This window comes from Trachemys scripta, chromosome 1, assembly GCF_013100865.1.
Source record: "Trachemys scripta elegans isolate TJP31775 chromosome 1, CAS_Tse_1.0, whole genome shotgun sequence".
NCBI lineage: Eukaryota > Metazoa > Chordata > Testudines > Emydidae > Trachemys > Trachemys scripta.
In genome coordinates this window covers 231,129,884-231,201,637 of record NC_048298.1, presented here as the reverse complement: position 1 = coordinate 231,201,637, position 71,754 = coordinate 231,129,884, and the positions used below count along the sequence as shown (strand labels likewise).

The following is a 71,754-nucleotide window of genomic DNA, read 5'->3' as shown; positions in this document are numbered from 1 at the left end:
CCCCCCTGCGGCGCGGCTGGGCTCGGGGCCCCCCCGGCCCCCCCAGCGGCGCGGCTGGGCTCGGGGCCCCTCCGGCGGCGCGGCTCGGCTGGGCTCGGGGCCCCCCGGCCCCCCTGCGGAGCGGCTCGGCTCGGGGCCCCCCGGCCCCCCCCCCCGGTGGCGCGGCGTGGCTCGGGTCCTGGGGGCGGGGCTTGCTCTTGCTAAAGCCGGCCCTGCATGGTGGAAGGATGGTGTTCTGGGGAGATTGTTAATGTTGCAGAGTTTCTGGAGGAAGCTGGTTGTGTCCTGGAGGAAGCTGGCCATTTGTGCGGTGAGTGGTTTGAGGATGGTTTCTATGAGTCCTGAAATTTCTCCAGTAAGAATGCCATGGACAGATATGATGGAGTCTACCTGGGTTCCTTTGTTTGTGTATCTTGGGAAGTGTAGTGTAGTGGTCACCCTGCTCCGGCCCTGAAGGGGTTAAAGCAGCCCTGGAGAAGGCTGTGGCTGGGGAAACCTAGGCTGATGGAGAAGCAGCCACAGCTGGGGCCACACCCCAATCAGGCCACAGCTGGCCCTATAAGAGGGCTGAGGGCCAGGAGCTGGAGGCATCTCACTCTAGCCCTGGAGTGGGAAGGGCTAGCTGCCTGAGAGAAGGTACCTGAAGTGGACCAGTGCTGGGGAAGGGCAAAGGGAGCTGGGGAGCTCCAGCCTGGTAAACCCCCAGGCTACAGGCCTTGGTAAAGGCCCAGAAAGGTACTGGGGCTGTAGAGGGGCAGCCTGGAAATAGGCAGAGGCAGCTGTCCTACCTCTTGCCAATGATGAGTGGCCATTACAGACTGCAGTAGCGGTCTAGATGATGACTGGCAGTAGCCACTGAGGCAAGGTGGGGATAAAGGTTTGGGGGTTCCCCTGGGAGGGGAGCTGCAGACTGTGGGTTACTGCTGGGGGCAGAACCCTGACATAGGGGGGCACCAGGGTCCAGGAGGGACACGGGGGCCAGCGGCAGGTGAGACATCGGCCTGCAGAGGGCGCTCTGGGCTGGAAGAGCTAATTACCAGGACGACCAGCAGGAGGCCCCACGCCGGTGAGTCGTCGCCTCGCTACAGGACGCATTTATAAGGTCCCTGAGGTGGGCTCATGGGGAGTGAGGTTGTAGAGTTTCTCCTGGAGTTGTGTGGGGAAGGATTTGATGATTAAGACTAAGCTTTTGTCATGGATATTTTTAGTAAAAGTCATTGACAGGTCACTGGAAATAAACAAAAATTCCCAGCAGCCTGTGACCTGTCCCTGACTTTCCCTAAAAATATCCCTGACAAAAAAGAGAGGTGGGTTCAGCACCCACTGCTGCTGGGGCTCCTGGGTCCCCCATCAATGGGGTGCATGGGAGTTCCAGGGTCCCCTGCCCTTAGGGCTGGGCTGATGTGGGGTCCCCTTGCCCAGGCAGCTGGTAGCTGCAAGATCCCCCAGCCGCTGGCCCTGGCTGCAGCTGGGGAGCTGCGCAGGGTCCCCCCGCCTGCCCTCCTGCCACGGCTGAGCAGCTGTGTGGGGTCCGCCGACTGCCCGCTGCGGCTGGGCAGGTGCACGGGGTCCCGCCACCTGCCTGCCGCCACTGGACAGCTGCGCGGGGTCTGCCAGTTGCTTGCTGTAGCTGGGCAGCTGCGCTGGGTCCCCTGGCCACCCACCACCACTGGGCAGCTGTGGGGTCCTCTCCCCACCAGGTTGGGGGCTGTGAGAGCAGGGCAGAAAATGATTCTGTGACTGCCGGGACCTCCATGACATAATCATGATAGCCTCAAATTCATGGGTGAATTGTGGTGTGGGGTCTTCTTTGAGTTCTTTGTTGTAGGTGGTGTTGGAGAGTTGTCAGTTGGCTTCATTGATGTAGTCACCATGGCTGATGAACTACTATGGCACCCTCTGCTGACAAAGGGGTCACACAATAAAAAAGAGGGTTTTAAAGTATATTAGGAACAAAAGAAATCCCAGCAATGGTATAAGCCCATTACTAGATGGAGATAATAAAACTGTTGATAATGATACAGAATTGGCAGAAGTGGTCAATAGATATGACTGTTCTGTATTTGGAAAGAAGGAGAATGATGTACTTGTATCACATGAGGATGATGAAGTACTTTCCAGTCTTCTAGTAACTAAGGAGGATGTTGAATAACATATACTTGGTGTGACACTCTGTATCTCAGGGGAGCACCCTGCACCCCCATGTTCATCCTTATAATATGATTGTGTGGTATCTAATGCAAAGTTTGTTATGTTGGGTGTCTTCGGAAGGCTCATGATGCACTGAGCATTGTTGTTCGAGTAATGTTATCGGTTGTAATTTCATGTATATAGTTATGAGGCTGAAAATGTGTCCTCGTGGCTTAAAACAAGCCCAGGCAAAAATCTCTCCAGGAACAGGGGGGCAGTTCACACCCCATCAAGGCATGTATGGGACAAACCTAGCCCAGCCTCACAGGAACACTGGCCTAGGCAGCAACAAAGGATCTGTTGGACTCTCGAGTGAGTCACCCCTTTCCCTTGGTCAGACAGGGACTACGATGAGGTAATGCTTACCTAACCCTGAAGGGGGGTGGCAAAGCCAAGAGGGAAGAAAGAACATGATAAAAGGGAAAGATGTTTGCCATGCTCTTCCTCTCTCTTCCACCTCCATCTACAGACACCACCACCAAGCGACTGAAGCGCTGATCAAAGGGGAGAGCCTGGCTGAAGGGCAACCAGCCAGCCTGTGGTGAGAAGCATCTAAGTTTGTAAGGGCACTGAAATTGTTAAGATCAGCTTAGAATGTGTTTTGCTTTTATTTCATTTGACCAAATCTGACTTGTTGTGCTTTGACTTACAATCACTTAAAATCTATCTTTTGTAGTTAATAAATATGTTTGTTTGTTCTACCTGAAGCAGTGCGTTTGTTTTGAAGCATGTCAGAGACTCCCCTTGGGATAACAAGCCTGGTGCATATCAATTTCATTGTTAAATTGACATTCATATAAGCTTGCACTTGCAGCATCCAGGGGGCATAACTGGATACTGCAAGACGGAGGTTCCTAGGGTTGTGTCTTGGACTGGAGTTATTAGCTAGTTTCATTCAGTTGCACAATCCAAGCAGCTTACATGCTAGAGGCTGTACGTGAACAGCCCAGGAGTGGGGGTTCTCACAGCAGAGCAGGATAAAACTGGCTCCCAGAGTCGAGGATTCGAATGACTTAGCAGATCACCAGCCCAGATAACACCAGGGGAAGTCACACTTGGGATAAACATTTTTAAATGAGCAGGCTTGGTAACTTGCATCCAAAAGTCCTAAAAGAATTGGCTGAGGAGATCTCTAGCCTGATTAATTATAATAAACCTTGGAATATCACAGAAATTCCAGAAGACTGAAAGACTACTTATGTTGTGTCTATATTCCAAAAGGGCAAGAGGGATGACCCAGGGAACTATAAGACAGTTAGCCTGACACCAATCTAGAGAAAAATAATAGGAAAACTGATATGGGTTTTAACTGATTCAAAATTAGAGGTTAGGTGTAGTGCGATGATGTAAACACAGAGAACCACTACTTTAGGCAGTAACTAGAGAATTCCTTGATTAGGAAGTTTGTATGTTTATTAATCTCCCCCCTGCAACACATTCTGGTAACTTGTGAGGACCAGGAACTCTAATTAGGTTTGGCAGAATTTTATTTTTATTTTTTGATCATTTTGACAGACTATCAATGTTTATTTTTAAGCATTTTTTGAATGTTTATCAAATTAAATTTTCACAGTAGTGCAAAATTATGGGTTTGAAGTATTTGTTTTTATTTTTATCTATTTGAATGTTCACAGTTGCAGGAAATTGTTGTCAGACAGTGGGGAAAGTCAGATAATAATATAATGACAGGCGCTGAGATTCAAAAAAGTTAAATATTTATAACTTTTAAACACACATTGTCAACATCACATGTCAAAATATCCTTAAATCAAACTCTAATAATTTTTCAAGGAGCACTTTTTTCCTTTGCTTATCTGTCAACTTTGATTGTTATCTATAGAAATACTTTTTCATAGATTGTTGTGTGTACTGTAAAAATCAACATTTATGGAATAAAATCTAATTCTTCCAACTGACCTATAACCACTCCTTGTCTCCCTTTCTTTATAATAAAAAATTAAAACTTGTATTATAAACCAATGTATATACACACAATGATTCAAAATAACTTCAAATTCCTTAAAGATGTACTTGTTTCCTGACAGAGTACCTGAAGAGCCTAGATTCTCTCTCTGTTGTGTAGGGAAATATTGAAGATGAACCCAATTCCAATGGAGAAGTCCTTTTAGAGTCTCCACTTTGAATCCTAGGTGAAGGTCATCCATTTGTTTTGCACTCAGTATTGCCACTAAGGCTTGTGGTCTGTTTCCATGTTAAAATCTAAGCCAGACAGATATGCCCTGAACCATTGGCAGGCCCAAGTGACTGCTGGAGCTTCCTTTTCCACTTGAGTGTACTCCTGCTTGGTTTCTGAGATGCTTCTTGATGAGACTGCAACAGCTCTCTGATGTCCTTCTCCTCTTGTGTGAGTGTCGCTCCTACACCAATTGAAGCTGCATCTACTGCTATTGGTTTCCGAGTGTCATGCCAAACCAGGTGGAGATATCACTAGTTCTTCTATTTTATTAAATGTGTTTTATTGTGGACTTGCCCAGATCCACATATTGCGACCATTTAAGGAGATCTCTTAAAGGTGGTGTTTGATGAGCTAAATGTGGTAAGAACTTCCCAAAGTGATTTGTCATGCCCAGCAATCTTCTTACAGCAGAAACATCTTTGAGTTCGGGTAAGGCGAGTAATGCCTTCAGTTTATCTGAATCCAGCTGAATTCCCTGTTTGCTCATTGTGTTGTGACAGACCCAGACCAGTGGGGTACAGGAGTCTGGTAGAGGGCAAATATACAGGTCACTGGATGTGTAGTTTTCTGTTCCCTGAGTGACCAGAGAAGGGGTTGCACTAGAGTATTCAGGAACCTGCTAGAACCAGTTAAGGCAGGCAGGCTAATTAGGACACCTGGAGCCAATTAAGAAGAAGCTGCTAGAATCAATTAAGGCAGGCTAATCAGGGCATCTGGGTTTTAAAGGGGCTCACTTCAGTTTGTAGTGTGAGAGTGTGAGGAGCTGGGAGCAAGAGGCGCAAGGAGCTGAGAGTGAGAGGGTGTGCTGTTGTAGGACTGAGGAGCACAAGCATTATCAGACACCAGGAGGAAGGTCCTGTGGTGAGAATAAGGAAGGTGTTTGGAGGAGGCCATGGGGAAGTAGCCCAGGGAGTTGTAGCTGTCATGCAGCTGTTACAGGAGGCACTATAGACAGCTGCAGTCCACAGGGCCTTGGGCTGGAATCCGGAGTAGAGGACGGGCCTGGGTTCCCCCCAAACCTCCCAATTGACCTGGACTGTGGGTTCTTCCAGAGGGGAAGGTCTCTGGGCTGTTCCCCAACCCACATGGTGAATCTCTGAGGCAAGAAAATCCGCCAATAAGCGCAGGACCCACCAAGATAGAGGAGGAACTTTTGTCAGTGTCCTATACATTTCATCTGCTCCTTTCCAAATTCAGATTTCTCTTTCAGAGTGAGACTGGCCTTTTGGAAGCATCTCAAAAGGGATGGATGGAGTCACTCATCCTGCTCATTTCTATCTCTGCCATATACCAACAGATCATCTGCATAGCAAAGAACAACAGGCAAACCTGTTATGATCTGAGAAATTCTTTTCTGGAAATATTTGGTGCTGAAGATATGAGGAATGGAAGCCAATTGAAACAGCCTTCAAAATGGGGTGATGAATGTAGTTAATAATACAGATGTTGCAGCAAGGGGAATTTGCCAGAAGCCTGCTGTAACATCTAACTTTAAGAACACTTTGGCCTCTGATAACTGAATTAATGTCTTGTTAACTATGGGACGCATGTCTTTCTCTTCACAGGCTTTTATTAAGTTATGTAAGGTCCACACAAATGCAAATTTTGCCATTGGGCTTCAGAACTACAACCATCCCCACACACCAGTCAGTGAGTTCTTCTATTTGGGAAATATCTGTCATTGTCTTTCATTCTTCTTTGGCTTTCCCTAGCAAGAATCTAGAGCTCTGCTGTGGGGTTGTGAGAACAAAGGGAGTCACTGATGGCACTGGTTTTATTTTGTACTCCCCTGACAGCTTTCTTAGCCCTGTGAAGATGTGTGGATACATATATAGTTTGCTTTTTGGCAATTAATACATTCCAGTTTATCTGATAGGGGTAGTCCTTGTATTGCTGGCAACCGTAGTAGGGGAGATGTAACTCCTTATATTACATATATTATTTGTCAAAAAACTTTCTGTCCTTTTCTCCAGTTTCCCAAGGAACTGCCCATAAACATGTAATGTATTGTTACTAGCCCAACGTAGAAATTGATTTGGTCTTTGGAAATTTCCACCCCAGGATCAAGTGTGTGTATGTGTGTATGTAATATATACACACAGAGAGAATCTTTTGGAACTGCAGTGACTGCTTCCCCAGTATCAGTTTTAGATTTAAAGTTTAAACTATTTAGATTCATGCTTGTATACCAATATGTCTCTTCTATTGAGAATATAGTCCTAAAACTCCTTGTCATCTGATGATAACGCTCTCTCTTGGATTGTTTCCACTACTCTTGGTGACCTTCATTCTACTGCAAAATGTCCCATTTTGTGACACCTACATTCTGCTTCTTTTGCTGGACATAGTTGCCACCTATGGGTTTGTGTCTTGCCACATCTTCCACAGCTTTTCCAAGCTTCCCCCCAATTGAGGTTTTTTGGTCACCCACTCTCTAGTGGGGTGCTGTTTCTTATATTGTAAATTTGGTCTGACTGCCCCTTTCGCATTTGTCTTTTCTCTTTATTGTGGCAGTATTGTCTGATGCTACCTCCCCTATACTGCCAACATGTAAGTCACATTACTGTTTCTTTATGATTTCTTGCATTCTCACTTATGCTACAGCTTTTTCTAACATGAGATCTGAGTCTAACTGAAGCCGTGCTGATAAATTGGTGTCTCTTATGCCAACTATCCTGTCTCTTATTAGTTCTTCTTTTAACATTCCATATTTGCAATGTTCAACAAGACTGTGAACAGCAGTAATAAGTCTCAGATGTTTCCCTTTGTTTCTGGCACCTCTTGTTTAAATCTGGCCCTTTCATATATATATTATTCTGTCCATAGGCACCAACTCCGTGGATGCTCTGGGGGCTCAAGCACCCATGGGGAAAAAAAGTGGGGGGGGGGGTCAGTACCCACCAGCCATAGTGGTTCCTGGCTCCCTGAATTTTGTATCTGAGGTCTGCTCGCAGAGCATACCCTAGCCCCAGCAAAAACAAGTCAGCCCCTATGATTCTGTCTCACTATGAAGTGGGCATCAAAAACTTTTCATTTTGGTATATTCTTTCTTTTCCCCATCAGTGAGGTGTAGGGTATGAGCAGCAGCATTACCCAAGGCAAATATCAGGGCATTTGCCTGCTATTCTTGTGCTTTGTATATTAAACCAGAAGCTGCCTGGGTCACTAAAATCAAACTTCTCTAACAGAGCCATTTGCACTATGGGCATCATGGCTGTACTGAAAGAGGGTTCTGCCTCCTCCTTGCTGGAGCTTTCACTGGTCTATTAGAATTCTTTGAGGTGGCCACCAAACATGTGGAAAAGAGTGTTCCAGTAGATATCATGTACTTGGACTTTCAGAAAGCCTTTAACAAGGTTCCTCACCAAAGGCTCTTAAGCAAACTAAGCAGTCCTGGGATAAGGGGGAAAATCCTCTCATGGTTTAGTACAGGGGTAGGCAGCCTATGGCACACGTGCCGAAGGCGGCACGTGAGCTGATTTTCAGTGGCACTCACACTGCCTGGGGCCTGGCCACTGGTCCGGGGGCCTCTGCATTTTAATTTAATTTTAAATGAAGCTTCTGAAACATTTTAAAAACCTTATTTACTTTACATACAATAGTTTAGTTATATATTATAGACTTATAGAAAGAGACCTTCTAAAAACGTTAAAATGTATTACTGGCCTTAAATCAGAGTGAATAAATGAAGACTCGGCACACCACTTCCGAAAGGATGCCGACCCCGGGTTTAGTAACTGGCTAAAAGATAGGAAACAAAGGGTAGGAATAAATGGTCCATTTTCAGAATGGAGAGTGGTAAATAGTGGTGTACCCCAGGGATCTTTACTGGAACCAGTGCTGTTCAACTTATTTATAAATGATCTGAAAAAGGGGGTAAACAATGAGGTGGCAACATTTGCAGATGATACAAAATTATTGAAAATGTTCAGTCCAAAGCACACTGTGAAGAGTTACAAAGGGATGTAACAAAACTGGGTGACTGGCCAACAAAATGGCAGATGAAATTCAATGTTGATAAATGCAAAGTAATGCACATTGGAAAACATAATCCCCCATGCAAAATGATGGGATCTAATTTAGCTGTTACCATTCAAGATTGAGATGTTGGAGTCATTGTGGATAGTTCTCTGAAAACATCCACTCAATGTGCACCAGCAGTCAAAAAAGCAAACAATGTTGGGAATCATTAGGAAAGGAATAGATAATAAGACAGAAAATATCATATTGCCTCTATATAAATCCATGGTACACCCACACCTTGAATACTGCGTGCAAGTCTGGTCACCCCATCTCAAAGATATATTAGAATTGGAAAAGGTACAGAGAAGGGCCACAAAAATGATTGTGTCTGGAACAGCTTCCGAATGAGGAGAGATTAAAAAGACTGAGATTCTTCAGGTTAACAAACGGGGGAAATATGATTGAGTTCTATAAAATAGTGACTGGTGTGGAGAAAGTGAACAAGGAAGTGTTGTTTATGGTCACCCAATGAAATTAATAGGCAGCAGGGTTAAAATAAACAAAAGGAAATACTACTTCACACAATGCACAGCCAACCTGTGGAACTCATTGCCAGGGGATGTTGTGAAGGTCAAAACTAGATGTTGCCAGGGGATGTTGTAAAGGTAAAAAAAGAACCAAATATGTTCATGGAAAACAGGTCCATCAATGGCTATTAGCCAAGAAGGTCAGGGATGTAACCCCATGCTCTGGTTTCTGATTGCCAGAAGCTGGGAGTGGATGACAGGGGATGGATCACTCAATAATTGCATCTGTTCTGTTCTTTCCTCTGAATCATCTGGCATTGGCGACTGTCGGAAGACAGAATACTGAGCTAGATGGACCATTGGCCCAGTATGGCCGTTTTTATGTTCTCATGAGAGTCATTCAAAGCTTATAGCCACAGATTGTAGTCTTGATAGTTTCTCCATGATAAGCCTTCAATGAAGTGTCAAGCAGGGCAGCTATCTGGATTGCATTTCAATGGGTTTGCCTTGGGCTAAGTTAGATATATGTTCTGCACACAATACAAAATGGCATTCACAGTTTGATACAGACATATTGCCCTCTGTCATACCAGCCATAAATGTTCTCCTTAAAATGTGAAGAATGAATACTTTAGAGAGTTAATAAAAAATGAGTTTCAATAAGGATATTTCTAGAGTTCTTTGTACGGGTTTAAGACTAAAGGTCTTTCTTTTGCAGAGAGGTGGCTTAAAGAGGCCCATTTTTATGACAGGCGATGTGTACACTACAAATTTTGATCGATGCAAGTTAGGCCAGTGTACAGCTGCCAAACTGTGTATATCACTTATGCTCATGCGTATTTGGCTGCTTGCATTGGCACTTCATGTACTCAGCAGAAGTGCTTGTGGTGATGCAAAGTGAGGTGCACCCCAGGTAGGTATCCCAGTGTGCCACCCACCGACATCTAGCACAATGCCTTTTGCAAACTTTTTACAATATGTTGGGTAGAAATGACTCACTCAGGGATCTCTGAGAGCTAAGAGTCATTCTCAGCATGCAATTTTCTCCATCCCATAATGGCATCCATAACCCATAATTTTTGCACTTTTTAAAAAAAAAAAAAAATCCCACAAACCTGTGACACTTTTCAATGTCTGCCATCTCTGACAGAAGCATGGAGCCTGCACACCTCTGCACTATTTTTATTAACATTGCAAATACAGGACACACAATTCTCCTGTGTTTGAAGACCCAGAGGAAGTACTGCAACAATTCAGGTTGGTGGTGTTCAAAGACCAGCTGTAGATGATGGAACACAATTTCTTCGCCCAAGAAACGAGCACTGACAGGTAGAATTGTATTGTAAAGCAGGTTCCGGATGACAAGCCGTGGCTGCAGAACTTTTGGATGCAAAGACCATGTTCCTGGATCTATGTGCTGAGTTCGCCCCACTCCTCCAGCACAGGGACACTAGAATGAGATATGCATTGACACCAGATTGCTACCAATCAGTAGGAAATCATTTTGGAGTTGTAAATCCACAGTGGGATCATTACCATGAAAGTGTGGAGGGCTATTAATCATCTCCTACTATGCAGAACTGTGACTTTGGGCAATGTGCGTGGCATAGTGGATGGATTTGCAGCAATCATTTTCCCAAACTGTTGTGGGGGGATAGCATGCACATTCCTATTTTGGCACCTGCTCACCTTGCCACAGAGTGCATCAGTAGAAAGGGCTACTTTTCTATGGTTATGCAAGCGCTGGTGGATCACCGGGAATGCTTCACCAATATCAATGTGGTCTGGTCAGGGAAAGTGCAGAATGCTGGCAGGTTTAAGAATACAGGACAGTTCAGAAAGCTGCAAGCGGGGACATCCTTTCCCAACCAGTGGATTACTACTGGCAAAATTGAAATGCCAACAGTGATTCTGGGGGACCCAACCTATCCCTTCCTCATGAAGCTCTACACTGACCACCTCATCAGCCCCAAGGGAAGATTCAACTACCTGCTCAGCAGGTGCAGACGATTGTTGAATGTGCTACTGATAGATTGAAGGGATGCTGGTGTTGTTTACTCACTAGATTGGAGCTCAGGGAGAAAAATATTCCAATGGTTATAGATGCCTGTGGGGTCCTGCATAATATCTGTGAGGGCAAAAGGGGAAAATTTGCTGCTAGGGTGAAGGGTAGAGGTGGATCAGGCCGTCTGCTGAGTTTGAAGAGACACACCTAAGGATTGAAGAGCTCAGTATGGGGTCATGAGGTTGAGGGAGGCTTTGAAAGAGCACTATGGCCAACAGAGTAGCATTCTGTGCTGCACTGTTCTCTGGCCCTGGAGCTCTGGGTGCTGCTGGGAATTGGGTAGCGCTTGTTGTACACTTAGAAATATGACTGCATGTTTTCCTGAAGCTATGAAATATATGGTGCTTGCTGTACATTTATGAGGACTGTGTGTTTTTGAGTACTGCTATGCATTCTGAAATGTGTTGAGAACTAATAAAGATAATTTTACTCTCCAACAATAGAAATGTATTGAGTGGCAACACCCGTGCAGAAAAATGACGTGCACCAAACAGGCAATGCAATACAATCTTTTAACATAAATTAATGCAGTGTTTCTCAAACTGGGGTCACCGCTTGTGTAGGGAAAACCGCTACGGGCCGGGACGGTTTTGTTTACCTGCCCCGTCTGCAGGTCCAGCCGATCACGGCTCCCAGTGGCCGCGGTTTGCTGCTCCAGGCCAATGGGAGCTGCTGGAAGCGGCGCAGGCCGAGGGACTTACTGGCCGTCGTTTCCAGCAGCCCCCATTGGCCTGCAGCGGCGAACCGTGGCCTGTGGGAGCCATGATCGGCTGGACCTGCGGACGGGGCAGGTAAACAAACCAGCCCAGCCCGCCAGGGGCTTTCCTTAAACAAACGGCGACCCCAGTTTGAGAAACACTGAATTAATGAAATGAGACTTTAAAATTGAAAAGGCAGCAAACATTTTTGTACACTTCAGTGCACAAATGTAATCCCTGGTGTCTACATATGCAGCAGCCTTCGTTCTCACAGGTCAGTGCATATGAAGTTGTGTTTTCCTCACTATCCCCTGGCATGGAGAGATAGGGGTGAGGATGTGGCCCGTGATGCAGGTGGTATGTTGGGGGGGCTGTAGGTAATTGTTACCACAGAATTCTCCAAGGATTGCAAAGAGAGAGAAGTCCAAGACTTCTGGACCTGCACGTCAACCAAGGTCTGCAGCATTTGGGTTTGCTGCCTGAGAACCACCATTATGTCCTGGTACATTTCTTTCTCCTTTCCTTTATGAGACTCCTGGGACTTCCTCCTGTCCACTCTTTCTCTCTCCCTGCTGTCTGTTATGTTGGCCCTCCAAGCCCTCCTCAGGATCAGGCATTCAGTGGGGGTGGAGGGGGCACCCTTCAAGGCCACAATGGCAGAAGCTGCAGATAAAACCATACAGATGGATCACTGGATTTACAGTCACAAGGGAATGCGAAAGAAACATTTCAAAACTTCCTTCCCTCATTCCCACAAACGCTTTTAATAAGACATGCTTATTGACAATTCAGCTCTAGAGCGCTTTTGCTCAGCATCACTCTCCAGCCCCAGCCATGGTGAATATGGCCCACCTGTGGTGAGGGGGTGGGGGAAGAATTTTGGTTGCATGAAACAATAACATTTGGGTCCCTATTTCATAGGTATGAATATAGAGCAACGGCACTGAATATTGACACTATTTTCCACAGGCGGTAGTGGTTTTAGCTGATCTAATTCCTGAGAGTGAAAGAGACACAGAGAACACACATGTAACTGGTGTCCCAAAGCCACCTGGGCCCCTCTGCTGCTAGCCTGTTTACTGGACTGGTGCCAGCCAAACTCATCACAGAGTGATGGGGGAAAGTATCCTATTGTGGGGAAGAAATAAGGCAGCCATCCCTAGAAACCTTTGGGAGAGGATTGGAGATTATCTCCATGAAAGTTTCATCAAGATCTCTCAGGAAGATACAGGGACATCCCTATGTACATAAACAAACTGTTCCCAATCCCATAACACCCCACCCTACCCTTGGCTAACTCCACAGGGGAATGAAAAGCAGATAACAACTCTACCTCTGTTTGTTGTACCTCTACCTCCTCTCCTATGAGTAAAAGAATGAGAAGCCTATACCTTTTTATTGTTAACTTGAGGATGGGCTAGTTGTGTGGGTTACACATGCACTAAGAAGAGGGTAGCCGAGGTTTGTGTTCGCTTGGCCCAGCAATTGTTTAATCCAAATTTGAATCAGCCTACAACCATTTTTTTCAACTTCCTCAGATCCTTTCATGACCACATAGAGAATACATAGCCTCTCACCTGCTCAATTTGAATATGTTGGTTGTGTATTGGATTCAGTTATTATACATATGCCTATAGCAGTATATTCAGAAGCTCAAAGTACTTGGGTCCAGCCTGGTAACTGGCAGAAACAGGTTCCACAGCCACAAGCTCTTTATCAGTAAAGTTGCCTGTGGCCCATGACTGTTAAGTTTAGTGTCCATGTAGTTGCAGTTGCCATTCTCATTGCCTGAAGAGAAAAATAACTTCCAAGGTAGTTGGGTCCTAGTTCATACAAGGTTTTGTAGATTAAAAAAAAATAGTAATACCTAGATATAGTGATTTCCATCAGTAGATCTCAAAGCAATTTGCAAAGGTGTATCATCATCTCCATTTTCTAGAAGGGGAAATGGAGTTACAAAGAGGAAAAGTGACTTGCCTAAAGTCATCATCCAGCAGCTAAGTGGAAAAGCCTGGAATAGAACGCAGGTCTCCTGAATCCTGGTTCACTACTCTAGCCACTAGGTCACAATGATGAGGACTAGCTCCTTTTAAATGAATTTTCCACTGTATAGTTAACTATAATCAAGGTAGCATATGAGGCACTGATGTGATGTACTTTCATTGGCCTGATCTGCTTAGTAAGCTGGGTACAGCATCTGCACCAGCTACAGTTTCCATGTGGCCTTTCTGGTCAGCCTCTAATATAGCGCATTACACTACAATAGTCAAGCCTGAAAAGGCACGGATTATAGTGACTAAATCCTCATCTAACAGACAGGGGTGTTGCCTTCTGGCTAACTAGTGAGGGAAGAAACCATTTAAGTTAGTACACTAAGTACTACTTCCTGGGGCTTCAAATAAGAGATGATACACATTACAAGTTAGTGACTGTGAGTGAATCTTGGACTCAAACTCCCTAAATTGGTTTAATCCATATGATGAGAGACTTGAAAGGGTGTAACAGGAATAACAGAACTAGGTAATAGGTTTAAGCTAAAGTGGGCTTGCCCTGCTCTAATCTATACTTTCTTTTGCTCCATCACAGTAGAAATTACACCAGTCTGAACTCACCTACTAACACGTAATTTATGGCTGACTTTTTCAAAGCCTTCTATGGGATTTAGAGACTTAACTCCCATTGATTTTATTGGGAATTGGACATCCAAATCCTGTAGGCAGCTTTGAAAACCTCTTTACAGCTCTATTCTCTCTGAATCTGAACCTTTGTCTGGAACAAATCACTCTAGCCCTGATCCTGTAAGGTGATCCCTGTAGGCAGAGTCCTGCACTCTCACAGTACCCCATTGATGTCAGTGGAGTAGGAGTCTATTAAAATGAGAGTCCTGCAGTGAACTTTGTGGAGGAGGACTCCTATCCCTGGGCAGAGCCCCAATGACTTCTGTAGGGTTCTGTGGAGGTACAGTGTCTGGCTACACTGAACTCTTGCATAACTGAGACTTTAATCTGTTTTTGTCTTTCTAGATTGTAATTTTTTTCTTTATATTTCTTATAAAACTGTGGTGGATATTTTCAGTGTATACTAGTGGATATAGCCACAGAAGTACCCCTGAAATTAATGGGAATTGTCTGGCTAAATCCTTTAAGATGTCTTTGAAAATCTCAATTTATGTCTTCAAACATAAATAATTATCATCTGTTTTCATACCACACATGCCCAGATGTGACGAACTGGGCCTGTTCTCACTGTGGTCTGTGAATGCTGACAGGGGAGTGTGCTGGGATAGTCTGCATTGGAGGATGGGATCTGCCCGGGGCGCATTCCTGAGTGTGTAACATGAGAACCCAGGGAGGGGTTGAAGGCCAGGTGACTCCTGAGCCCGGGAAACTGAAAAAAGGCTGTGGGAGGGGTCACTGAAGGGAGAGTGCTGGAAGCAGGCTGGAGAGATGGCTGGGAGGCAGAGATGGCTCTGACCCCCCCCCCAAGGGGGGTGGGCTGGCATGCCCTGGGACCCTAAGCTGGACCTAACTGAGGGGGGCCCTGTTGTCTGTGCCTGCAAGACCTGTCTTGGACTGTATTCCTGTCATCCAAATAAACCTTCTGCTTTACTGGCTGGCTGAGAGTCATGGTGAATCGCAGGAAGCCGGGGGTGCAGGGCCCTGAGTCCCCCAATACTCCGTGACACCATGCACTCTAATAATTTGTATAGCAGGGGTTTTCCAAATTTTTAAAAATTCTGTTTGGCCACTTCATAAGAAAGAACTTGTCTCACATACCGTCCTCCTTTCCCAGCATCTCAGTCTCACTATGCTTAGTTCTCTGAGTCATTCTCCTAGCAAGGGCACTGTGGAGTACAGTTTGGGAACCATGTCTTATTAGATTTATCCCCCCCCCAAAAAAGAGTAATTTAAAATCATGAGATCTTAAAATGTAATAAATGTGGGGTTGTTTTACATGACTTTTGGGTGTCTTTGGGGCACAAGATCACAGTTTCAAGCTTTTCTCTGCAACTGGGAGGGCTAGAAACATACTAAGATACTAAGAGAGAACGCTGAGAGTCTCATGTAATCAGGGGGTGACTCCAGCAGCTGGGCTCTAACAAATATTGTCAGACTCACAATAAACTGGTGAGAATTAGCAGCCCTGCACTCAGGCCTGGATTCTTCAATGTGATCCATGGGCAGATTCCTGAACTGGTCCATAATCCTATGGAAATGGGTGTCCAGGGGCGCAGGGTTGGGTGCAGGACTGGGGCTTTATAAGACATTATAATGATTTTATTATTAGATAAATACTAACCAGGTTGGGCAGCCTGGGACCATTTGAATGTGGGGATTTAAACGAAAAGGACTGCAATTAGAAGATCTCACTGAAACAAGATCCCCGGCCACATCCTCAGCTACCCTCAAACTCCAGTGGGTCTCGAAGCCCGGCCTTAGGATGCCTCCCCGCGAGTGCCTAAGGAGCAGGGGCGGCTCTATGTATTTTGCCGCCCCAAGCATGGCAGTGAGGCAGCCTTCGTCAGCATGCCTGTGGGAGGTCCACTGGTAACACGGATTCGGCAGCATGCCTGTGGGAGGTCCGCTGGTCCCATTTCTTCGGGGTACCCGCCACCGAATTGCCGCTGAAGCCGCGGGACCGGCGGACCTCCCGCAGGCATGCCGTTGAAGGCTGCCTCACTGCCACCCTCATGGTGACCGGCAGGCCACCCCCTGCGACTTGCTGCCCCAGGCACAAGCTTGGTGCGTGCCTGGAGCTTCCCCTGCCAAGGAGTGCGCTCCCCAGGGAGGGAGGCAGGTGGCGGCTCTGGGGTGGGGCAGGACCAGCTCTAGGCACCAGCAAAGCAAGCATGTGCTTGGGGTGGCACATTTCCAGGGGCGGCATTCCAGCCATCCTTTTTTTTTTTTTTTTTTGAAAAAAACCTATACCGGCCCTGAGTGCAGGGCGGCGGGCGGGCACCATGGAGGGCAGCGGGGGCGCCACAGCAGAGCAGCAGCGGCAGCATTTCCTCAGCGGAGAAGTGGAGCAGCAGCCCGGGACCAAGGCAGTGGCGGCGGGGCAGGAAGGGGAAGGCAGTGTCCCAGCCCCACGGCAGCGCTCCCTGTGGGCGTTGTATGTGCTGAACGACAGCCTGAAAGCCAAGGCTGGAGCGCTGCACTGCCTGGTGCGAGCCTGTGAGGCGCAGGGAGCCCAGCTCACCATGGTCAACTTCAGGGAGCTGGACTTCGGGGAGATGGCGGTGCTGGACGCCTTCTATGATGCAGGTGAGCAGGGTGAAGCGCATTGCCCAGGTTGCCACCCTCCCCCTGCGCCTAGCCTGGGGAGGAGCCGGGTGGCGGGGTGGGTGGGGTAGCGCTGGGCATAGGCGAGACTAGCTCATTGGGGGCCCTAAACAGGGCTATCCCGCCCAATACTAACTGTGTTGTCCACAAGCCAACACATAGCCAGACCCAGCAGTACTCAGAGACTTGTTAGAAAGTCCACCTGCAATGGGGGGGGGGGGATTGTTTTATTTCACTAACTACAAATTCTCTGTTTTCATTTTTTTTTAATTTTAAACAATCAAAAACAAAACAAAACCATTGCAAAGTGCAAACGTGTAAAAGCCAAAAAAAAAAAAAAAGGGGGGGGGGCGGCAAAAAACCTAGAGCCTGCCCTTGGGTGGGGGCTGTGCTGGTGTCGCCTCCCCCCTTGGGGACAGAGCCAGGCCCCGGGAGGGAGCTGGCTGGAGAGGCCGTCTGGGGAGGCGCTGCTGCGCCTTGGAGGTGGGGGTCTGGCCTGAGCCCCGCTGCCTCCGCCCCCGCCGGGAGAGGGGCTGCTCCAGCGCGGCGGGGGCCGCCTGCGGGGCCGGACCGGCCTCTCCTCCCCGAGGAGGCGGGAAGCGAGCTCCGCGGGGCCCGGCGGTATGTGAAGGAGGCAGCCGGGCCGGGCAGCCGGTGAGGCGGAGCCGCCGCCGGATAGCGGGAGGAGACGGGGGGGAGCGATGGAGCCGCCAGAGCCGCTTCCCCCGGCCGCCTACGCCGCCGAGTGAGGGAGGCCCCAGAGCTGCCACCCCGCCGGGGGAGACCGAGGCTGCGGTGAGCGGCGCTGCGGGGCCCGGTAGGTGGGGACGGGGCTGGCGGGGCTCCGGGCGCAGCGCCCACCCCGCGGAGGGGCTGCCGAGCCCGCCGGGGCAGGGGGAGGCCTGGCTGTGGGATCGGCGAGCAGGGCGGGATGCTGCGCCGCTCCTGGCTTCTCCGACGGAGACTTGTCCCTGCAGCGCCTGTGCGGGGTTAGGGCCGGTGATACACCGGCGGCTTGGATGCCGCAGCCGGGGGAGATGGTCCCATCGCCCGGCTAGGGCCGGAGCTGTGGCTGCGCTTCCGACTTGGCCCCTCCAGCCTCCCGGGGCGTTGGATGATGCGGGATTGAAAAAAAACAAACAAACCCCACGCCTGGATTAACGCAAAACTCCTAGGTACTAAAGACCAATAACCCACTGGCACTTCTCAGCCCAGCGTCCAGAGCCATGTATGGGGCTTTTGAAACCCAGCAAAGTCCAGGGAGCAAGGGTAGGTCTACACTAAAAACACTACAGCCCGCAGGCTGCTGTAGTGCTATGTCCACACTAGCACTTTTGCCGGTAAAACTTTTGTCAGTCAGGGTTGTGAACCCCCTTCCTGACAGACATAAGTTTCACCGACAAAAGCACCAGTGTGGACAGCGCTATGTCGGTGGGAGAGCGTCTCTCTTACAGCTCCATGCTATGCCGTTGTAAGGTCCATAGTGTAGACATAGCCTAACTCAGGTCAGGTCTGCACTACAGAGCTATGTCAGTATAACTGTCTGGCTTGGGGTGTAAAAAATCTGCACCCCAGAGTGATGTCGTTATACCAACCCACCCCCCGTGTAGACAGTGTTATGTTGGCGGGAGAGTTTCTCCCATTGACATAGCTACTGACTTGTGGGAAGGTGGCTTTACTACGCCAATAGGAGATCTCTTTCCTGTGGGTGTAGGACAGGGGAGGGCAAACTACGGCCCACAGGCTGGATCCAGCCCGCTAGGGCTTTCAGTCCGGCCCGTGGGATTGTCAGCCCTGTGGCGCAGCCGGGCTAAAGCAGGCTCCCTGCCTGCCTTGGCGCTGGCCCCAGCCCCGCTCCCGGAAGCAGCCGACACCACATCCTTGTGGCCCTTGGAGGGGGGAAAGCAGAGGGCTCCATGCCCTACTCTTGCCTGCAGGCACCGCACCCCACAGCTCCCATTGGCCAGGAATGGTGATCCGCAGCCAATGGAAGCTTCAGGGGTGGTACCCATAGGTGAGGGCAGCGGAGCCGCCTGCCCCACCCCACCCCCAGGAGCCACTGCTGGACGTGCTGGCCTCTTCCGGGAGCGGTGCAGGGCCAGGGCAGGCAGGGACCCTGCCTTAGTCCCGCTGTGCGCCGCTGCCGGGCTGGAGCCCACATCCTGAACTCCTCCTGCACTCTGCACCCCAACCCCCTGCCCTGAGCCCCATCCTGCACCCCAGCCCCCTGCCCTGAGCCCCCAACCCCCTGCCCTGAGTCCCCTGCTGCACCCCAACCCCTTGCCCTGAGCCCCTTCCTGCACACCGCACCCGTTCCCACACCCCGCACTCCCTCCTGCACCCCAACCCCTGTCCCCAGCCCTACATTCATGGCCCTGCATGCAATTTCTCCACCCAGATGTGGCCGTTGGGCCAAAAAGTTTGCCCATGCCTGGTGTAGGAGCATTTTCATTTAAGTGCTCTAGCGGCCTGCGGCGATGTAGCGTTTTTAGGCTATGTCTACACTACTGCAGTAAGTGGAACTAAGTTATGGCTTAGTTAAGCTTAGGTCAACTTACTGCGGTGTCTACACCACGCTGGGTTGATGGGAGACACTCTCCTGTCATCTTACCTTACTTTTCTCATTGCGGGTGGAGTACCAGGATTGACTGGAGAGCTATTTGCAGTCGATTTGGTGGGTCTTCACTAGACCCACTAAATTGATCCCCGGTACATCGATCGCCGGAGCGTCAATCTGGCTGTAGTGTAGATGTAGCCTTAGTGTAGACCTACCCTTAGACACGTGCAATGCATAGGACAGTCAGGGAGAATGAGGATTTCTAAAAAAGGGTAGAATCCAGGAGATCACTTATACTCCCTTATTTGAGAAACAAGGTGGGTGATGGAATATCTTTTATTGGACCAACTTCTGTTGGTGAGAGAGACAAGCTTTTGAACCACACATAGGGTGACCAGAAGTCCTGATTTTACAGGGACATTCCCAATTTTTGGATCTTTTTCTTAGATAGGCTCCTGTTACCCTCCAGCCCGTCTCGATTTTTCACATTTGCGGTCTGGTCACCCTAACCACACAGCGCTCTTCTTCAAGTTCCTTATTTGAAATTCATGTCTCCTTTTTTCTGTGGGTTGGTTCCCTTATAACATTTTGGTGAGAGAGAGAGAGAGAGAGAGAGAGAGTGAGCCCATCTCCAAAGAAGGGATCCAAAGCAAAAAGATCCTGAATATCTGTAACTTCTCATGAGTGCGTAATTGAGATTAAAATGCATGGTGGGAGAGTTTTTCCATGCGTACTAGTTCTATAAAGAATGCTGGGAGGTTAAAAGTAGTGTGAGTACATTCAGTTCTCTTGCTGACAGTCAAGGGGCACTGTCAGAAATGAGAGGTATACTCCATAGTAGAGACGCGTCTAGCAAGCAAAATGAAGGAAATCTGCGGAGCTTTGTGAGTTTTCTTCCCTTTACAAGAATAGGTGAGAGAGCTCTAAAAGGGTGGGTAGACATAAATCTGGGAATCTATGTGTGATGCTGTTAAACCAAATGCCAAGGCCATAGAGATTAACTAAGAACTGACAAATTCATAGCTGGAACCAAACCGGCTCACTGTATGTTAGTTTTGTTCAAAATAGGTATTAGTCTTATAAGAATGTATTTATTGTTTAGTCTCTATGAAATGCTTGTAAATTGCTGCATGCATTAATCTCACTTGTAATGCTGTGTTCCACGGTATAAGGAAATATGTAAGTTTTGCTTTATAACTTGGAAAATGTTTGCTCTGAACTTGTGAACCCAGGCATGGGAATTGTCCCCTCCACGCATTCAGGAGGCCTATCAAGATTAAACGAGCTATTAACGAACATTGTGACACAAAGGATTGGTGAATGTCCCTATCACACCTTGGAAATGCTAAGTATAAGGCAGCTCATCTCATAGACCTGAAGACTAAATATAAAAGATAAAATGGGGAGTCACAAGAAGATTTTCCATCTCTTTGCTGTTTGAACTCTCTCAGGGCCAGAAACTCTAAACTGAGGCAGGAGACCCCCAAGGTTTATCCCTCGGTTTGCCCTGAAAGAGACATCTTGAATTGACAGATCACTATCACTCTGTCTCTCTTCGGATTTAGGTTGCAACTCATTTGTGTGTATGTTGGCTTGCTTTAACCTGTAAATAACTCTTATTTCTTTTTCCTAGTTAATAAACCTTTAGTTAGTTTGTTACAGAATTGGCTACAGGCGTTGTCTTTGAGTAAGATCTAGGGTACCAATTGATCTGGGGTAAGTGACTGGTCTTTTGGGACTGGAAGCAACCTGAATATTTTGTGATTTTTTGGTGTAAATGACCATTTACCAGCTTGCCTGGGTGGTAAGATAGACTGGAGAGCCTAATGGGACTATGTTATACTCCAGGGTAAGGCTGTTGTAGTGATCCAGGAGTTCACATTTGTTACTGGGTTGGTGAAGTCTAAGTATAGAACACACCACCAGTTTGAGATGTCTGCCTTGTTTTTGACAGTCTGTCCTGAGGTTGACACTCACAGTCATGAGTCATTCCAGACAGCGTGACAATTGGCGTAGTCTTGGCAGAATTCACATGCCGCAGGTTAATTGGGTTTATAGCTCATAACCCCAGTGCTATTAAAAGTTTAAATTTTATATTGAGAGTTTTTAAGTATTTAAGATTAGTCACAATGAGTGAATCGCAGTAAGATGAGGGTCTTGAAATAAACAACATTGAAAAATTATGCAAAAAATAGGGGAATATCTCAAAAAGAAAGCCTCAGATGAGGAACTGAGAGCTGCACTCATAGACTTTTTGACTAAGGAGCAGGGTCTGAGCACCCCCCATTCCAGTTGCCACAGAGACCGCTGCATGGAACTGGTTCAGCTGAAGCACCAGGCAGCCCAGGAAGAATGTGAGTACCAGGTACTGATGGTGGAACTCCAGATCAAGGGAAAGGAAGAAACTGGGGAGGTGGAAGAGAGAGTCTACGAAAGATGCAAAGCCAATGCTGAACTTGGGGAGGAAGCTCACCGCAGATGCATGGAACAACTACAAGCTAAGGAGAGAGCACGCCAGAAACAGATGGAAGCTCACACTTTGCAGCTCAAAGTACTGGAGCAGCAAAAGCAGCAGCTTCAGCCAGTGAGTACCCCACCCAAAGCACTGGGGAGTGGGAGAAAGCCCACTCAAGAGACTGATGTTCACCTTTGACAGACTGGGATCCACAAGATTCCAGAGGATAAGGGATTGCCAGTCCTTTTGATTAGATTACAGGGAAGGCAAGACAAGTTTTTAATGATATGGAGCAAGGTGATACTAAAGGTGTATAAGAAATTTAAAGAGAATGTTTTGAAAAGGTTTAAGATTACCCTTCAGTCCTATTGATTGAAGTGTAGAAATCTTAAAATGTCTGACAGTATCATGCATGTTGAATATGTGCATAAAATGTGTAATTTTATGAAAAAATGGATAAAGGGGAGCCTAAAGGTAACTATGAAAAACTGTTTGAAAGGATGGTGCAAGAACTGTTGTGAATGATGAACGATGAGATAAAAGCAGCCATCTGTGGGAGGAAAAAAACCTTCCATTGTTTTGGAGGCAGCAGAAATTGTTGATGAATATACTGAATCGAGGACTCATGGGGTGTGCAAACCTCAGGGGAAGGGTAATCTCTCTGTTCCCCAGGTTAAGAGAAAAAACGGGTCTAGGAATAAACCTAATCTCAACTTTGATTAAAAAGAAAAAAACTCCTCAAGGGATCCTAGGTTTTAAAATCCCTTGCCCTAAAGGCAGGCAGGTAGTCTGCCGTCACTGCAGATCTCTTGGCCATATAAAGCCAAATTGCCCCAAAGTTAAGGTCACCCTATGACCTGTACCCCCAATGCTACTACCGTGGCCCCAGAGGGAACAGCAGAGGAAGTGCATAGCACAGTGAACAGTGTTAGAGCTCTGTCTTGGGAAGGTAGTGAAGAGCTTACTAAGAATGCTAGAGTGAATGGCATAGATCAGGGGTCTCAAACATGCGGCCCGCGGGATTATTTTCTGCAGCCAGCGAGCGACTCGTGCCCCCCCGCCCCCGCTCTCCCCCAGCATTTACCTAGAGCGGCTCCCGCGCGACGCGCACCGGGGGCAGGGCACGGCAGGCTCCCTGCCTGCCTGCCCTGCCCCCGCGCTGGGAAGCGGCCAAAACCTGGGGGAAGAGGGGCCCAGGGGTGTGTGGCTGTTGCTTCAGACACCGCCCCCAGCAGCTCCCATTGGCCGCTGTTCCCCATTCCCGGCCAATGGGAGCTGCTGGGGATGGTGCCTGAAGCAACAGCCACACACACCCCTGCGCCTCCCCTCCCCCAGGTTTTGGCTGCTTCCCGGCACGGGGGCAGGGCTGGCAGGCAAGGAGCCTGCCCTGCCCCCGGTGCGCATCGGGCCGGAGCCCGCCCCCTGAACCTCCCCTGCAGCCGAACCCCCTGCCCTGAGCCTCCTGCCGCACCCTGCACCCTGACACCCTGCCCTGAGCCCCCTGCTGCACCCCGCACCCCTCCTGCACCCTTTCTCCCTGCCCTGAAACCCCTGTTGCACCCCGCACCCCTTCTGCACCCCGACCCCCTGCCCTGAGTCCCCTGCCGCACCCTGACCCCCTGCCCTGAGCCCCCTGCTGCACCCTACACCCCGACCCCCTGCCCTGAGCCCCCGCCACACCCCACACTGCTCTTGCATCCCAACCCCCTGCCCTGATCCCCTGCTGCACCCCTGAGCCCCTGCCACACCCCACACCGCTCCTGCACCCCCTGGGGGCAGGAAGGGGGTGGAGTTGGGGTGGGGATTTCGGGGAAGGGGTTGGAATGGGGGCAGGGAAGGGGTGGGCAGAGGCGGGGCAGGAGCAGGGCCTCATGGAAGGGGTGGAGAGGGGGTGGGGCCGAGGGTGGCGGGCGGGGGGAGGTGTCAGTAAATGTGGCCCTTGGGCCAATGTACTAGTCGTCATGTGGCCCTCGTCATTTGAGTTTGAGACCCCTGGCATAGATTGTAGGCTGGAGAGATACGGCGTCCCAAGGCACTTTGGTGAAGGAGAGTTTGGTAAGAGAAGAAGCCAAACTCCCTGGTAAGAGTTTAAATATATATTTAAATAAACAGTCAGAGAACTGTGGCTCTGGTTAAGATCTCCCTTGAGTGGGAGGATTTTAAGGGTCAGAAATTTGCTGCCTGCTGATATTTTAATAGGTAATAACATTTTAGCCATGTCTAAGCAGGTTCATGTTCTAACGTGCAGCCAGAGAGAGTGTGGCTCTGAGTCACCTGCTTTGTCTGTGGACAGCAGGGAATGCTGTGAGGGAGAGGGAAGAATATCCTCAGTCCTTTGTCTATTGAGAGTAATGTCTTGGTTTCAGAGGAAGAGTGTGAGAATTCTTCTGCTGTGCCAGAGTGACCAGGGCCGGATTAACTTTTTGTGGGCCCAGCGCCAAACATATTTGTGGGCCCCCGTGGGGCAAGGTGCAGGGGGGCGGGATGGTCAGTCTCCAGAGTGAAGGGCAGGCTGGGGGCAATGAGGCACAGCGCGGCGGGAGCAGCGCCGCTCTGCGCAGCCCAGCAGGAGAGCAGTGTTTACGAACCTGCAGCTGCCAGACGCACACTGGCCTGCCCAGCCCTGTGCTGCCAGCATGCCCCTTCCCCTTGAGGGTGGGCCCGCACCACATCACCTCCCTCCCCAGTGCCTCACCCTTATGCCCAGCGCCCACTCGCCCAGAGACCACCACCACAGATCTCTATGCCCAGCCCCCACCCCTCCCAGAGACCTTCCCCGTTGGCCTCCCATCACAACTGCACAGCACCTTGCACACCACACCGCTCGCCCAGCGCCCCCCACCCATAGACCTGCCCACCACCTTCCTCAGAGTCCCACCATCACAGCTGCACAGCACCCCATATTCCTGAGGGAATTCTGCACCAAAAAATTAAAAATTCTGCGCACATTATTTTAAAATTCTGCAAATTTTATTTGTCAATAAATAAACGTGAAGGCTCCAACATGGCAGTGGGGAACACAGGCCACTGATTGCATGGAGATGGGTGTTTACCCTGCAGCCTTTCCTCACCCCACGCCGGGACAGGGACTCGGCAGTGAGGCTGCACCCGACCCTGACACAGTCCAAGGCCAAGCCTGCCCCAGAAACACCCTGGGGCCCTGCCCCCCTGTGCCAGGCGCACCAGGTGTGGGTGAGCAGGCTCAGCCCGGCAGCAGGATCCAAGTGCAGGGGGACATAGTATGGGTGGAGCCAGGTGGGGGGAAGAGAGTTCTCTGTGGGGCAATCTGGGTGCAGGTGGCTCAGTGGGAGATCTGGATGCACAGAAGCTCATTGTGAGGTTCCAGGTGCAGGGGCAATGGGATTCTGCAGGGGATCCAGGTGAAGGAGGTTGGGGCTCAGTGGGGAGGGTGTCTGGGGGGGGCTCAGTGGGGTGGTACAGATGCAGGGGAGGCAGGGCTTGTCAGGGTGAGGGTTTGATGGGCCTGCTTAACAGGGGGCCCCCAGCTTCTGCCAAGGGGATGACGCATGCTGGGCTCCAGCTTCCCCCCTGCCCTCGCTTCCCCGATCCCCTTTTCTTCCCCATCCCATGCCCCTTCCCCACCGTTCCATCTCCTCCCCACCCCACCCCCTTCCTTCCCACCTGCCCCCGCTTCCCCCATCCCCTTCTCTTCCTATCCCATGCCCCTTCCCCACCGCTCCATCACCTTCCCAGGCTTGGGGGTGCAGGGGGGAAACTGCCCCCCAGCATGAGCCAGCGGAGCGGGCTGGGGCCGGGTCGCTCCACTTCCTGTTGCCCGGTGATTGCAGGGCAGGCCCGACCCCGCACTCATGGGGTGGCGGGAAGTGGAGTGATCCGGCCCCAGCCCACTCCACTCTGCTCCCCTGGATCCCAGCCTTGAGACTTGGGAGGCAGGGGGGAAACGCCCTCCAGCATTCATCGGTGGCGCGGAGCGGGCTGGAGCCAGGTCGCTCCACTTTCCGCCGCCCCGTGAGTGCAGGGCATGCCCGACCCCTGCTGCAGTCCCCTGGGGCATAGCTCAGGGGAAGGGATGGAGTGTGGACGGGGCTGGGGTGGAGCAGGGCTGGGAAGAGGCGGAGCAGGGGCGGGGGCAGTTTTCCTGGCCGCTTCAGCTGGCCGGGGGATCGGGCTGGCCGGGGCCCTTCTGACTCTGAGCCTGGCACCATGATAAACCCAGAGTCTGCTCTAAATTTAAGTGAGGCTCAAAAGGAATTGGTGAAGGCTCAACAAGATGACCGTTCTCTGGACCAGGAGAGGGTTGCAGCTGGGAATAATTCCCCGGTTGAGGAAGGAGAAGGTAGATTTTTTTGTCAGAGGTTTGTTGTATAGACAGGCTCCCACAGGGAGAAAGAGACAGTCCTGCTGAGGTGCTTGAGAAGTACAGGAGAGAATTGTTCCAATTAGCTCATGATTGTCCATTTGCAGGATGCTTAAGAGTGGAGAGAATCTGTGGCAGGCTTAAAAAGAATTTCTATTGGCCTCAGCTGTTTGAGACAGATACTGCAAGAGTTGTGCCTTATGTAAGAAGCATTAGAGGTTGAAGGGACCCTGCAAAGCGCTGTTGCAACCTCTGCCCATTATTAAATAGGTGTTTGCCAGAGTGTCGGTGGATATTGTGGGTCCCCTCAGTAAACCTTTCAGGAATGGAAAAATATAGGCCTAGTCTACACTACATGGTTAGGTTGACACAAGGCGGCTTACATGGACCTAACTGTGGACATGTCTTCAGTTAAATTTGGCTCCCGCCAACATAAGCGCCCCACTACACTGATTTAATAACACCACCTCCCTGAGCAGTGTAGAGTCACAGATGATGTAGTTAGATCAATGCAGTCAGAGTGTAGACACTGTACTACTTATGTAGGGTGCCAGATATCCCAATTTTATAGGGACAGTCCTGATAGTCGTGGCTTTATTTTATATAGGCACCTATTACCCTCCATCCCCATCCCAATTTTTCACACGTGCTGTCTGGTCACCCTATGCTTACGTAAACTGTTACTGGACTCCAGCAGCTGTCCCACAATGCCCCACACTGATGGCTCTGGTCACCTTTGTGAATTCCTCTGGTCGGGCAGATAGAAAGCCGCCCCTCCCCTTTAAAGCCCCACAAATTTTTGAAATTCCTTTTCCTGGCTGCCTGGCTTGGCGAGCACACCTAGCAGTTCTCTCCTGGGCCTGTGGGGAAAAGAGGCTGTGCAGGCACAGCTTATGGACCAGCTGTAGAAATGTGAATATCTATGAGCAGATTGCTCAGGGGATGCAGGAGAAGGGCTACAACAGGTGCCAGCAGCAGTGCCGCATAAAATCCAAGGAGCTGTCGCAGGGAGGCCAGCAATCGATTCAGTGCCAAGCTGCAGACCTGTCACTTTTACAAGCCTTACTTGGCAGACACACCTGTCACCCTCTCCTTCCCCCGACCAAGCACTGTGGATAGTTCCAAGGACTCCAAAGTCAGAGGCCCCTGCCATGAACAGTGAGGAGGAGAAAGTGGACAAGGAAGTGCAGGAGGAATATGAGGGACAGGTGACTGGGGGATCCAGCCGTGCAGCAAGGCATGACCTATTTTTGACTCCACGGCAGTCCAATCAGTTTTTAAATGTTATTAAGTTTTGAATGTTTATTGCCTACTTCATGTTACAGAATATAATTATATTTTTTTTAAAAAAGAAAATTCATCTTTATTAGTTCAAAGCATATGCTGGCTGGCTGATGCTGAGTAGTCTCACAGCGGTCAGTTACCTGTTACTGCAGTTTCACTCATAACATCAGAACATCAACTCATGTCAACAATATGGCAACTCATAACATCATTCACAAACATTAATAGCTGCATTGACAATGTTATATTCCTACATACACAGCAATCACCACACAATTCATACCAGGCTGCAAAAGAGCAAGGCCAGGTACAGCACACTACAACAACACACACTACTCTGGCTCAATATTAAAATGGTCTTTCAAAGCCTTCCTGAGCCAGATAGCTCCGCATTGAGCTCTTCTAATAGCCTTTTCTCTGGCTGTTCAAATTCAGCTGACAACCACTCCACCGCCATCCCAGCAGAAACTTTCCCCATTTTGCTTGCCAGATATTATGCAGGACACAGCAAGCAGCTATAAACCATTTGGATATTTTTCTCACTGAGGTCCAATCTTGTAAGTAGACGAATGCCAGCGACCCTTCAGACAACCAAAAGCACATTTAACTGTCATCCGGCACCTGCTGAGTCTATAGTTGAAGCTCTCATTGGTGCTATTGAGGTGGCTGGTGTATGGCTTAATGAGCCGTGGGAGAAAGGGTAGGCTGGGTCACCCAGGATCATTAATAGCATTTCAACATTCCCAATGATAATCTGCCAGTCGGGAAGAAAGTCCCTGCTTGCAGCTTTCTGAACAGTCCTGTGTTCTTAAAGATGCATGTGTCATGCACCTCTGGTGACCAGCCCACATTGATATTGGTAAAACATTCTGATGATCCACCAGTGCTTGCATAACCATAGAAAAGTAACCCTTTCTGTTGATGTGCTCTGTGGTAAGGTGGTCTGGTGCCAAAATAAAAATATGTGTGCCATTTATTGCCCCTCCACAGTTTGGGAACCCCATTGCTGAAAAGTCATCCATTATGTCCAATGCATTGCCAAGAGTCACATAGCATAGCAGGAGACGATTAATGGCTCTGCACACTTGCATGTCAGTGGACCCTGCAGTGGATTTTCCGACTCCAAATTGAGTCTGAATACTGACTGACGGGTAGCAATCTGGCATTGCATGTTCCCACAGTGCAATCACCACTTGCTTTTCTGCTATCAATACAGCTCGGCCAAGTTCAGCACACAAATCCAGGAGTGTGGCCTTGTACATCTGTAAGTTCTGCAGCCACTGCTTGTCATCCCAAACCTGCATGACGATGCCATCCCACCAGTCAGTGCTTGTTTTTCAGGCAACAGAACGGGCACTCTATCATCTGCAGCTGCTCTGTGAATGTCACCAACAATCTTGAATTGTTTCTTTCTATGTCCACAGCAATCTAGCCTCCAAGGAACTGTCATTTTCCCTGCGGCTCCTCTTGCAGCTATGCAAATACTGCAGTATTAGGTGCATTGTGCTCGCAGCTCTCATCACAATTGCGAGAGCGGTGCAGGCTCCATGCTTCTGTCAGGGATGGCGGACAGTGAGAGAGGATGCATGGGTTTGTGGGACGTTGAAAAGAAGGGTTAAAAATTATGGTTGCAGATGAAACTATGGGATGGAGACTCTGCATTATGGGAAGTGGACCCTCTGCTCGCAGTCGCCCCTGTGCGACTCATTTCGGCCCCCATCAGTCCTTGCGACAACTTCCTAAAAGACTGCACTGGATGGTGGTGAGTTGCACAGTGGGATACCTACCCAGGGTGCACTGCACTCAGCATGGATACAAGTGCTCCTGGTGAGGATGTGTACCACTGACACAAGGAACCAAGTATGTACATGTACAAGTGATGTAATAACTGCAGCCGCTGTATGCCAACATAACTTAAGTTGACATAAGTTTGTAGTGTTGACATGGCCATATACTTGTGGTGGATTCCACCACCAGGTACCCTGAAGCCACAGCACTATCTAATATAGAAGCTGAAACAGTGATTACAGCTTTATTCACTATTTTTAGCAGAGTAGGTTTTCCTGGAGAGATCTTGACAGGCTGTGGTGCAAACTTCATGTCTGTAGTCTTTAAACAGTTATGTGGAGTGAGGGAGCAGCTGTTAGATTCCTATCATACAGAAATCAATGGTCTAGTGGGAAGATTTAATGGAACTTTAAAAGCTATGCTAAAAATGTATGTCAGCAGGCGCGAGAATGACTGGGATGTGTTACTCCCATATTTGCTATACAGGTACGGAAATATTCCCCAAGAATCTACTGTATTTTTCCCCTTTTATATGCTGTATGGGAGGCAGTGAGGGGATCCCTAGCTTTTATTCAAGGCTCTTGGGAGTGCAAGACAGAGGAAATAGGACAGCCTGTAGGGGGAGTATGTCGCTTGTTTTAAGGAGAATGTACGGGCTCTGAGGGATTTAGTGCAACAGAACCTTGAAAAAAGTCAGGAGACACAGAAGGGTTGGTACTATAGGCATGCTGAGGAAAGATCGTTTGCATTGGTGATTTGGTGCTAGTGCTGATTCCAGTGTGGAAAAACAGAATGCAGGACTGTTGTTTAGGACCTTTGGAGGTAATAGAGAGAATAATTGAGGTCACTTATGATAGGGCATGGCAGGGGATCTGTGCAAACGTAGATTAAAAACTTACCATGAAAGGGAAATGGCAGTGAATATGATTTGTTGTGCTGATGAAGAAATGGTTAATGCTCCTTTGATAGATTTGGTCAGAGAGAGCAAGGAAGAAATTCCCTTGGAAAGCATTGAGTTTGGGAAGAATTTGGATGCATCCCAAAAGCAGGAAATGCTGGCCCTTTTGAACCACCACAAACCTATATTTTCCAACTGGCCAGGGTTAACTGACAGGATTGTACATTCTATTGAAACTTCAGGGCCCTGCCCTGTTCCTAGAAAGGCATGTCATGCTAAAAAGGAAATGCAGAAACAGATCCAGGAAGAGGTAGATACCCCCATCACCAGCATGCTATCTACTAAGTCAAAAAGCCCCTGGACATCTCTTATTGTGGTGGTACCTAAAAAAGACAAACCATGAAGTTTTGTGTGAACTTTAGAAAGCTAAGCATTATCATCCAGACTGACCCATAACCCACACCCTGAAGAGAGGACCTGTATCCATGATATAAGGAAATACGTAAGAGGAAAAAGTTTGCTCTGAGCTTGTAAACCCAGGCTCAGAAATTGTCATGTCCCCCACCGCCGTGCCCATTCAGAGGCCTATCAAGATTAAACGAGCCATTAATGAATATTGGGACACAAAGGATTGGTGAATGGCCCTATCACACCTTGGAAATGCTACATGCAAGGGAGCTCGTCTCACAGACTGAATGACTAAATGTAAAAGATAAAACAGGTCACAAGAAAATCGCTACAACTCTGTCTTTTAGGATTTAGATTGTAACTCATTTGTGTTATAGGTTGGCTTTCTTTAACCTATAAGTAACTCTCTTATTTCTTTTTCCTAGTTAATAAACCTTTAGTTAGTTTATTACAGGATTGGCTAAGATACGAAATGATCTGGGGTAAGTGACTGGTCTCTTGGGACTGGAAGCAACCTGAATATTTTGTGAATGTTTGGTGCAAGTGACCTTTTAACACCAAGTCCAGCTTGCCTGGGTGGCAAGATAGACTGGAGAGCCCCAGGGGACTGTTTGTGACTCTGTGGTAAGACTGTTATAGTGATTCAGGAGTTCACCTTTGTTACTAGGATTGTGACATCTAATTATAGAACATACCACCACTTTGGGGTGTCTGTCCTATTTTTGCCAGTCTGCCCTGACGTAGACACTCACAGTCTTGAGCCACTCCAGACAGCACGACACAATGGAATGCAGTAAAGGAATAAAATACTTTCCTGCCTGATAGTCATAAGAGTTTATATCTGTCTAGGTACCTGCATGGCCTCCATCTCTATAGCATCTGAGCTTCTTTTCATTTTAATGGTGTGCAGGAGGCACATGGTAGTTGCTCACTGTGGCCTCAATCCTTTAATATACTGTGCTTTGGTATATTGCTGCACCCATGCAGCACCCTGTTAATGTCAATGGGGCTCCATTCAGGCAGAGGAAATTGCAGAATTGAGGCCTATGGTGGTGTTTTTATTCCACTGGAGTATTTTGCCCTGGGCTGTTCAATTACCCAACTGCTACTACCATGCAGACCTGAGTGCATTGAAACTATCTGCTCCTCTCTGATAGCTTAACACCCCATCTTAGAAATCAAATACATAAATCACATTTGGGGATACAGGTTAATAAACCTTACTGAGCACCCACATATTCATCACAATAACAAAACTTGTCTTCCTAGCAGATATGTTATGAATATTAAAGGACGAATTCTGTTTCAGTGGAACTTGCTCTAGAATTCCGATCATAGTACTTGCCCTTTCTGGCCTCCAGTTTTTGATAATGGAGTAAAGCCTGATTTAGAAAATTTTGTGCTTAGAAAATGGGAATTGACCTAGAAATGGGGGACAAGGTATTTGTCCTCCAGTGAGGGTAGCAGAGATGAATCTTCTACAGAGACTATAAAAATCCAAAGGATAGTTGACTTGAATGTAACTGAGCATGGTTTTTAAGAAGAAAACTCTTGAAGTATGATAATGAAGGAAACTGTCTCTTTCAACAGTCAAACTCAAAATGATACATTGAGAACTGGAAACTTCTGTAAGATTGTCATTGAGCAATTTGTGCCAGGGCTCTGGAGTCCACATACCCTGAATTCCACACAAGCAGATCCTGGTATCCACACACAAATCATCATACTGCAGAGTTGGGCCCTAATTCAGCTAACCAACAAAAATGACATTGCTCAATTGTTTTAAAGAGAACTTTATGTTGTGTAGGATAGTTTTTAATTTGATCTCTTTCATTACTGCAAAAAATAGTACTAATGTTTCAATATCCACTATGGTTATGAATGTGTCTGTTCCTGGTGGATATTTAAAACAATAGAGAAACTGTCTTTTTAATGTATCAAATTCATTGTGCTAAAGACACATTAATCTTTCTAATGGTAGATTAGATTTCCTTATGCATTCTCCAAAAGCAGCTCTGAACACTGGTTCCAAAAGTTAAAAGATTGTTGGATTTTTCTTTGTAATTGGAAGTACAATAGTTCTTCCTTTTCCCCACATCCATTTCACGTACTTATGTTCCAGAATTCCCAAATGTATATTCTTCTACTTGCATGTGTTCCAAAGAATGGCACCGAATGTGATTGTCACTCTGACTGACAGGAGCAAAGCCTTCTTGGATGAGTCTTGCTTGAAGCAGTCAGGCAAACATTGGCTAGAAAAGCAGTCAACACTGGGGATGTTAGAGATGGTGCAGGTCAGCAGGTGGAAGGAAAGGGACTGAACAATATGAAATACATTTACTTTTGTCATTTAAGCTTTGCAGGAATGAGAAAAGTAGGAGTTGAGAAGGGCATCAATTGGTAATTGATTATCAATCCTGCGAATGGAATCCCAGAAACAATACTTGAAAGATGCCTTGTTTCTAATGTATAATTGATAAATGAACTGTTCAATAGCTCTTGCATCTGAAGAAGTGAGGTTCTGACCCACGAAAGCTTATGCTCCCAGTACTTCTGTTAGTCTCAAAGGTGCCACAGGACCCTCTGTTGCTTTGTTCAATAGCTGTCATCCAGGACATGTTTTTTTTTTAAATTCTGTTTAAAGTATATAAATAGTGTGGTCTTATGATCTAAGCAAAGACCAGGGAATCAGGGTAACTAGTCTATCTTCAGCTCTCTCACTCACCATGACATCTTTGGCAACTCGCTTAACAGGGTACAAAATCCCCAGGATAAGAATTTGAAATTCCCATTCAAGTGAATGGAAGTTGCACGTGATTACCCTCTGATGGAATTTGGTCAGGTCTTTGTTTCCCCAGTGGTTGAAGGGGGGAGAGCTAAGCCTCCCCACATCATTGTGAAGTAATATTCATGTTTGACATTTGTATGTTAGATCCTCGTTTTGTTAAGAGCTATCAAAGTTTCATTATCATATTTATCTTCACGGAGAAGAGTTCCCTTAGAGGTGAAGTGCAAATACCCGAGTTCAGGCCCTTGGGTGTCTTGTGTTTATCCAGTAACAGTTGAGGCAGTACAGATATTGAAAGCAGGGTTAGGAATACAGCTTCTGCTTCATTCTTGCAATGAAACATCAACACCTGAGGAGTCTCAGGTCTTCGCAGGTAAATGGAAATTGAACTAGAATTTTAAAAAGTTGTATAGACTTAATCTTTATGGGTGGGATTTGCAAAAGCACTCAACATTGGTCTAGCTGCTCCCATGGAAGTCAATGGGCGTTTTACCCAACCAGAGTTAGGCCAATGCTGAGTCCATTTGAAAATCCCGCCCTACAAATGCACACATTTTGAAAATGTGTATTCAGTTAATGTCTGGGATCCTAAATCATTTTTGGTTTTTATTTTTAAAAGCATTGCATTCTACCTTTCAGAGAATTTTTTTGCTAAGATGTCAGCTGCTGATCAAAACTAAACAAAACCCACATGCAACCTTCCTACCCCAGCATATCTGCAAACTGCATGCATAGGTAGCCTACCACTGTTACTCCATCCTCTCTCCCATCCCTGTTTGGTTCACCGCTTGTTATACTTTGCCTTTAAACCAAGAACTTGATCCCGCAATCTCTCCAGGAGAACTTTGCACCTTCCTGGAGCCCTGTTGACTTTGATGCGGCTCTGTAAGAGAAAAGGGGCTTGCCATGTGGATCTGATTGCAGGATGGGGGCCCAAAATAGTCATGTCTTTGGGGCAGGGATATTCTTTTACTACCCTTCCATACAGCACCCTAGCATGATGGCAGCCTTGACCAGGCTAGAGCCTCAAGCACCTACTATAACACTAGTAATAAAATTATATCATAACTGTAGAAGTATTAAGTATATTAAAGGCTATATTGTTATCAAGTTTAATCCGCTAGGTGTATTTGACTTCAGGCAGAAATATAATATGTATATTTTAATGTCTGCTATACAAAGGACTGGTTTTATAAAATAGAAGAAATATATTTTGTATGTGGTAATTTTTACTTTTTTTTTTTTTTTTTAAAGCAGGAAGATACAAAAGTTTTATATGGCTCACAACTGACAACATGCACCATCAGTGGCTGCTGTTAGCTGCATGCTTTTGGGTGATATTCATGTTCATGGTTGCTAGCAAGTTCATCACACTGACTTTTAAAGACCCAGATGGTAAGTTCACCTTTAATTAAATTTGATATAATACAGAATATTGAACAATGTTCTGTCCAAAAGTGGCAGTGTAATCATTGTACCCAAAGCAGATCCCAACACATTGTTATCTCTTTGTTTATTTTAGAGGATTAGAGATTGGAGCAGTGCATTTTATACATTGCTAGCAAGTGACAATGCTAATACTTATACAGTTTACATTCTTGTTCATAAAGATCTGAAAAAATAACATTGTTACCAGATTCCTACATTTAGGAACAGAGGGGATTACATTTTGAAAGTCTGCCTTTTAATAAACAGGCTCTTGAACCAATTCAATTTCAACATCTTAGTCAGTAAACAAATGGTGCCTGTTTGAAGCAATGCAGAACAATCCCCTGAATTGTTTTGTTTCTTATTAGGGAGAAAGGAAATTTCACAGTAACTAAATAGTAACTCCAGAGTTTTTCGTTTCTGCACCATTTTAAATACTTGCCTTCCAGTTATAGCATTCAAGAGACATTGTGTAAAGTTTGATTAGCAGTGCACGTACCCTAACCTCTCCTGCCTTGCTCCTTACTTTCTGTTTTATCCTCTGCTGTTTGATTGACAAATAGCTTATAGGCTTTTGCTTAGCCTAAGTAGCCCAGATGGTATTAGACTGATAAGGAGTTTTAAGCCACTTGATGACACTATACACAGCATGCCGCATTCTCTGTATACTGATGTGTTGCTGTTAACAAGCAGACCTGCAGGGAGTGTATGATGAAAGTACTGACATGACATGCAGATAGTGTTTTTGAGTGTGTATATATCTGTGTGTGTGTGTGATGTAAGAAGATATTCTATTCTTGTATCTTTTTAAGACACTTAAAGAAATACGACTGGAGAGTAAGGTCATCAGTTCAGTTCTTTTCAATGACTTGTCAATGGATAAAGGCACAATTAGTTCACTTAAATGGCATGCTTGATAGTGTCTTCAGTCTTATTCAGCAAGGCTTACAGATGTGAACTCTTTGTAGCTGTTGTCACAGCTTTCCATCAGGAAATGTCAAGAGAATTCAGATGTAATTATTTATTTTTAATCTTTTATTTGGAATACCCATTCACCCCTTTTCTTTTTTGTCCCTGCCAATTTTTTGGGTCGACACTGATTCCTTTCCTCCCAGTATTGCTATTGGAACAGAAGACAATGCAATTCCTTAGGCTCCAATCCTGCAAAGCCTTAAGCACATAGTTAACTTTACACACTGCGAATAGCCCTATTGATTTTATTGGGAGTATTCACATAGAATATGTACATACCTCTGCAGAATCAGAGCCTTATTTATTGTGCTAAGTAACTGCCATCCAGTGATATTGTGTAGAATGCAGACAGCTGTAAGAACAGTGTTTGTTAGCTAAAGATTTCTGGAAAGGGATCATAAACATTAGTTTTGTGTATGATTTACCAAAATGATGACGGGGGAAAGAGGGAGAGTAATTTTGGCCTTGAACTGTTTTGGTCAGGAAATATTTAATACTGATTACTTATAAAAAAATATTCTGATCCTCCTAAGTGACAAGCTGTCAACTCTTGCGAGACAATTTAAAGGTAGAAAATACTATTTGTTTGAGTTAACGCAACCAGTTTTCATAAGGTGTATGTTTTGTCCAAATTGCTTTCAGTGGCTAGCTTTTTAGGTCTTTATTTGCTCCTGTGGTTAAGTAGGCAACTCTCTGGCTTATTTTTAATGTTTTTGCAACTTGGGCCTGGGTCCCGCAATGACCTGTGCTTGGGCAGACTGCTTCACCTGTGCAGTTTGGCTCAGAAGTCTGCCTACAGGAGCTCATTGCAGGATTGGCGCCTTAGAGCTGAATTGATTCTTTGGGTTCTACTCTGGTCTCCAGTGAGACATGATTCGCTTTGCCTTCTGTTTGATTTTTCTATCTTATCTGCATGTAACCTCAAAAATAAATGACTGACTTCCTTCCCCTTGTCTTTATAGAAGTGGTAGTTTACATTTGTTTAATCTCCTCCTGCTGTGATTTACAACCTTTAGCAAGCATTGATTTATCCTCCTCCACCTCAGTCTGCTTAAGTTACATAACTTGTTTTCACTACCACTACTTAATTTTTCTATTACTTACCCCTGAACTAATTTGAAGAAGAATAAACCTGCTTGACAGGTAAGATGGCTTAGCTTGCAAGTTGAGAGACTTCTGTTCTAGTTTCAGCAATAATAAATTCTCACTGAGATTCATAATTGTCCTTAAATTGCAGGTGGCTTGCTCTTTCAAGTATTTTTTATACTTCTGTAAAAATGTGAGAGTAACGTAATGAAGTGCCATATACTGTCTTGATGAATTATTATTGTAGGAGACATCTTAAGCCATAGGGCAGAGGGTTGGGAATCTTTGTTTGTTTGAAAGTTACAATAGAATATTATTTTTGAGAGAAGGCTTTGCATGTGTGGGTGTGGGTGTGGGTGTGTGTCCCACAATATCTTTGCAATTGTTATTTATTTATCATTTGTACTGTGGGTCGTGTCTAGGAGCTCCAGTTATGGACCAGGACACAATAGCACTACAAACATAGAACAAGAAGATTGTAAGCCAGGGGCAGGAAAACTTTTTGGCCTGAGGGCCGCAACTGGTTTCCAAAATTGTATGGAGGGCCGGTTAGGGGAGGCTGTGCTTCCCTAAACAGCCAGGTGTGGCCCAGCCCCGCCCCCTATCCCACCCCTCCTGCTTCTCGCCCCCGGAGGAACCCCCCCAGGATCGGGGGAGGGGGAGAACAGCAGGGGAGGGGCCAGGGGCTAGCCTCCCGGGCCACGAGCTCAGGGGCCAGGCAGGAAGGTCCTGGGGCTGTAGGTTGCCCACCTCTGCTATAAGCTCTTTGGAGCAGGGGCTACTGCAGTATAAGATAAGAGACCAGGTGAAGACAGCCAACAGATGGGAACACAAGGGAACAGTCTTCCTTTTTTTCCCATTTATCTTCCTGCTCACTTCCCCTTCTCTCTTCCTCCTGTGCTACTTTGTTCTATGTATGAACAGAGTTGAATTGACAGGAAATTGAAGGGTTTCCCTAAATTTCATTTTGCTGCTGCCGTGAAGGGAAATGGCAAAATCTGATTACTTCCTCTTTACTCCAATTTTAGATTGCTGCTTTGCTCCCTGTGCAAACAGTAAAGTTAAAGTAAAAAGATCTTGTAAATTTCACTTTGCACTACAGGCATATGAATGGAGCAACAAGTGCTGGAGGGTGCCTATCTTTGTACTAGGCCAAATGGAGACAAGTGACTGTCTTCATAGAAGAAAAAAAATAGAGAGTGCTAAACTGGGGGGAAACTAGTATGACCCAACCCCTTACAATTAATACTCATAGTGAGGATTATCCTCAAAAATATTTTACTCAGTTGACAAGGGGCTTGTTTATTTTAATTTATTTTGTTTAGCAATTGTTCTTTGAATCAATTATTTGTTTTCCATATTTTATGAGTATGGCATTTTTTTCCTTCTGCCCTGGACCAAATATTCCTCTGAATGCACAGGGTCTAGGAGAAGGTAAATGCAAATTCCCCACCCTTGGTTATGCAAAAGCTTTTTGAAGGTACACCCTGAGGAGTGGGCCATTGTGAGCTGATCACCTTTTACATGAGGCCAAGATCAAAGTCCCAAGCTGTATAAAGGAAAGACTGAAATAGTCATGGTGGTTCTGAGTCTGAATCTGAGACTGTCACAAACTTGTTGCCATGGGAAAAAACCAGTTCTGAGTTCTGAAGGATTGACGCCTACCAGATCCCTTGTTGAAATTAGGGTGACCTCTGATAAGATTTTGTGTGTGTGTGTGTGTGTCGTTTTTTTTTATTGTTTTTAATATGTTTTCTATGTAATGCTTTCACCTTAAAAATAATATGTGCTTGTTTAAAAAGAGTTGTGTTGTTAACTTATAACTACAGATAATATCCGGGTTCTAGCCTCTGGAGAGAAAGCAAAGTGCAGGTATTGGCCTTTTGAGCAGTCTAGCTTGCTGGGAATATCATGATGTTAGCAGGGAATTGTGCAGTCTGGAAAAACCATGGTCAGGAGAGAGAGAGAGAGAAGTGGATGTCGGCCCAAGAGAGGTGACGGCTGAGGAGCTGGGAGCTTGGAGTGAGTGCCGTTATGAACCACAGGGAGGAATACAGGCACAGTTGCCCTGAACGGTGACATTTACAACAGGACAAACCTGCATACTAAGATGTGCAAACACTGATGGATTAATTTCCTTTTTGGCTACACTTAGCTGAGCTTATTGAAAGTAAAAATCTCCTGCTGTTAAACCCATATAGTTATGCTCATTTGTCTACTGAATATAATTTAAATATCATACATTAGTGACTCGAACAATATGTGAAATGACTAGATGAATCTTTTTTACAGCGTTGGATTTATGAATTCATGTGTTTCTCTGCTCTTCCTTATGCAATGTTAATAAAAGCCTAATAAAGACATAGGGCAATATTAATCCCTGGTGTAATTCTACTGAAATTATACTAAGGGTGAATTTGGCCCTTAGCAACCAAAATCCCAGAAGAGGACATCCTCTAAAATATTAGTGAGCCATATTGTGCCATGTTTGTTTCAATAACCTCCCATTTTAAAGCAAGCTCTAAAATGTGTGTGTTGATTCAAGAATTGATACCAGTAGTTGGCTGTAATGCAGAAATAATTGTCCATTTTTCTATAATTCTCTTCTCTCTCATTCTTATCTAGTATATGGTGTCAAGCAAGAGCCATTAATGCTGACGGCTATGACAAAAGTTGAAAAGATACAAGTGCCAGAGGAGAAATGTTTGCCTGAAGAATTTCAGGTGCCTGCTTTTGAGATAATTGTTAAGTTTGCTGAAAAATGTGTGAAAATATGGAGTTAATGAAAGAAAGCTCTTGTTTTAGGGTATCAGGAATTGCTGGACCAGAAATATGTACTTGGCCATTTTATTTAGAATAAAGTTAGGTGAACTTCATACAGTTCTTCTTGGAGTTATCATGGGGTTCACTCACTGCTGGGGCGCCTCCTTGTGGCTACACCTGGGGATTAGTTCTGAACTGGTCTGACATACCCTTCTTTGGTTGCTTGCCCCTGGTTTCTCTCTTTTTCTTTCTCTCCACTCAAGTTACTCCCTCTTTGTGACTTGCCCTGTGGTCTCTCTCTGGAGTCAAGATGCTCCCTCTTCATGTCTCAGCCCTCCGGCCAGTCACTATTTATTTCTCCTCCTCTGCGGTATCAAAGTCCCACTGGACAAGCTGTTTCAGGCAGTCTTCTGATCCACTGCCAAGTCTGTGTCACTTTCCCAGTAGCCGGTAGGGCAACCCAGACCCAGCCACTACTCCAGGTTCCAGCCCAGGGACCCTGTGCCCAGCAACCATACTCTGCTCAAGCTCTGACCCTGTTTCTGTTTCCATAGGCTCTTTCCTACCTCTCTGGACAGTGACTGCAGTGCTTTTCTCTACAGAACCCCCTCTTACCACCAGCTTCTTCTTTTTATAAGCCTATCCCAGCTCCTCCCCCAGTTGAGCATCATCAGCCGTTAGCCTTATCAGTGTCTGGCTTTCTTCCAGATACAGCCTATAAGGTTAATTGGCCTATTCTACGTGTTCAGGCCTGGTGTGGGATAGACACCCCATCACAGGGATCACAAAACTGGTTTGTGGCTATAAATCTCTTCCCCCAAATGGCGTAAGTCCCTTGTTTTCTAATAGTGAGTCAACTGAAAAACTGCCTTTCTATCTAAAGAGAAATGTGTGCTGTGTATTCAGGAGAGAATAGCATCCGTGCTGCTCACAAAGCTAGCAAAAGTGGTTGCCCTATCTGTGACAGATATGTACCACTCCAAATTCTGGGCAGCCTCTGTTGCAGTCAGTTGGGTTGCACAGTTCTTGACAGCAAAATTTGGCCCACTGTATTTATTTTTGTAATCAGACTGTCTCTCCTCCCCGCTTCTCCCCCCTTCCACTTTTGGTTCCTTTAGTCCTCTGTGCAGTCTCTCTGTTTTTGTCTTTTGCTCTGCCTGCTCCATTCCACTTTTCCCCCGCACTCTCTTTCTGCTTTTATTGTGTACTCTCTGCTCCACATCTCAAGGTTTCACCTAAGCAGAACATGAACCCAATAGACTTCATTACAGGTTGAACTTTCTAGCATGCAATTTTGAGTGATTGGAAATTAGGCAAAACAAGTCTGGTACTCTCTAATTTACAGAGACATGCCAGTAACCCCAGGTCATGGAGTAAAGAACTGATGAGGGAGGCTGTTCTGGTGTTGTTCTGAGGGCAGAATCTTTTCCCCACTGTCTCAAGTCATGTTATGGCTGATTTTTTGCATGTAGAGGTTGTCGTTGAAGTCGTTACCAGAATGCTCAAACCAAGAAAGCCCCGGGTTTTGGACAGTACTTTGATGTAAGGCTGGCAATATTGTAAGTGTATAAAATCTGCCCTTGCATATCTGGGAAAGAATAATGAAGTGCCTGGATCCAGTACCATCTCCCCCATGACTCTATGACAGCTTGAAGTGCTGAGCAGTGCTGTTAATCCAGAATACATGCAAAGGGGATGTTTACAGTCAGACAAGCAATCTGCTAGGTTTTTCAGATTTCATTATGGCCAAGAGAGATTGGAGACGAGTAGCAGCAGAAAGCAAGATCCTGTTTTCCCATGGAGAATTGGGGTGGAAAACAAAAAGGCTTTTAATTAGCCTCCTTACGTATGTTTCACAGACACTTTGCTTGAAGCTTTTGACACTTTGAATGCCAACATGGATGACAGTGCTTGGCTTTCCAAGCTCCCTTAATCAAATCCTTCTGAATTTTACCTGTTTAGCAGTGAGCTCAAAGTGAATAACGGACTTATTCAAGAAAATAAGATGAGAAAAATAAGAAAATATTCTTTCACAATATGTTTCTAACATTTGTGCTGAGGTCGGCAGTGACAATAAGAAATCTATAAGGATAGTATGAATAGAATGCAGCTGGAACCAATAACATGGGGGATTAAGGGCTGTCGGTAGCCACACCATAGTTAAGGTTGTAGCTGAATTTTTCTTATAAATCAGATTTTGTCCCATCCTTCTTCTAAAATCCAAAAGCTGGTAGTCAGGCCTGGGGCAAAGGTAAATTTTTTTCCCGCATTTGAAGTTAATGGTGCCTGGTAGCCTAGAAATGGAGGTGTTCAGCAGAGTCGACAAAGCTTTCCAACTTTTTACTGTTTTGCACCAAGAGACAATATGAAAAGGGAGGAAAAACGAGAGGCAACTTTGAGTGAAAATTAGTTTGTGAAAATGTGTGTTTTTCCTCAGTATCCAACCACTCTATATAAAATTTAGTTCTCTGGACTCATCTAGTTGAGATCTAGTGCACAGGACCAAATATTACTTGACTGAACACTAACTTCAAAAGTTATTGTAGATAGCAGTATCAAGATAGCTCATTGGCTTAGACTCACTTAAAATAACTGCTAGAGATGTAAGGACACTTTTTCTTTCATTTGTTTTCTTTTAATCCCATCTTCCCATTTTTAAATGAAAGTTTCTAGACCTTTTCCTTAAAGAATCAGGCCTCACAGTGTAAACCAATCTCTAGGGAAGCTTGTTAGTAGAAAATACAGATCTTTTCCCCCCACAAAATTGAAGTTAATCAGGCAAGCTATTTATAAATAAGGAGCTCCCTCTTTTTTTTTTTTTTTTTTAGTCGCCACAGTTCTGCCAGATACTTGCTTGAGACCAGAAAGTGGGAGGCAATTAAAATGGAAGGATCCTAATTCATCTATTCAAGGGGAAGGGTGAATGTTGACACCTTCTGTTGTTGATCCTCTTCCTCCTGCCCCTGCCAAGCCCCTGCTAACCCCAGTACTCCCTTCTGTAGACCTCCTAAGGTGCTGACTTCCTGTGGATATTAAGAGGCCCAGTGGAGATGGATGGGGTAAGGAGAGCTTGGAGGTGCAGTGGGGAAGAAGGTCATGGAGAGTGCTAGCACATTGAGGAGGTTGTATCACTCAGGGAAAAATTGGAGGTTGGGTAGCAGAACAGAAATGCAGAAGGAGAGCATAAGAAGCATTGAAGAAGGGGCAGAATGTGCTTCAAGCCTTACGTTTCTTCTTGTCCCTTCTCTTAAGCTGTAGGTTGTTCACCAAGGCGTCCCCCACTCTCCGAAAGATGTAAGGTGCTTGTTGCAGACGCCCTTCTTCAGAGGATCAAATCACTTCCGTTTAGATTGCCTGTCACATGTTTGACCTTAAGTCTCTATACGTATTAACCCTTGTTCTGAGGCTAATGCAGAAAGGCCATAAGCTTTATTACCCTGCAAGATCTGTAGGGCTGTACCAGCTTTCAGCCTCATAAACCCAAGCTGCTTTACTTTAAACTGTTAATCTGTGGGTCTTTTGGGGAGTGGAATTTCCCTAAGCATTCCAATGTCTCACTTTAACAGAATCAGAATGCTCTGTATGCTTTCTGGAAAGCCAACACCTAACACTGAATGAAATAATTGTAGATATGACCATTTCCATAAAGCAGAGCTTGAGCTGTTTACCCTGATGTGTTCTTAAGATATTACTGCTGTTACTCTGAAATCTATGATCTCTGCTTGTCTTTCTGAGTGATGGGTTGCTATTTGATTAAGTAGTTCCTCCTCCCCACCCAGAATAGCGCTAAGGCCTGCCTCTACTGCTGTGCAAAACTTTCCCAAGCAGCTGCAGAGTGAAAGGACGTTAATGTTTGCTTCATTGCTGCCCATTGTGGGTTCTGAAGAGTGTTCGTGAAACTGAGCAGAATTTGGTCAACCTTACTTTGCTGCAGCTTGGAGAAACAGATGCATTGGGGCTGTCTGTGTGTGCAGATACAGGAAGTCAGCACAGCGTCAGTTTGCATACGGAAGGTTATCTTCCCATCCATAAGGGCTAAAAATCTTTTATGTTTCAAATGAAAACTTAATTTCTGCTGAAACTGATGGCTTAGCTCTGCCTTCCCACCACCTGGAAAATTTCCTACATGCCACTGCACTTAGATAAGGGATTTTAAGTTCTGGTAAAAGCATGGTTTGTTCCTTTCTATACAGACTAGGCCAAACTTGATAAAAATTGCTGTATAGAAAGGTTCTTACTCTCCTAGATAATGATTGAAAATCACCAGCCTCTGTAGTAGCAACACTGAGGAAGCCAACAGAAACCAACTGGGATGATGTAAATTTAGCAATATTTTTTATACAGAATGGGGGGGGGGACATAATATATACTTTACTAGAATACTGGATTTGACTGCTTGGGCTCTTACTCTCTAAAATTTGATCTAGAAGTTAAACTTTTGCTTGTTTTTGTTTTTTTTAATAAGCCGACTGGAAACGTTTTTTCTGAAGATCCGATGCACCAACCCCTAGTCCATGTGAAAAGGATTGAGCTTCTCAAGAATGTGTGCAGAGATGCAGCGTTGAGAAATCTCTCTCATACTACCATTTCCAAGTTTGTCTTGGACCGAATATTTGTTTGTGACAAGCACAAGATCCTGTTCTGTCAGACTCCGAAAGTGGGCAACACTCAATGGAAAAAAGTCTTGATTGTTTTAAATGGTACCTACTTGCTATAATGAGTGTAAGATTTTTGTTTGAGGGGGAAAGGGCAGAATCACTAGAATGAGGGAAGCATTAAAACTAATTTCTTAACATTCTTCTTTACAAACAGTTACTTAATTCCACTCATTCATTCCTTGCGGTTCCTTTTAGTCCTTTTTAAATGTCTCCTTTTTGAAAAATTAAAAATTACCTGCTTTCTGCTAGAATAAATATCACTGTAGCTTACCTCAGAAGTGATTTATCTGAGCCATTGAGGATTTATTTGGTGGATTTATTCTCACTGCAGGCCGGGCACCCTGTGAGTAGAATTTTTAAACAAGTGAATCGTAAAGGATCGTAATCCCCTAAACCAGGGTAATTTAAATCCTGTGACTTGAACCCAACAACAAAAGGAACAATTGTGTTTTCAGTTTGGCAGCTGCTGCAGGTCTGTAACACTGGGATTTTGTATATACATTATTAATGGGCCATGGCATGAGTGAATAAGAATCAGTCATACAATTAAGGGTGTAGAATTGTAGCCTGGTCAGTGAAAATAAATTGTAGAATGACTTAAAACAAGAGAAAAGGAACAATGTTGTGATTTATGTTAAAATAACATTCTGACAGGTGCATGTTCTCTCTCTCTCTGTCTATATATATCTTTGAAGTGCTATGGTATGCGAACAAAAATAATTAACGTCATCAAGGCTATATCTCAAGGTGCAGCTTGCACAGTTAAAGTAAATGCAAACTTGGGTGAATGGTTTAATGCAGGGGTAGGCAACCTATGGCACACGTGCCGAAGGCGACAGGTGAGCTGATTTTCAGTGGCACTCACACTGTCCGTGTCCTGGCCACCAGTCCGGGGGGCTCTGCATTTTAATTTAATTTTAAATGAAGCTTCTTAAACATTTTAAAAACCTATTTACTGTACATACAACAATAGTTTAGTTATATATTATAGACTTATAGAAAGAGACCTTCTAAAAACGTTAAAATATATTACTGGCACGCGAAACCTTAAATTAGAGTGAATAAATGAAGACTCGGCACACCACTTCTGAAAGGTTGCCAACCCCGGGTTTAATGTAATCACTGATGTCAAACAAGGATGAATTCTCTAATCTCTCCCATTTGGTATTGCCACCAAGTTCATTCTGGAAAAAAGTGTAGATGAATACAACACAGGCATCACATGGCTTGACAACAGTACAATATTAGATCTAGATAGTGTTGACGACGTAGCTTTTCTGAGTGACTGCTCAACAAACACGTAAGTAAAGACCAAAAGTCCAGCATTGCAAAAAAGACAGGGTTAGTAACTAATTATGAAAAAACAAATCTAATCGGAACCCGAGTAACTCCCAACTCAAGTATTATAGTAGAAGACAAAGGGATACAAAAGATGAGTCCATTCACATATTTTGGCAGTACAGTGCAAGCCTGTGGGGATGTCCAAAAAGAAATAATCATAGAATATCATAGAATATCAGGGTTGGAAGGGACCTCAGGAGGTCATCTAGTCCAACCCCCTGCATAATGTTATGAATTGGCAAGACAACAGCTGCATTCACCATCTTAAACAAGATTTGGTCATACAGAAATCTACCATTTAAAGACCAAACTACAAAGCTTGAACACAAATGTTGTTTCTACCTTAGCATATGAATGTGAAAGCTGGAAATCCACTAAAGGTAGAGACAGACAACTAAATGATTTTGGAAGCAAATGCCTCATGAAAATACTAGATATTGAATTAAATGAATTATAATGAATCTCAGATTCATCAGAAACTTCAATTACTCTTTATCTCTAGAGTTGTCCAGAAAAGATGATGAAAATGTCTGGGACATGAGTTAAGAATGAAGCCAGAGCATCTGCCACGGGGCAGCTAGAGGAACACGTAAAAGGGGCTGGTGGAAAGATTGCCTCCACTGAACAGTACTAAGAGAGGGAAAACATATGGGACTTAGAGGACATGCAAAGAGTGGCTCAGGATAGACATAGATGGTGGAGCTTTGTCTGGGCCTTAAGCAATGTCTGATAGCGCAGGAAGGATTCAGATCCAGATGTTCATACTCAGTAAAGCTTTGCAATAAGCACAACAGGATTGATCATTAGATATAGAGAGCATCTTACCTCCACCTTACTGGTTCAAATCCAGCCCAGCTTGATAGTGACAGAAAGTTGTTACCATTTGATTGTCGGTGGCCTATGTAAGATGCATTTGGTGGACTTGTTCCAGTTCCCAGCAGGCAGGTGCCTGCTAACAAGCACCACCACCACCACTAATCACATCCTTATTGAGCAGCCTCAGCAGACAGGCCTAATAATAGAGTAGGTGCCCTAGAGATGATCTTTGCAGATCAGGGTTGATGTACGCTCCTAGGGCAGTATGGAGTAATTGACACTGCCATTGCTTATGCTGTAACTTCGCTCTGAATTAATAAAGGACTTCAGTGTCCTAGGCTGTCAAGTCTGGCATTTGCCAGCATTAAATTCACACAAGAAAAGGGGAGGACAAAAAGCATTAATTATAAAACTGGCAAGACTGAGGACATTAAGATTCCAAGCTGTGTGAATTAGTCACTGCAGCCTTATCGACACTAGGCATTTTTCTGAAACATGTTTCCTGGGACCAGTGCGATTCCAGTGGTGGGAGCACTCGTGTATAGATGGGCACGGTGGCTTTCATGGAGACTTGCTAGTTTGATGACTCTGCACTTGTCCTTCCACCCACGTGGAATTCCACTGAGTTCCATGGTGCTCTATATTGGCACGTCACTGCAGGATTGGGGTCTTAAACTAGCATTTACCCTCTCCTGCACCTCATGTGCCTACAGAACGACTGATAAACTAACACCCGGATGCTCGCCATTCTGAATGTGTTATGTATTTTATTCTCTTATGCAACATGGAAGGATCTGAAGTTTGGTAGTTTTCAGCATAGTGTTTTGTTTAATTAAAAAAGGACCCAAGCAAAGAAAGTTTGCCAGGAGCCTGACAGTGAAGTGTTTCGAGTTAACATGGTTCAGGTATCAAGTATCAGAGGGGTAGCCGTGTTAGTCTGGATCTGTAAAAAGCAACAAAGAGTCCTGTGGCACCTTATAGACCAACAGATGTATTGGTGCATAAGCTTTCGTGGGTGAATACTGACAAAGTGGGTAGTCACCCACGAAAGCTTATGCTCCAATACATCTGTTAGTCTATAAGGTGCCACAGGACTCCGTGTTGCTTTTTACATGGTTCAGGTAGACACTTTACAGTGTTTCCTGTTTGCTGGAAACTAAACCAAAAAAGCCAATCCCTCCCGCAAAGCTAAGCTTCAGAGTCTTTCCAACTGGGTTATGTGGGAGGAAAGTTGTGGGAAGGGAGGGGAGGGCTGACAAATAAGGCTTGTTTAATATGCATTATTGAGAGACTTGAACACTGGTTTGGTTTAGACAGGAGTTGTCATGTTACAAATCTCCAAATCTGTATTCTTTTGAGTGTTGAAAAGCCGTTAGTGTTGCAATCTGAATCTTCCCTTATTTAACAGCTTTTGTACCTAGTAACCATAGCTACTAATGCCACAGAAGAGAGAGAAACCAAATAAAAACACCACTATGAGACAAATACCCTTCCCCACCTCTTTTAAAGGTAACCTTTTCTGTCTATTTTCTTTATCTAGGAGCATTTTCTTCCATAGAAGAGATCCCAGAGAACATAGTACATGACCATGAGAAGAACGGACTTCCACGCTTATCCTCCTTCAGTGATTCTGAAATTCAAAAACGGTAAGAGGTGATTTCCCAGGGAGATAGGTTTCTGAACCAGAGAGGAAAATTGGAGGATCACACATTAAAATGCAGATCGAACCAAGGAGATCTCAGTTTCTGTTACACTGGTGTTACCACTGGTGTAACTCTGCTGATTCTGTTGATGTTGGTGTTACCATCTCATGTTCACTTCAGAGGAGTAAAACCAAAGTTACTGGTGAAATGGAGTGGAGACTCAAACCCAGGCTGTGCTTAGATGTGCTTAGGTTTTCTCTGGTTCATCTGTTACTTATATAACACCATAAGTGCTCAGGGTATTTTAAATAAAAGATAGACAAAGATTCCTTTCTCAGAAAAACTTACAATCTAAGGGCCAGATTGTGCCACCTCTATTCACATCAACAAGTGCCTTACTTCATAAGTAATGCTACTGAAATCAGTTGGGTCCCGAGGTTGAGGAAGAGGGAGGATAGGAACAAAATGATTGTGGTCACTTAGGAGACTTGTGCCTAGATGGTTATGAAAATGTAGTTTTTTGTTGGGTATAAGACTAAGGGTTTTTATAAGCCACCTTGAAGAATTGGTTTTCAGAAGGGATAGTTCCATAACAGAAAGGTGACATCTCATTTGAGGCCAGGTCCAAAGCCCAAAGCTCATTTGAGCTCAGGTTTGAAGTCAGTGGAATGATTCCCATTGCTTTTAATGGCCTTTGAATCAGGTCCCTGGAAATGCGTACGCTGTAAGAGTAATCCTGGATAAGATTTTTCCTAGAAACTTCACCACATGCCCTAGAGGACATGGATTCAGCTATTTTGTCTCCTATGAGTAACCCTGCTTAATAGGTGACCATTTGTATATTCTGTTTTGTGTTAAAACAAGTAAAACATTTTATTTCAAATGCTATTGGTAGTGGTATTCAGAGATAGGTGAAAAGTGGGCTATTTCTTACAAGTCATATTCTTGATGTTTCAGAGGTCGTATTTTATCTCAGTTTTGTAGCTCTTTGATACTTAGTTCACTTTTTCTATCTGTTTAATCCCTTCCATTTCTGTTTTCCTTTAGACTGAATTTATACTTCAAGTTTTTTATTGTAAGAGATCCATTTGAAAGACTTATTTCTGCATTTAAGGACAAGTTTGTCCACAATCCTCGATTTGAACCTTGGTACAGGCATGAAATTGCTCCTGGCATTATTCGGAAATACAGGAAGAATCGCACAGAGACCAGGGGGCTGCAGTTTGAGGACTTTGTGCGCTATTTGGGGGACCCTAACCACCGATGGCTAGATGTTCAGTTTGGTGATCACATAATTCATTGGGTAACATACGTGGAACTTTGTGCCCCATGTGAAATAACGTATAGTGTGATTGGACACCATGAAACCCTGGAGGATGATGCTCCATATATCTTGAAAGAAGCAGGAATAGACCATCTGGTATCATATCCCACAATTCCACCAGGAATAACGGTATACAACAAAACAAAGGTAGAGCATTATTTCTCAGGCATTAGCAAGAGAGATATAAGACACCTATATGCCCGCTTTGAAGGAGACTTTAAACTCTTTGGATATCGGGAACCAGATTTCTTGCTAAACTGATGCCTAGAAACTGTGAAGACGTGTCTATCAGATTAAACTAAAGCATATGAATACCAGCTGCAGCACTGACAGAACTGAGATTAACAATACTGTACCATTGTTTTCTAGTTTTTTGATGTTGCTCCATTTTTCAGTGGAATATTTGTCACACGAACAATTAGGGGTTCCTAACTGTTAGCCACTGACCATGTTTTCAACATATGACACTGCAGTCTTCTATTGTGAATTAAATCTGACACTTATCCCCTTTTCCCGAGGAAAAAGAGGAAGAAACCAATAGGCTATAAAAGAACATCAAATAGAATGCAATGTAAAATGTTGTAAAGCATTTCGTAAAGATACCAGTTTTGCTGTAGTATAGCTTTGGGAAATGTAAGGGGACCTGATGCTTATAAAAAGAAATGTGGAGTCTCTCATGGGCTATGAAAACTAGAGGCTGACAAAGGACCAAAAACTGACAATGCGCTAGATGAGCAAAAGATGTCCAGAGTCTGCTGTGTGGCTGCTATAATCGTTGTGCTGAGCTACTGCTGTTTTTTGCGATACACATAAAATGAGTCTAACTTGACAGAAGCTTCAGTCCTATCCAAAAAGGGCAGATTCCAGAGGCCGTTTGTTTTTATTTTGTGTCATGGCGTTATCTGTACTTACTACTGGTCCATCAGGCCACATAGTTGTTCATTTTTTTAATTGTTAACTTCCAAGTTTGTATATTGTCTGAAAACTTGAGGTGGAGCATAGATCCCAACAAGAAACTCGGAAGAATTGTTGGGGAGACTTTGAGGAAAACTAATTAAAAAGTAAAGATGAATTGTATTTGCAAGAGCAAATATAGAAGCCAAGACCCGCTTTCTAAATACTGTGCATTTTAACATTGTTTATTTTCTAATGTTTCAGGCTGTTACAAATATTAAATAAGCCATGAAAACAAGAAAGCATATGAACATAAAAGTTGCCATAATTATTTGGACCAATCGTCCAGCCACTCCAGTATCCTGCTCCCAGCAGTGATCAGTACCTGATGCTTCAGAGAAAAACAAATCCCCTCCCAAAATGTACCTCCCCAATTCTAAATGGGTAGATTCATTCTAGACTCTTCCCGGTGATCAGTTGGCATAATGCCCTAAATCAAAGGTGCCCAAACTTTTTGCCACCAGCTTTGGCAACTTGCCAGGAGTTCAAGAGCTACACTTGTGCATAAATTTTAAAAGCAAAATTAAATTAACACAACCATAGTATTTGCCTGTGCGTGCATTGTTCCTGTTTGCTTACGAGAAGTCTTTTTGTTTTTTAATTCACCAGCAATAAAAACCTGTGGTTGATCAGCTTTGCCCCCATCCTGCAGTAAGTGGCAGAGGGAAGACCACAGTTGCATTTTAGGAATCACAGAGTCATATTTGGCTGCCGAGCTGCATTTTTGGCATCTCTCTCCTAAAGGATGAATTTTGAATATAATAGTGTCTCAACTTACATGTCTAGAATCATTAACAATGGCCAGAAAGTTATGGGGTCTCTCTTTCTAAATCCAGCCACAGTATTTGTCTGGATAGCCTCCTGTGGCAGGGCAAAGGAAGTATCTTACACCTGTGAACTTAAAAAAGGAAAACCAGTGCCAAATCGGACATGGGCTGCTGTTCGCAAAAAGGAAGTGCTTTAGTAGCTGGATGTGATTCCAGAAGCATATTGACAGACTGATTGGTAGAAGGGAGAATTGTTACTGGGCATTGTTACAAAAGAACAGTCTAAGGTGGCAAAGCTTGAAGTGCTCTTGTTTTTCTTGAAAAAGCAGCAGTTACAATGTCTTAGATTTGTTATTTCTTAACTGGTAATTAAAGGATGTAACAGCTCAGTTATTTTTATATGAAGTCATAGAAAAGTATATTGTTAAATCCATTTCAGAGCTAATGAGCTGATTACCTCTCTACTGTATTAAAATGTAACAATGTGAATAATGTATAGTGAATTAAGGCCTTAAAGTTTAATCCTAATAAAGGTGAAGTAGAATTTTTCTCTCTCAAGCAAAAGATACTGATCACATAACTGTGTCTGGTTTTATTCTTCTTAGTATAGTGTTTGGTGCTAGAGTTCTAATGCAGTGACCTACTAAATTCAATTAAATTACTATTCTGTGACTTTTTTCTAATGGTTCCATACTACTAGCTCTGTGCTCCTACACTTTACAGTCTGGGATTGGAATGCTCATGATCTTTTTCTCAATTTGTAAGTGAAATATACTAAAACAATATCCCACTTTTTCCATGTGGAAATCTTCATTCTTTTGTGGTTAATAGCATTTCAGGAATAACTGTGGATGAATATTATAGAAACTGCTTAACACTCAGGTCATGTCTATGCTAGAAAGTTAGGTCAACACAAGGTATGTTGACGTAAAATTAAAAAAGGTATATCTCCATATATATATATTCATCTCATAGAACTGGAAGGGACCCTGAAAGGTCATTGAGTCCAGCTCCCTGCCTTCACTAGCAGGACCAAGGACTGATTTTGCCCCAGATCCCTAAGTGGCCTCCTCAAGGATTGAAACTCACAACCCCAGGTTTAGCAGGCCAATGCTCAAATCACTGAGCTATCCTTCCCCTCCACTGCCACTTCAGAGAGTATAATGAAAGTTTCAATGAGATCTCTTAGGAGAATTCATTGCTATAAGAGAGGAGGAGTACCACACTAAAATGAGAGGACCAGGCTTAAGAAGGAGGGCTAGGCTAAAATGGTGAAATCCATGCAGGAGGAAGAGAGGAGAGGCAGACGAATGGGAGAGTGGAGCAAGAAAGCCCGCAACATGGGGAGCAGTGGCCCACGTAGGGTGCACACGGAACCCATGAGGCAAGGTGGAGGCCTTCCACCCCAGCTCCTTTGAGACTTGTCATAAGAACGGCCATACTGGGTCAGACCAATGGTCCATCTAGCCCAGTATCCTGTCTTCCGACAGTGACCTATGCCAGGTGCTTCAGAGGGGATGAAGAGAACAGGTAATCACCAAGTGATCCATCCCCTGTCATTCCAAGCTTCTGGCAAACAGAGGCTAGGCATACTTCAGAGCATGGTTTCGCATTCCTTCCCATCTTGGCTCATAGCCACAGATGGATCTATCCTCCATAAACTTAACTAGTTCTTTTTTTAATCCTGTCAGTCTTGGCCTTCAAGCATCCTCTGGCAAAGAGTTCCACAGATTGACTGTGTGCTGTGTGAAGAAATACTTCCTTTTGTTTGTTTTAAACCTGCTGCCTATTAATTTCATTGGGTGACTCCTAGTTCTCAAAATGGCAAATGAAATTTAATGTGGATAAATGTAAAGTAATGCACATTGGAAAAAATATCCCCAACTATACATACAATATGATGGGGGCTAATTTAGCTACAACAAATCAGGAAAAAGATCTTGGAGTCATTGTGGATAGTTCTCTGAAGATGTCCACGCAGTGTGCAGAGGCGGTCAAAAAAGCAAACAGGGTATTAGGAAACATTAAAAAGGGGATAGAGAATAAGATGGAGAATATATTATTGCCCTTATATAAATCAATGGTACGCCCACATCTTGAATACTGTGTACAGATGTGGTCTCATCTCAAAAAAAGATATACTGGCACTAGAAAAGGTTCAGAGAAGGGCAACTAAAATGATTAGGGGTTTGGAGAAGGTTCCATATGAGGAGAGATTAAAGAGACTAGGACTTTTCAGCTTGGAAAAGAGGAGACTAAGGGGGGATATGATAGAGATATAAAATTATGAGTGATGTGGAGAAAGTAGATAAGGAAAAGTTATTTACTTATACCCATAATACAAGAACTAGGGGTCACCAAATGAAATTAATAGGCAACAGGTTTAAAACAAAAGGAAGTTCTTCACACAGCGCACAGTCAACTTGTGGAACTCCTTACCTGAGGAGGTTGTGAAGGCTAGGACTATAACAGGGTTTAAAAGAACTGGATAAATTCATGGAGGTTAAGTCCATTAATGGCTATTAGCCATGATGGGTAAGGAATAGTGTCCCTAGACTCTGTTTGTCAGAGGGTGGAGATGGATGGCAGGAGAGAGATCACTTGATCATTACCTGTTAAGTTCACTCCCTCTGGGGCACTTGGCATTGGCCACTGTTGGTAGACAGGATACTGGGCTAGATGGACCTTTGGTCTGACCCAGTATGGCCGTTCTTGTGTTATGAGAAGGAGTAAGTAACATTTCCTTATTTACTTTCTCCACACCAGTCATGATTTTATAGACCTCTATCATATTCCTCCTTAGTCGTCTCTTTTCCAAGATGAAAAGTCCCAGTCTTATTCATCTCTCCTCATACCCCAATCATTTTTGTTGCCCTTTTCTGAACCTTTTCCAATTCCAATATATCTTTTTTAAGATGGAGCGACCAGATCTGCACTCAGTGATCAAGCTGTGGCCATACCATGGATTTAGAGGCATTATGATATTTTCTTTCTTACTAGCTATCCCTTTCCTAATGATTCCCAACATCGTTAGCATTTTTGACTGCCACTGCACGTTGAGCGGATGTTTTCAGAGAACTATCTACAATGACTCCAAGATCTCTTTCTTGAGTGGTAACGGCTAATTTGGACCCCATCATTTTATATTTATACCTGGAATTCTGTTTTCTGATGTGCATGACTTTGTATTTATCAACACTGAATTTCATCTGCCATTTTGTTGCCCAGTCACCCAGTTTTGTGAGATCCCTTTGTAACTCTTTGCAGTCAGCTTTGGACTTAACTATCTTGAGTAGTTTTGTATCATCTGCAAATTTTGCCACCTCACTGTTTACCCCTTTTTTCCAGATCATTTATGAATATGTTGAGCAGCACAGGTCCCAGTACAGACCCTGCGGGACACTACTATTTACCTCTCTCCGTTCTGAAAACTGATCACTTATTCCTACCCTTTGTTTCCTATCTTTTAACTAGTTACTGATCCATGAAAGGACCTTCCTTCTTACCCCATGACAGTTTGTCATTGACATACTGTCTGTATTGGTGGCTGTATATACTGAGCTCCACATCTCTTGCACCAGAGAAAACTGCTGGTGGCCTGGCTCTCTCCTCTACCAAATTCCCTTTATATAAAATGAGTCAAGTAGATTAGGGGGACTCGAAGAATCTTCTTGATGACCCTCTTCAAAACAGTAAGGCCAGGCTTGCGCTCATAGTGAACATAGTTGACAGGAATCAGTTAATTGTAAGTGGAGGGAGGAAATTGTATATCTAGTTAAGGACCAATTAGCACGTAAGCTAATGCCCCTTTACACCACCCTGTCAGTACAAAGTGGTCTTAGGGGAGGCATAAAATTAATTTACATTCACTTTAAGGCCCCTTTACATTGCCAGAGTGGTGTAAAGGGGCCTTAGCATAAATGAGAATTGGACCTTAAAGGCTTAACTTAGCTGCTAAGGCACCTAGATAACTGCTCCCTGCACGCCATCCCCATAGGTCACCAGATTTACAGATGGCCTGCAACTGTGAGACAGCAGGGGGACAGAGAAGTGTGCTGATAGTCCCTTGTAGTGTGATTAATTTGCAGCAGAGTGTGTGTGTTCTGTGGCACTGCTGTGGGGACAGTTGTAGAATTATAGTCATCTTCTATTAGCAATCGAATCCACAGTGTGATTGTCCAGAATGCATCGCAGGCTGATGCCTCCCCTCTGGAAGAGAATTGAGTCCGTCTCCCTCAAGTTTTCACCATACTTCGGTGCTGCCTTGTGGAGAACTTCATTGGGGTGTTTTGATTAACTTTAGGATGCCCCATTGCTTTCCCTTTGTCATCTGTTGCAATTGCTTGAGGTGCCATAAGCCCATTGCCACCAGAGCAGCTGTACAGCTCCGAATGCACTGTAGTGTGGCTTGCCTTGTAATAAGAGAAGTGCCCCTGCAAGGCAAGCAGCAATACACTTCCAGCTGAACAGCTGATGGCAACAGGCTGACATTACCCAGAGGAAATACAACAGCTGACAAATGATGCTGCTTAGTGCTAAGTAACACTTAATCATAATTTCCCCTTATTATGAAGGAAGGCAGGAGTGCAGGGGAAAAGGAATGTACGTTTGCCTGGAGTCATAACAAGCAATGACCTTGACAGAAATTCCAGACAGCACTGAAAACCGCACCTGTTAGTCTCTCTAAAACCCCCTATAGAGTAACTAACATTCCTCTGAAACAACTGCAAGTTACACGCCTACCATGATTTAATAAATAGGGATATTCTTGTAGATCTTTCTGTTTCTTCAATCTGTAGCCTTTTTATGTTTCGCAGTTCTAACTCTCCCTCCCTGGCAGCATAAGATAATATGCTGTGACATACACTCACCGCTCCTCCCGTGCAAAAATAGAAGATTGTAGGTAGCCACTTCCCTGAATGTGTATCTTTATAGTGTGATCACTCTACAGCTCAGAGTGTAGCATATGGAGACAGAATTGCTATGGATTACAGATAACTTACTATGGGCGTGGGGATCTTGGTGATGTGACATTTACTGCTTTTAGATATTTAATCTGCCTTTAATGCTAACTGCATAATTGCTTTTTTTTGTCCCTCGGTTTATCCTGTACTTCTGTTCTTACTACTTTGGTGGTTTCTGATAACATTTCTCAGCAAAAAGCAACAAAGAGTCCTGTGGCACCTTACAGACTAAGAGATGTATTGGAGCATAAGCTTTCGTGGGTGAATACAAACCTCGATGCTAACTCTGTCCACATATCTACACCAGCGCCACCATCACAGGACCTAACCAGATCAGCTACATCATCACCGGTTCATTCACCTGCACGTCCACCAATGTAATATACGCCATCATATGCCAGCAATGCCCCATTGCTATGTACATCGGCCAAACTGGACAGTCCCTACGTAAAAGGATAAATGGACACAAGTCAGATATCAGGAATGGCAATATACAAAAAGCAGTAGGAGAACACTTCAACCTCCCTGGCCACACAATAGCAGATTTTAAGGGCAAAAAAACTTCAGGACCAGACTTCAAAGAGAAACTGCTGAGCTTCAGTTCATTTGCAAATTTGACACCATCAGTTTAGGATTAAACAAAGACTGTGAATGGCTAGCCAACTACAGAAGCAGTTTCTCCTCCCTTGGTGTTCACACCTCAACTTCTAGAAGAGAGCCTCACCCTCCCAGATTGAACTAACCTCGTTATCTCCAGACTGATTCTTGCCTGCATATTTATACCTGCCTCTGGAAATTTCCATTACATGCGTCTGACGAAGTGGGTATTCACCCACGAAAGCTTATGCTCCAATACTTCTGTTAGTCTATAAGGTGCCACAAGACTCTTTGTTGCTTTTTACAGATCCAGACTAACACGGCTACCCCTCTGATATTTCTCAGCAAGTTACAGATTTGAAATCTGACATGTTGTAAAGTCTCTATCTGGATCCACTTGTTTTGCTCTCAATCTATTCTCAAGAGGCTTTGCAGTATCCTTTGCACTGAATTTCCATCTTTATAGTGTTACTCAACCAATGAATGCCACTGTTCTTTTTAAAAGATATAGAATTACTTACAAAGTACAGTATAAAAAGGCAGCTACCACACAGTCTGCTGAGACAGCTCTGTGGGAAAGCCAGGGCCCCAAAAGGGTGCTATTGCTCCTTTTGTATACTTCTGTCTTCTTCACTAACAAATTTCATTAGTATATTTTCAGTCTAAAACTTTTATTTGTAAAGCCCCTCAAGACAGGATTTTGGGATCAAATTCAGAGGTGAGAAATGGTGGTAGAAATTCCATGTTGGTCATGAGCAGTAAGGGGGTTGAGGGCAGAAGTTGTAAGATTAAATAGTTCCACACCATCTCCTCCCTATGCATGTTGTTTTATATTCTCCTGTTGGTTGCTCTCTTGCCGCAACCCCACCCTTCTGTCTCCTTGGTAGATAAGTTACACCCACATATGCTCCTGCCATCTAGGAAGTTGGGCCTTGTAGTTATATTTGCCTCTAGTGCAGGGGTCGGCAACGTTTGGCACGCAGCTCGCCAGGGTAAGCACCCTGGCAGGCCGGGCCCGTTTTATTTACCTGCTGACACGGCAGGTTCAGCCAATCGCAGCCCCCACTGGCCACGGTTCGCTGTCCTGGGCCAATGGGGGCAGTGGGAAGCGGCGGGGATGAGCGATGTGCTGGCCGCTGCTTCCCGCAGCCCCCATTGGCCCGGGACGGTGAACCGCGGCCAGTGGGGGCCACGATGGGCCGAACCTGCTGCGTCAGCAGGTAAATAAACTGGCCCGGCCCGCCAGGGTGCTTACCCTGGCGAGCCATGTGCCAAATGTTGCCGACCCCTGCTCTGGTGTGTTGAGCACCTAACCCTTTTCCAACTGCAATTTGGTATGTTTAGCATATGTCTCCAGCTTACTCATCCTGTCCTTTCCTTTGGTCTATCTCCCTTACCTGAAATAACCAAACAGAAAGTAACAAACTGTACCCCTTCTTCTTTACTTGTTTCCAACCTTCTCACTGTTGAATCACTCAGTATTTATATTGGCTAGTATATGAGTGTCTGGAGTGTGACCCTGGGCTAACCAGCAGATGGGGTCTGGACCCTGCCGCCAATACTACAGTGGCACTTCCTGTGGGTACTGAGCATTGTGAGGCATCTCACTATCACCTGCCCTTGTCTGTGTCAGCTCCCAAACTCTACCGGCCGGGGCAACACCAGCACTCCCCCCTAGGCCTCGCAGGCCCCATTGGCTCTCTGCAGGTAAGTGATAGGCACACTCCAGCCCTTGAGGTCTCCAAATGTCTCCCTGGAGGGTCCAGCCCCTGTTCCACTGGACACACAGTATTCACAGATTCGCTGTTTCCAAAGAACAAGTACACTGCAGCCCACCAGTTCCACTTCCGATCATCGCTCCCCTGAACACACAGCACTCAGATATGTTTAGAGTGAAAGCAAGTATAAGTTTATTTAACAAAGTCCAGAGATTCACGTAATAGCAGGTAGAAGTATTGGAAACAAATGATTACACATAGAATAAAAGCATAACATGCATTCTAGAACCTAGACTTAATTAACTAGATACACTCATGTCTTGTAAAGTATAGGTCACCCAAAGTCCTTGCAGTGTTTTACAGCCAGGTTTGTCTGTGATCCTCTTTTCATGAGATAGACAAGCTACTAACTTGTCTCCTCAGTGAAGGACCCTCTGTGTTTCTTTGCCTCCCAAGATATACAAGTCCCATCCTTTATCTTCATTCATAAATAAGACCTCCACCTGCTGTTTTGTTCCTTCCTGTAGATTTTCTCTCTTGTAGATTTTGCAACCTTTTTACTGGCACCTGTCTCAGTATGCAAATAGGCCTCCATTGTGAGGCAGACAATATATAATGCACAAATGACCAGACATGGAGATAAGCATCTATTACAACCTGCCTGGAAGGAACAGGTCTGAGGAAGTCACCTCCTGTGACCTGCCTTGCCATCAAGACTTTAAGAACATAATTTTCAGTAATAGATACATAACTTCTTAAATATTATCCATATATACATTGCACAATGATCATGATGACTAGAGGGCTCCTGGCTCTCTGTAGAAACCTGACATACCACCCTTTGGTGAACTATTTTGCATATATCTGACCAAGGGGATCCCTGTAAAACCCTATGCACCTATGTGCCAGCTGGCACCAAGAGGTCCCTGGGTCACAAATTTTGATTTAAGTAAGCCTGAATTTCATATATTGCTGAAATACGTCTCTGTGTAGAGCAAGAATCTGCAGAAAGTTTTAATAATTTGTTATGGTTTTAAAAGTTAGACTGATAAAGGATTTGCCATTACGTCCATGTAAAGAGCAGTCATCTAATTTCTTGCTAGCCAAAAGAAATTCTCTTAATGAGATATTGATTTTTAAATTGTAATCCTCTTAGCGGTGTATCGCTAGCATAAAGTACAGTACGGAAGACTTGCACTCTACATGCCAATTTGTTCCAAGATAAGTTTATTTATTTAATACTCTATTTTGGGGTCTATTTTCTGTAGCTTCTAGTTGGAAGTGACTTCGATGCTTAAATGTTTTGTATGAGTTCTTAAGTCATCAAAAGAAGAGGCTTTACACACTAAAGAGAGACCCAGAGCACAATGGAAGGACAATGGACCTCAATGGGTAGAGAATGTCATCTCTGAGTTCCTTTTTATTCCAAACTAATCCTATCCGGATCCTCTCTGCACAATGAAAGAAAATCACATTTTCTGCAAAGCCTACTGTGCAGGTATGTTTCTTCAATATTTCATTCATTTATTTGGTGGCTTTTGATGCACTTTCAGAGAACTCCGCATAAGTGTAGGATGTATTAAAGATATTTGTAATGTGTCAAGTGCAGAGTAAAGTTGTTATAAAGTTGGAGCAGACAAAATATTGATGACTGTGTTATCATAGTGAGAACTCTAGTTCACTGGAGACTTTTGAAAATGTTATAACTTCTGTGAACCACATTGGACAACCAATCAAAAAAGCATGCACACAGTTCAGGCAGCTAATGTTTACTGCTGTTCTTTGGTACCGGTTACTTTGAATGCTGGCTAGAGCTTGTTTTGATACTTCGTTTTAATTTTGCAGCGCCATATAAATGACACTAGGGATATGTTGCAATCAGATCTGCCATTTAACATTCAAGGCTATGAGTAATAGGTTCATTAGCCACCTTAAAATTTAGTTGTAACAAATAATCTTAACTTGCTTTCTGGATGTACAGCATGTGAAATCTTGCTGTGTGCTTAAGTCGTGAAAAAAGTCTTTCCCTAATTCAGTCCCAGCAGCTAGCTAGCCTCTAGAGTGCTCACCTCACCCGTGATGACCTCTGTGGAGGAAGGGCAGCTTAGAACTCTGGTAGGCCTGGATCCACCAAAACATTACTTGCCTAATACTAATAATAATCTTGTTAAAAAGTTTTTTGACCCCTTTCCCAGAGTATGGCCAGCTGACAGTATTTATAGCTGGGAGTGTATTGTGTGACTTAGCGATCACCGGCCCCACTTTCTTTGGTTCACCCTGACATAGCCTGGGTATGTGGCTGCATCTCATCCTCCCTGTGTTCTCTGCCTTGTGGAGAGCTGGATTCCATAGAGCACCTATAGCAGGAGAAAGAGAGCATCTGTTCAGTGCACTCCCTGCTCCCACAGAGGTGGCTGCAGACAAGGCACTGAGGATGGACGGGGAGGTGGCACATCCTCCCATCTTCTTATAGCAACAGGCCTAGTAGGGACCACAGTCAATTTCAGGACATTGAGATTAAAACCTGAGTGCACAACAGGAAGGTCATCTCTGACAGTGAGTGCCCAGCAGGACAACCTGACGTCCTGAGTTGGTGGTGATGTTTTGCCTGTGTTAAAAAAATATCTTACAGACATGGGCGTAGGGTGAAGCTTCCCCTGGGAGAGGCTAGTTCCCTGTCCCGCCTCTTCCACCCATGGCACCGCCCACACTCAACCCCCTCTCTGCCCCAGGCTCCGCCTCCACTCCACCCTCTCCCTTGATCAGCTCTCTCCCTGCTTGCCCCCCTCACTGCCGCTCACTTCATCCCTCCTCTCCTGCCACCACCCACTATGTCCCTCCTCTCCTCCATCCCCCTCCCCTGTGGGTGGGTAAGGAGGGATGCAGCGGGCCGGGGGGGGGGTCTCGTGGGGAGGGGAATGAGGTGGAGGAGAAGAGGATGTGGATAGCGGCAGGGACCTCTGGAGAGGGGCACTGGAGTAGAAGAGAGGAGCAAGGAGGGACTCATCAGGCAGCGGTGGGCGGTGGGGGCCTTGGAGAAGGGATGGAGCACAGGCGGAGCCACCACAGCCCAGGTGTCCGGCGGCGGTGTCTGCTGCCCATGTTTACAGACATTTCATTGAGAAACTCTAGTGGCCCATTTGAAACATGGACTTAAAATTTGGAGGGGGCAGCCACCCTCGTGTCAAAGATGTGTCTTTTGTTGTGGGGGGGGGGCACACCCCATATTTTGGCCAAGTTATAAGCCATTGAAAATTTTCAATTTGCACATGCTCAGTAGAGACAGAGTTTGGCAGCTAAATTTTCCAAAGAGAACGTAACTGGGCATGCTGTAGACTGGGACTGCAGGAGCTGAGCAGGACGCCTCTTCCAATAGTTGCTCCTCCCTGGTAGGGCCTCTTGTGACACCAACACCACAGCTGGCAGCAGGGAGCCTGTCTTTCCTGTGCTCTGACTGCTCCCACTGCTGGTGCCTAGGAAGCCTGGTGGAGGAATCAGCCTGACTGGAATGCAGGGAGGACAAGAGCCAGACCTGGGTGGGGAGCGGTGCTGGGAGGAGACTGAGAGTGGGAACTGGGGGATTGAGAGACGCTAGAATGAAGGTTGTGCATGCAGCCTTAGCTCAGCCCCCTTGTGCATATGAATCATTACAAGTCTTTAATTACATCACATACCAGTTTGTTTACATGATCCTAGACCCAATCAGTACACAGGATGGATGGTGCACTCAGGGCAAATCAAAGTTGTTTAGCAAAGAGGCTGTTGCCTGTAGGGTCCCTGCCTCAATCAGTAGCAAAAGGTCAATGCCTGCCTTCAATAGGCCCATAATGACAGCACCCATCACCCACTCATAACATTTGCTAATGAGCACCTTGGTGCTTTCTCCCCTGGTGCCCCTTATGCCTGGGAGGTACTCCCCATAAGCACCTGCAAAGCTACTTCACTCTTCTTCAAATCCCTCCTTAAAACTCTCCTCTTCCTACATAAAACTTGACAAGAGTTAGGATAGGGTTTGCCGATAGCATTGCCTACCATACTGATCAGTATTGTCTCATTGTTCAGTTGGGCCTGGTCTACACTACGACTTTAATTCGGATTTATCAGCTTTAATCTGAATTAACCTTGCAACCGTCCACACAACGACGCTATTTATTTCGATGTAAAGGGCCCTTTAAATCGATTTCTGTACTCCACCCCGACGAGCGGAGTAGTGCCAAAATCGATTTTAGCAATTCGAATTAGGGTTAGTGTGGCCGCAATTCGATGGTATTGGCCTCCGGGAGCTATCCCACAGTGCAGTGCATCATTGTGACCGCTCTGGACAGCAATCTAAACTCGGATGCACTGGCCAGGTAGACAGGAAAAGCCCCGCGAACATTTGAATTCCATTTCCTGTTTGCCCAGCGTGGAGAGCACAGGTGACCACAGATAGCTCATCAGCACAGGTAACCATGCAGGCTGATAATCGAAAAAGAGCACCAGCATGGACCGTGAGGGAGATACTGGATCTGATCGCTGTATGGGGAGAGGATTCAGTGCTTGCAGAACTTCGTTCTAAAAGACGAAATGCAAAAACTTTTGAAAAAATCTCCAAGGGCATGATGGAGAGAGGCCACAATAGGGACTCAGATCAGTGCCGCGTGAAAGTCAAGCAGCTCAGACAAGCCTATCAAAAAACAAAGGAGGCAAACGGTCGCTCCGGGTCAGAGCTGCGGACATGCCGCTTCTACGCCGAGCTGCATGCAATTCTAGGGGGGGCTGCCACCACTACCCCACCTGTGTTCGTGGATTCTGGGTCGGGGATAGTCTCAGGCGTCGCTGATGAGGATTCTGCCGATGGGGTAGAGGAGGAGGAGGAGGAGGAGGAGGAGGATGAGCTTGCAGAGAGCACACAGCACTCCATTCTCCCCAACAGCCAGGATCTTTTTATCACCCTGACTGAAGTACCCTCCCAAGCCTCCCAAGCCAGTACCCAAGACTCTGACCCCATGGAAGGGACCTCAGGTGAGTTTACCTTTTAAAATATAAAACTTGTTTTAAAAGCAAACGGTTTTTAATGATTACTTTGCCTGACTTTGCATTCACGGTCAGTTCAGCTACTGGAAAAGTCTGTAGCTACTGGAAAAGTCTGTTAACGTGTATGGGGATGGAGCGGAAATCCTCCAGGGACATCTCCATGAAGCTCTCCTGGAGGTACTCCGAAAGCCTTGCCAGAAGGTTTCTGGGCAGTGCATCCTTATTGCCTCCTCCATGGTAGGACACTTGACCACGCCATGCTTGCAGCAAGTAATCTGGTATCATTGCCTGACAAAGCCTGGCAGCGTATGGTCCCGGTGTTTGCTGGCATTCAAGCAACATCCGTTCTTTATCTTGTTGTGTAATCCTCAGGAGAGTGATATCACTCCTGGTAACCTGGTTGAAATACGGGAACTTAATTAAGGGGACAGAGGTGGCAGTTCCTATTCGGCTGTTTGCCTGTGTCTGAAAAGAAATCCTTCCCTGAAGTTAGCCAAGCGCAGGGGGGGAATTGGCCCAGAGCTTTTCGCATTAGGCTAGCAGGGATCTTCCCTGTTACCAGCCACGCGGTGGGGGGAGGGGTACCGTGATCATCACAGAGAATTCATGGCGGGAGGGGGGCGGCGGCTAGTTTGTTTTCTGGTGCTGCTGAATGTTAACAGAAAAACCGCAGCACTCTACTTGCCTGAAGGGGCCCAGACAAGCCCCCCCCCACTGCCCCCCCCCCAACTGGCTTAGATTGGCCAGGCTTCTGCAGCACTCTACAAGCTATGCTTGGTATGTGGGAAAGGAGGGCAGAAGCTTACCATGGCCGCATGCAAGCCGAATTCTGTTGCCCAGACCTGTGATCTCTAGCAGCAAAGCCACAGGCACTCAGCATTAAGAGGCAAAATGCGACCTTGCACAGAAATCACACGTGCTATGTAATGTGAACAGTGTTGGTCACCGTGAAAGAGTATAAGCATTGTTCTGCAAAATGTAGCTTTTAAAACAATTCTCTCTTTTTTCCCCTCCCTACTGCAGCTGCAAATTCCTCAAGCCTCCCCCCTCCATCCCGAAGGTTATCACAGATAAGGCGTCGTAAGAAGAAAACGCGAGACGAGATGTTTTCTGAAATTATGGAATCCAGCCGCAGTGACAGAGCTCATGTGAATGAGTGGAAGGAAACAGTTTCAAAGTATAGGAAAGAAGTCAGTGAACGTGAGGACAGGAGGGACCAACGTGAGGAGAGGAGGGACCAACGTGAGGAGAGGAGAGACGCTCGAGATGAGAGGTGGCGGCAGGAAGACCAGAGGATGAAGGATGCAACGCTGGGGCTGCTCCGGCGTCTGGTGGAGGTTCAGGAACGGCTGCTGGAAAACAGACTGCCGCTTCAGCCCCTGTTCCACCCTCCCCCCTCCCCATGTTCCGTATCCTCCTCACCCAGACGTGTAAGAACGCGGGGGGGGGGAGGCTCCGTACACCTTCCCATTCCACCCCAGTAGACAGCCCAAGCAAAAGGCTGTCATTTTTTTAAGCTTTTCTTTGTGGCTTTTTCCTTCCCAGCAATCCTCCTCCCAAATACCACCCGGGTTCCCTCCCTCGTTTTCTAATCTATTAATAAAGAATAAATGATTTTTAAATGATAGTGACTTTATTTGGTTTGAAAGAAAGCTGGGGGAGGGGGCAGGGTGGGTTCCTTACAGAAAATCAGTCAATAAAGGGGGCGGGTTTTCATGAAGGAGAAACAAACAGATATTTCACACTGTACCCTGGCCAGCCATGAAACTGGTTTTTAAAGCTTCTCTGATGCACAGCGCTTCATGGTGTGCTCTTCTAATCGCCCTGGTGTCTGGCTGCGCGTAATCAGCAGCCAGGCGGTTTGCCTCAGCCTCCCACCCCGCCATAAAGGTCTCCCCCTTACTTTCACAGAGATTGTGGAGCACACAGCAAGCAGAAATAACAATGGGGAGATTTCTTTGGCTGAGGTCAGAGCGAGTCAATAATGAACGCCAGCGACCTTTTAAACGGCCAAATGTACATTCTACCACCATTCTGCACTTGCTTAGCCTGTAGTTAAACAGCTCCTGACTCCTGTCCAGGCTGCCTGTGTACGGCTTCATAAGCCATGGCATTAAGGGGTAGGCTGGGTCCCCAAGAATAACTATGGGCATTTCAACATCCCCAACGGTTATTTTCTGGTCCGGAAAGTAAGTCCCTTGCTGCAGCCCTTTAAACAGAGTAGTGTTCCTGAAGACGCGAGCGTCATGAACCCTTCCCGCCCAGCCTGCGTTGATGTTGGTGAAACGTCCCTTGTGATCCACAAGTGCTTGCAGCACCATTGAAAAGTACCCCTTGCGGTTTATGTACTCGGTGGCTTGGTGCTCCGGTGCCAAGATAGGGATATGGGTTCCGTCTATTGCCCCACCACAGTTAGGGAATCCCATTGCAGCAAAACCATCCACTATAGCCTGCACATTTCCCAGAGTCACAAACTTTCGTAGCAGCACCTGAGTGATTGCTTTGGCTACTTGCATCACAGCAGCCCCCACAGTAGATTTGCCCACTCCAAATTGATTCCCGACTGACCGGTAGCTGTCTGGCGTTGCAAGCTTCCACAGGGCTATCGCCACGCGCTTCTCAACTGTGAGGGTTGCTCTCATCTTGGTATTCTGGCGTTTCAGGGCAGGGGACAGCAAGTCACAAAGTTTCATGAAAGTGCCCTTATGCATGCGAAAGTTCCGCAGCCACTGGGAATCGTCCCAGACCTGCAACACTATGCGGTCCCACCAGTCTGTGCTTGTTTCCCTTGCCCAGAATCGGCGTTCCATGGATAGAATCTGCCCCATTAACAACATGATCTCCAAAGCACCGGGGCCTGTGGTTTCACTGAATTCTGTATCCGTGTTTGTGTCCATGTCCTCATCATGCTTGTCGCTGCGCTGCCGCCGCCGCTGCCTCCTCGCCTCGTTTCTCTGGTCCTGGCTGAGCATAAACTCCACGAGAACGTGCGAGGTGTTTACAATATTCATGACTGCTGTCTTGAGCTCAGCGGGCTCCATGCTTGCCGTGGTATGGAGTCTGCAGTGTTCACCCACCCAGGAAAAAAGGCGCGAAAATGGTTGTCTGCCGTCCGTTGCTTTCATGCAGGGAGGGAGGGAGGAGGGAGGGAGGAGGTGAGGCTGTACCCAGAACCACCTGCGACGATGTTTTTGGTCCCATCAGGCACTGGGATCTTAACCCACAATCCCAATGGGCGCGTGAGACTGCGGGAACTATGGGATAGCTATGGAATTGCTACCCACAGTGCAACGGTGCAGAAATCGACGCTAGCCCCGGTACTTGGACGCACACCACCGAAGTAATGTGCTTAGTGTGGCCGCATCCATTTCGACTTTATACAACCTGTTTTTCAAATCCGAATTATCTAAATTCGGATTAATCCCGTAGTGTAGACATACCCTTGGACTCTCTCGTCTGTCTCTATCCGTCTCTTGTCTCATCTTATATTTAGAGTGTAGGATCCTTGGTGCAGGGAATTGTTGTGTGTTGTGTTAGTGCAGTGCTTAGGACAATGGGCTCCTAGTCTATGACTAGGGCTTCTAGGCACTACGATAATACAAATAATAAATAACAATGTGTTAAAGAAGTTGGAGGATGTGTCCGTGAATGAGGCAAGAATTTCAGGAAGTAAGAGGATAGTCTCATGGTTAAGGCAGTCGAATGCTACCCTGGAGAATTAGAGACTCTCTCTCTGCCTCTGTCACAGAGTTCCTGTGTGATGCTAGATGGGTAACACTGCTCTACAGCCAAAATGCTTCTGAAATAAATGTAGTCAAACTTTACTAATTCTGGGTCACTGAAAATGAAAATGATGCTTAAAATTGTTGACTGGCTCTAGTTTTCAAGATATGCTATTGGTCAGTATATATGACCCTTGACTTGGGAATGGCGGAGGATAAGTGAGTTATAAAGGGAAGGGATCTCAATTTAAACCAGAAATGACTAAAATACATCTTTGACTGGATCTATGAATAAATCTATGACTGGGTTTGGACAGTACTTGCTTTTTAGGCAAAACAATGAATGATGCAATCTGAAGCTGGTATTGCATCATACATGCTATGAATTGCATCATGTTATTCCTAGAAGTCATGGATGATGCAATCATAACGAAGCTTACATCACTCTGCTGAACAAATTGCCCTATATCAGCTCTAGAAATCATACAGTGTCGTGCTCTCTTATTTGTCAGTGTTTGATTTTGCAAAGGGACACATTTCTGTTTAGCCAAAGTGAGCAGAGATGCCTCGTACTTGTGTGAACAGTGCAGATAACTTCTGCTATGTTTGTGGTGAAGTGACTTTTGCATCACAAAAGCTCAGTATAACCACTATGGTTAAGAAAGCCTATCACCTTTATTTTGGCTGCAAAATTGGAGATCAGGACAAGAGGTGGCCCCCACACATATGCTGCCACACCTGTGCAACAAATCTTCACCAGTGGAAAAGGAAAAGGAAATCTATGCCTTTTGCAGTGCCAATGCTTTGGAGAGAGCCAACAGATCATACCAGCAATTGTTACTTCTGCATGGTGCCTCCAGTTGGGAAAGGTGTGTCAAAGAAGAAAAAGTGGACTGTCCATTGTCCAAACATTCCATCAGCTATACGCCCAGTACCCCACAGAGAAGGACTGCCGGTTCCTGATGCACCAGAATCATTCTCACTTGAGTCAGACGAGAAAGAGGAAGAGGATGAAACTTCTGGTCCTGAACCATCAATGTCACAGGACCCACATTTTCTCCCATCCTCCTCCTCTGAACCACACCTCATAGCACAAGGTGAACTGAATGACCCTGTCAGGGATTTGGAACTGCCCAAGAGTAAGGCAGAGCTGTTGGGCTCCAGACTACAGCAGTGGAATCTCCTGGCAGGTGATGTTAGGGTTTCCATGTTCTGTGACCGTCAAAAGGATCTTGTCCCATTCTTCTTCATGGAAGGTGATCTTGTAGCCTGTAACAACATTGATGGTGTGATGGCAGCCCTCAACATCATTCACGATCCAGATGATTGGAGACTGTTCACTGATTCATCGAAGACGAGTCTTAAAGCTGTTTTACTGCATAATGGCAATGTTTTGCCATCAATTCCAGTTGGTCATGCAGTCCATATGAAGGAAACCTATGACAACATGAAACAACTTTTGAGGTGCATAAACTATGACCAACATCAGTGGCAGCTTTGTGGCAATTTGAAGGTTGTTGCTCTCTTGCTTGGTCTGCAGACTGGATACACAAAGTACTGCTGTTTTCTCTGCGAATGCGATAGTCGTGCAAGAGATTCCCACTACATCAAGAAAGATTGGCCACTCCGACAGTCATTGGAGCCTTGGAGGAAAAGTGTTCACCACTTGTTGAATCAAGGAAAATTTTGTTACCACCCTTACACAACAAGCTGGGTCTGATAAAGAACTTTGTCAAGGCCATTGACAAAACACAAGCAGCTTTCAAGTACCTCCGTGGAAAATTTCCAAGGTTAAGTGAAGCTAAGATAAAGGAAGGTATCTTTGTTGGTCCTCAGATTCGTGAACTTCTTCGAGATGTTGCATTTGACCATACACTGCGTGGCAAGGAAAAGACGGCATGGAAAGCCTTCCAGTTAGTGGCAATACATTTTCTCGGACACAACAAGGCAGACAACTACAGGTTGTTGGTGGAAAACCTCCTCAAGGCATACAAAAGCCTTGGTTGCAACATGTCACTAAAGATACATTTTTTGCACTTTCATCTAGATTTTTTTTCCACCGAACTGCGGAGCAGTGAGCGACGAGCACAGCGAGCGATTTCACCAGGACATTGCAATAATGGAGGAATGCTATCAGGGCAAATGGAGCCCATCAATGCTTGCAGACTATTGCTGGACAGTGACAAGAGATGCTCCATTTAATGAATACAAGAGACAAGCCAAGAAGCGCCGAGTAGACACTGAATAGGACTAAACTATGTACATAATAGTTTTTTGCCTTTTGTTTCATAATAAATTTTATTTATATAACCCTTTTGCCGATTTTTAAAGTGTTACATAAACAGGACAGGTGACATGTTATCATGTAAAGCAACCATAAACACATGAAAAGACCTAGGTTTACAATTTATGATTAAAACTCTACTATCTACACAATATACATAGACATAAAATGTAAAAACTTAAATATCTTAGAAACAGCCAATCAGTTGTTTTAATTGTCATATTTGAATTCAGCACATCACAATACATAATAAATAGCACATTTTATCTCTGAAGCAGACGACTTCTCAAAAATTGTAGACTAGTGTAATTTAAACGAAACTCTTCACAGGTGGTCACTAATTGTGCAGCCTTCATTTTCTGGGTGTCAGATCTGAGGTCTGATTTGCAGAAGTGCTTGGCACTCACACCTGCAACTGAAGTCAATGGGAATTGTGCTTTGAACATATTAAGTGCTATATAATGCTAAGCACAGCATTGTACAAGTCCTAGGTGTCTCAGAATGAGCACCCAAAATTAGTGGACACTTTTGACCTTAATCTGTCTCTTCACCAGCTGTAGAATGGGGATAATAATGCCCCCTCATCTCACAGGATTCTTATGAAGTTAATGTTTGCAAGGCACCCACACTGCAACCACGAGCACGTTGGAAGAACCCGTGATGAAATTAATACTTCTATCTTCACAGCAGGGTTTCAATAGTGTGAAGTAAATAAGATCTAGGGCCATACATTGAAAAATGGAGATAAAATAAAATATTAATATCAGTTAATTCAGTGAGTAGCATCCATCCTGTGCACTGAATGAGGCAGGAATCCTGGGGGGGGAAATTGTATGTGACCAGGTAGGTAACGATTGTCTCACAATGCGTAGGCACAGGGGTTGCACAGGCACCCTTCATGCTGGTGTTTCCTGACTTCTGAGTTCTTGACTTTGCACCTTTAAAAAACTACACTAAAATAATGTTGTGTGAAATTTTGTATATACACTGAATAAGTTCCTTTGAAAAAGTCACATGGGTACCCTCTAGCGACCAAAATATGAATAGCATCAACTAACTAACACTCCATGTGTTTCCACTCCTGCCCAGAGAGAGAGTGTATATAATGTACATGAGATAAAATTGGCCTCTATTCATTTTGCTTATTTTGTTCATGGGATTTGTGTATCTACTGCACTTATAATATTTAGTCCTGCCATGAGTGCAGGGGACTGGACTAATTTAATTAAATTAATTGAGATATCCCCTCTCCTAGAACGGACCTTGAAAGGTCATTGAGTCCAGGCCCCTGCCTTCACTAGCACAACCAAGTACTGATTTTGCCCCAGATCCCCAAGTGGCTCCCTCAAGGACTGAACTCACAACCCTGGGTTTAGTAGGCCAATGCTCAAACCACTGAGCTATCCCTTCCCCCCTTTTGAGGTCCCTTCCAGTCCTATGATTCTATAATAGGAAATATTACAATAAATTTAACTGCAAGTTGATAACACTGTTTTTTATGGGAATCACTGTGTGTATGCATAATGTATATTCAAATGATGGTGACAGTAGCAACTCCATATGTAAGAATGCATTGAGATTTGCACTTAAAGCGGGACTAACAGCCATCTGTTTCACACTTCAATAATTGAATTTAGTCTTCAAACTCAGTTATAGATGCAGGAAGGAGAGCTGTAAATTGTGATTCCCATACTTCCTACTGCAAGCAAAGGGAGAGGATGGGGAGTAGAGTTAACCACAGCTCCCTGCCCTGGTGGTTGGACATGATCAGGCAAATATGCTGATGGGTAGCTGTTACACGCTCGTGAGAAGAGTTCCAGAGGTGTCTCTGAGGCATGGTTCCTTTCCAGAGATGTTTCTGGTGTGGTGCAGCTACACACTCACCTTAAAGGCACAGTCTAGCTCAAACATAGCTATTCCCTTAATTAGTCATGAAGAAATGGCGATTTGCCAAGATTAGCCAATAGCAGTACTCAGCTCCATCAACTACTTTTGTTTTTTGATGCTGCCAGCCTGCTTCCCTGATTGCAGGCACAAATGAACACCTAAAATTTGTTATTTTTTTTTTATCTGAATTTTGTTTTCATCAAAGTTTTCCAATCCGCTCTATCCCTGACTTGAGTAGAATGTTTTAGCCATCTTGGTCACAGGACAGTAGAGAGAAAGGTGGGTGAGGTGATATCTTTTATTGCACCAACTTCTGTTGGTGAGAGAAACAAGCTTACACAGAACTCTTCTTCCAGTCTGGGAAACCTGAAGAGG

General features: G+C 45.3%; 1 protein-coding gene across 5 annotated transcripts; it reads left to right on the top strand.

The window, feature by feature from the left end:
* The first annotated feature begins 17,353 nt into the window (after nucleotides 1-17,353).
* Nucleotides 17,354-51,739, top strand: CHST10 (carbohydrate sulfotransferase 10). Of its 5 annotated transcripts, none has more exons than XM_034757979.1 (6): nucleotides 17,354-17,739; nucleotides 34,694-34,834; nucleotides 39,551-39,648; nucleotides 44,154-44,388; nucleotides 48,044-48,149; nucleotides 49,194-51,739. In XM_034757979.1, exons 2-6 carry the CDS (start codon nucleotides 34,735-34,737, stop codon nucleotides 49,729-49,731), a joined length of 1,077 nt encoding a protein of 358 aa, XP_034613870.1. In that variant the 5' UTR covers nucleotides 17,354-17,739; nucleotides 34,694-34,734; the 3' UTR covers nucleotides 49,732-51,739. The 5 variants fall into 5 exon arrangements, with proteins under 5 accessions (XP_034613870.1, XP_034613866.1, XP_034613867.1 ...); XM_034757975.1 differs by having other exon boundaries at nucleotides 17,603-17,717; XM_034757976.1 differs by having other exon boundaries at nucleotides 17,631-17,717; nucleotides 34,697-34,834.
* Nucleotides 51,740-71,754: the final 20,015 nt, after the last annotated feature.

Coding starts and splice junctions, on each gene's coding strand:
- CHST10 (XM_034757979.1), top strand. CDS start 34,735: ATGCACCATCAGTGGCTGCTGTTAGCTGCATGCTTTTGGGTGATATTC. Junction 34,835..39,550: donor GACTTTTAAAGACCCAGATG/GTAAGTTCACCT, acceptor ATTCTTATCTAG/TATATGGTGTCAAGCAAGAG. Junction 48,150..49,193: donor GATTCTGAAATTCAAAAACG/GTAAGAGGTGAT, acceptor GTTTTCCTTTAG/ACTGAATTTATACTTCAAGT.